General features: G+C 40.2%; 2 protein-coding genes across 6 annotated transcripts; one reads left to right on the top strand and one right to left on the bottom strand.

Moving 5' to 3' along the window:
* The first annotated feature begins 18,053 nt into the window (after nt 1-18,053).
* Nucleotides 18,054-29,667, top strand: HNRNPA3 (heterogeneous nuclear ribonucleoprotein A3). Of its 4 annotated transcripts, none has more exons than XM_081142425.1 (11): nt 18,054-18,140; nt 20,267-20,389; nt 20,480-20,626; nt 20,706-20,916; nt 21,219-21,308; nt 21,392-21,487; nt 21,581-21,658; nt 22,119-22,253; nt 23,101-23,223; nt 23,318-23,387; nt 26,169-29,667. In XM_081142425.1, the coding sequence occupies exons 1-10, from the start codon at nt 18,135-18,137 to the stop codon at nt 23,368-23,370; spliced, it is 1,062 nt and encodes a 353-aa protein (XP_080998551.1). In that variant the 5' UTR covers nt 18,054-18,134; the 3' UTR covers nt 23,371-23,387; nt 26,169-29,667. The 4 variants fall into 4 exon arrangements, with proteins under 4 accessions (XP_080998551.1, XP_080998550.1, XP_080998549.1 ...); XM_081142424.1 differs by lacking the exon at nt 26,169-29,667 and adding an exon at nt 23,481-23,851; XM_081142423.1 differs by having other exon boundaries at nt 18,074-18,206.
* A 2,722-nt stretch (nt 29,668-32,389) lies between these two features.
* NFE2L2 (NFE2 like bZIP transcription factor 2) lies at nt 32,390-63,765 on the bottom strand. Of its 2 annotated transcripts, none has more exons than XM_081143242.1 (5): nt 62,983-63,765; nt 36,896-37,162; nt 36,138-36,227; nt 34,510-34,698; nt 32,390-34,113 (listed from the first exon to the last, which is right to left on the bottom strand). In XM_081143242.1, exons 1-5 carry the CDS (start codon nt 63,025-63,027, stop codon nt 32,878-32,880), a joined length of 1,827 nt encoding a protein of 608 aa, XP_080999368.1. In that variant the 5' UTR covers nt 63,028-63,765; the 3' UTR covers nt 32,390-32,877. The 2 variants fall into 2 exon arrangements, with proteins under 2 accessions (XP_080999368.1, XP_080999369.1); XM_081143243.1 differs by lacking the exon at nt 62,983-63,765 and adding an exon at nt 61,397-61,539.
* Between the last annotated feature and the right edge of the window lie 8,324 nt (nt 63,766-72,089).

The raw sequence follows: 72,089 nt of genomic DNA, 5'->3' as shown, positions 1-72,089 counted from the left end.
AGAGATCAGGTTAGGGTTAGGATTGGAACTAGGGTTAGAATTATGTTGAGGGCTAGGGTTAGAGATCCGGTTAGGGTTAGGATTGGACCTAGGGTTTGGGTTATGTTGAGGGCTAGGGTTAGAGAACCGGTTAGGGTTACGATTGGGCCTAGGGTTAGGGTTTTGTTGAGGGCTAGGGTAGAGATCCGATTAGGGTTAGGATTGGACCTAGGGTTAGGGTTATGTTGAGGGCTAGGGTTAGAGATCCCGTTTGGGTTACGATTGGACCTAGGGTTAGGCTTATGTTGAGGGCTAGGGTTAGAGATCCGGTTAGGGTTACAATTGGACCTAGGGTTAGGGTTATGTTGAGGGCTAGGGTTAGAGAGACGGTTAGGGTTACGATTGGAGCTAGGATTAGGGTTATGTTGACGCCGAGGGTTAGAGAGACGGTTAGGGTTACGATTGGACCTAGGGTTAGGGTTATGTTGAGGGCTAGGGTTAGAGATCTGGTTAGGGTAACGATTGGACCTAGGGTTACGGTTATGTTGAGGGCTAGGGTTAGAGATCCGGTTAGGGTTAGGATTGGACCTAGGGTTACGGTTATGTTGAGGGCTAGGGTTAGAGATCCCGTTAGGGTTAGGCTTGGACCTAGGGTTTGGTTTATGTTGAGGGCTAGGGTTAGAGATCCGGTTAGGGTTATGATTGGACCTAGGGTTAGGGTTATGTTGAGGGCTAGGGTTAGAGATCAGGTTAGGGTTAGGATTGGAACTAGGGTTAGAATTATGTTGAGGGCTAGGGTTAGAGATCCGGTTAGGGTTAGGATTGGACCTAGGGTTAGGGTTATGTTGAGGGATAGGGTTAGAGTTCCGGTTGGGTTTAGGACTGGACCTTGGATTAGGGTTATGTTGGGGGCTAGGGTTAGAGATCCAGTTGGGGTTAGGATTGGACCTAGGGTTAGGGTTATGTTGAGGGATAGGGTTAGAGTTCCGGTTGGGGTTAGGACTGGACCTTGGGTTAGGGTTATGTTGGGGGCTAGGGTTAGAGATCCAGTTAGGGTTAGGATTGGACCTAGGGTTAGGGTTATGTTGAGGGATAGGGTTAGAGTTCCTGTTGGGGTTAGGACTGGACCTTGGGTTAGGGTTATGTTGGGGGCTAGGTTTAGAGATCCAGTTAGGGTTCGGATTGGACCTAGGGTTAGGGTTATGTTGAGGACTAGGGTTAGAGATCCGGTTAGGGTTAGGATTGGACCTAGGGTTAGGGTTATGTTGAGGGCTAGGGTTAGAGATCCGGTTAGGTTTAGGATTGGACCTAGGGTTAGGGTTTTGTTGAGGGCTAGGGTTAGAGATCCGGTTAGGGTTAGGATTGGACCTAGGGTTAGGGTTAAGTTAAGGGTTAGGGTTAGAGAGATGGTTAGGGTTAGGATTGGACCTAGGGTTAGGGTTATGTTGATGGCTAGGGTTCGAGAGATGGATTAGAGTTACAATAGGACCTAGGGTTAGGGTTATGTTGAGGGTAGGTTTAGAGAGATGGTTAGGGTTAGGATTGGACCTAGGGTTAGGGTTATGTTGAGGGCTAGGGTTAGAGAGTTGATTAGGGTTACGATTGGACATACGGTTAGGGTTATGTTGAGGGCTAGGGTTAGAGAGATGGTTAGGGATAGGATTGGACCTAGGGTTAGGGTTAAGTTAAGGGCTAGGGTTAGAGAGATGGTTAGGGTTAGGATTGGACCTAGGGTTAGGGTTATGTTGAGGGCTAGGGTTCGAGAGATGGTTAGAGTTACAATAGGACCTAGGGTTAGGGTTATGTTGAGGGTAGGTTTAGAGAGATGGTTAAGGTTAGGATTGGACCTAGGGTTAGGGTTATGTTGAGGGCTAGGGTTAGAGAGTTGATTAGGGTTACGATTGGACATACGGTTAGGGTTATGCTGAAGGCCAGGGTTAGATAGATGGTTAGGGTTAGGATTGGGCTTAGTGTTAGGGTTATGTTGAGGGCTAGGGTTAGAGAGATGCTTAGGGTTAGGTCTGCACCTAGGGTTAGGGTTATGTTCAGAGTTCGGGTTACTGATATGTTTAGGGTTAAGATTAGACCTACGGTTAGGGTTAGGTTTAGGGTTAGGTTTAGGGATATAGTTAGCGTTATGTTTAAACCTAGCATTAAGGTTATGTTGAAGGTTAGTATTATGGATATGGATAGGGTTAAGATTAGACCTAGGTTTAGTGTTAGGGTTTTAGTTAGATAAAGATATCGTTAGGAGTACGATTATACCTATATTTTGGTTTATGTTGAGGGTTAGGGTTAGGGATATGCGTAGGTTTAAGATTAGACATAGGGTTAGTGTTTGGTTTAGGGTTACGTTTAGCAATGTTGTTAGGGTTGTGATTAGACATACGGTTAGGTTTAGGGTTAGGATTAGACCTCGCGTTAAGATTAGGGTTCAGGTCATATTAAGTTTAAGGCTAGGTTTAGAGTTAGGGTTAGATATAGTATTATACCTAGGTTTAGGGTTACTTTTAAGGTTAGGATTACGGTTAGAGTTAAGCTTAGGGTTAGAATTATCCCTAGGTTTAGTGTTATGGTTAATGTTAGGATTAGGGTCGGGGTTAGGATTAGTGTTAGTTTTAAGATTAGACCTAGTTTAGGGTTATGGTTAGGGTTGTGGTTATGTTTTGGATTAGACGTGGGTTAGGGTTATGTTTAGGGTTAGGATTAAGGTTAGGTTTAGGGTTAGGGTTCAGGTTATTATTAGGTTTAGGGTAAGGTTTGGGTTAGGGTAAGAGTTAGGATTCGTCCTAGCTTATGGGTTAGGTTTAGGGTTAGGATTAGGGTTACAGTTACGCTGCTTTGTGTGATTTTATGAGATCTTTATTATCACCTGTCCCACTCCCTTTATTTGAACTAATTTGAGTAGCTTTCTATTAGTTAGTTACAAAAAGAGTTGAGTGTTAAACAAGTGGGATTATTGCCCATCGACTGCCTGTAGGACTGGTTTCATATCTGATAGGCAGTGAATAGAAAGCAGCCCTTGAAAGGACTCCATGAACCATCTAAATTCTTGGTTTAACAAGGCTCTATGTTGCTAGTTTACTAGGAACATTTATATAAGTGGCTTGCCTAGAATTAATTGACCCAAAGTGCTTCCTGAGAGCAGAATGGAGACCCTGAGAGACTAGAGGGCGACAGGGGGTTCTGATTCAGTGGAGCGGTGAGCACACCCACCAGCTGGAGGTGTGGTACACCCTGTAACACCGTTTTACCTTTCAGTAAATAGCAATACTCACTGAAGGAGAATCAGTTTTCTGTATTTTAGAAACTTAACTCAGATTACTATCTCATACAGTTTTAACTTTAGAAGTTACACTAGTATGTGAGCAGTTTCTCTTTGTTACTTAATATAAGGTCTAGGCTAAGGATTGTGTAATTTCAAAATTGAGAAATCAAGTTCTTTTTGTTTTTTTTAGTCAAAAGGGAAAAAAACTCAAAATTATTTCAAATTGAGGGATCAAAATGTGTGACATTCTCCCTCAAACACATGGAATCAAGTGTTCTGAATGTGTTGGCCCATTTTAAGCTGCTTAATGCTTAGTGGTTTTTTTATTAAACTGTTTGGGTCACTGCTTAGGTGCATTTGAAACTTCCTTTCTCCCTCCCCTCCAAAAGAAACATTTTTATTGCTCTATTATTTAATAACAATATTTTCTGCTTTTTAAATTGTCTTATACCTAATAGAAATAATTAAGGCTTAAGATAAATCCAAATTTAAAATAATATTAATGAAGTAATACATAAATTTTATTTCTAGAACTCATTAAAACTCCTTTAACTTTAAATCACTGCATATTAAAATATTTATAATTATTCTTTCATATGGTTCATATAATATCATCTGATTTAAGGGACATTTCACCAAAACATAATTAACCTGCTGGGAAAAAGTACAGTAGGAATATAATTACATGCAGATAATTAAAATAATAAAAATCAAAGAAATCTGAGATATAAACTGAAAATAATTAATTTGGCTTTACTAGTATATGTAATAGTGTTTAAAATATTATAATTACAACTTTCAAAGACCATGATAGTATTTGGACTGAACTGATTCACAGTTGATACTACTTGAAGTAAATAGAGCATATGATAGCTAGCACACTCTATAAGTAAGCTCCAAGATATAAACAAGACCAGAGATGTATTATCATTCTCAATCCAATATGGTTAGTCCTAACAAATGGAGATTGCTTGTATCTTGCAAAAAACGGGGGGGGGGGGGGGGGGAAGGGGGTTAGGACATTCAGTTTTATCTACCCTGTCCATATAACCCTTTATAGTGTTTCTACTATTATGTCAGATTTCTACTAGTGGTCCTGCTTTGTTTTCTCTTATACTTACCCTCAAGAACAATCTGAATTGCACTTTGTTTTCTACTTGCAGTTTTGTGATTGTCATAATTGCTGCAAGGGACTAACCAAAAGCATAGATCTGTCACATAAAGATCAGAATAACATTGTTTGGATTTAATATTGCTTAACTGTAAAAATAATTCATTAACTCAGCCTTTACCCATTGGGGTCTGTCATTTCTTATGGATTTAATGTTATTTCCATTGCATGAATTGATAACACAACTGAAAGCATATTTATTCATCTGCTAACTTTTGAAAGTATTGTGAGTTATCACCATCTACATCATGCTATATCAACATCTATGAAGAATCAATAAACACTATTTTCTAAGCCTAAGTAGACTTCTTAGAGTTCTATTCTTTCAGTCATTTCTCCATTTTGTTCTAATAATAAAATAATACATAATACTTAACTTTTTTAGTTTTTTCAATGTCATATTTTAATTAATTTAATCATATAAGAACCTTATAAAAATCTTATTTTTTAAAGAAACACAGAAAACAAGCCCCAGCTGATGTTCCTCAGTGGTAAAGCATCGGCCCTCAAACCAAAGGGTTGCAGGTTCAATTCCCAGTCAAGGGCATGTACCTGGGTTGCAGGTTTGATCCCTGGCCCTGGAGGTAGGGGCATGTGAGGGAGACAATCAATCAATGTGTCTCTCTCACATTAATGTTTCTCTCTCTCTCTTTCTCTCCTCCCCTTCCCTCCCTCCCTTCCACTCTCTCTAAAAATCAATGGGAAAATATCCTCTGGTGAGGATTAACAAAACAAACAAACAAACAACAACAACAAAACAGGACCCACTGGTAAGAAATCTGACATAATAGGAGAGACACTATACAGTGCTGTAGGGATAAAGTAGGGAGACTCCCAAATGTCTTTTGTTAAAAAAAAAAAAAAATACAGACAATCTCCATTTGGTAGGACCAACCACACTGAATTTTATAATGACAATATATCTCTGTCTTGTTTACATACTGTAGTCATGTAGAAAGAGGAAGATACTAGTATTATTATCTCCTTTCATATAGGTGTGATTAAGTAACTGGTCCCAAGTTACAGAGATAGCAAGGGGTAGTGTAATGGAGAATGAATACACTATACTTATTTAAAGCTACCCATATTAATCTTAGTAAATGTTAAACCCAGCTTGTTACTCTATCCTGACTTTTCTCTGAAAACTAAAACTTGCATGATAAAAGGTTTTTTTAGTATACTTTACAGTTCAGTAGTTTCAGTTCCTGTGTGAACCTAAGGAGCAGCATGACCTTCAAGGCCCTGGCTAATGCCAACCACCCAGACATAGGAATTCACTGACAAAAAAACAGATGGCCAACTCAAGGACGCTGACCATGAAAATCCATTTCAGGACCAGCAAGGACACTGCCTGTATGTCTGCAGCCCCTCCCCCTGATCTCTTTGTTCTGTTTTCCCTCTCCCTTCTTATAAAAACCTCTGACTGCATTGAAATGTTAAGACGGGCTTTGGGACGAGAGTCTCCCATCTTCTTGCATAGCAAGCACTTAAATAAACCTCTTTCATTCTCACCAGCACCTGTCTTGTGAGTTTGGCTTTTGTTGCAGCAGGCAGCCAAACATGGGTTCAGTTACAGTAGCACTGAGGTTAAAATCTGGACAGTCTGGCTCCCAAATGCATGCTGTAAATCACCATATCGTATGGCATCTGTGCCAATGTGGCAAAAATTGAAGGCCAGAGCAAAGCAGAGTCCCCTCTGAAAATGAAGGCATCAGAGTTGTGCGCATCCCAAAGTATACACCTTTACCTGCTGCTGCTCATCAGAGTCAGGTCCCTTAGCTGGCCAGAGGTCAAAGTCCTGTATTAGAGATTCTGGTTAAGGCCTTTCCTACTCCCCTCGGCCCTACCTCCAGGCTCTTCAGGTAGCATGGAAGAGAGATATCCAGCAGGCTCCCTTTCCTCTTGGGACTCAGTTTCTGAAGGAAGAAGTCATTTTGCATATAGTAGTTTGTATCGAAGATGGGACAGGACCAGTCTTAGCTAAAAATTATAAGACAGAAAATATTTCTTTGTCACTTTCTTAGCTAGCAAAACTCATTTCCCAGCCTCTTACTGTATTCAGAACTAACCTACTCTTTACACTCAATACCTTCATACTGGGTTGCCTGTGGGCTGCCTAGAGCCCCCTATTATGACCTTCCACTCTGTAATGCCCCTCATCTTGAAATCTCATTTTTCAAACTACCTCTCTTTTTGTGGCAGAAAGTACCATTATTCCCCTAGTGTCTGTATGTCCTTTCCTTCATAATGATAGAGTTTCCATTTTCTGGCTTCTTTGCAGTCAACTATGACCATGTCACTAAGTTTTGCCCAATGGGATATGAACATGTGTGAGCAATTTACAGGAAATGTCCTTAAAGAAAGATGCTGCATCTTTCTTTCCCCTTTCAGCCTGCCTGTTGGCTGCAATGTAGATTTAATTTCTGGCATGAAGCACAGCAGACAGAGAGAGAGAAGGAGTCTACGTCTCCAAGTCTTGTGGAATGCCATGCCAAACTTGGACTGACAACCTCAAGAACTAAAAAGCCTTCTGAAATATGACAGAGAAACAAACTTCTACCTTGCTTACTATTAGCTGGAGTATTTGTTGCTTGCAGGCAAAGTTAACTTAACTATTCCCCTTCTTTCTGTTATTGAGCAGCAAGACTTGTGGCTTTGTTAATATAAACAGAAGAGTATTCTTTCTATATCACAGAACTTTATGAACTGGTCCCTTGTAATTCAGCCAGTGAATATTAAGGGAATTTGGAAAAATTCTCTTAACTCAGTTTGCAAGGCTACTGACATGTACAATACTATTTTACTTTCAGAAATTATCACATAGCTTTTTCTTCTTGCATCCTTTCTCTCTCAAATCCTAATTTCCCAATTCTGCCAGCCAGTTCAACACATCTGCCAACTAGAGCAACAGCTGTGCTCTGAGAAAAGCAAAAGATAACATCACAATAATGGTTTTCAAATATCGTCCGTTAAGTTACCCAAAGGAAAAGAGCTAAGTCTTGTTCTTTTGCATTCCTAAAGCCATTTCCCATCCACATAGCCACCAAAGTTCATCTTTTTAAAATGACAGACAAATTCATAGAGATAGAAAGTAGATTAGCAGTTCCCAGGGCTGCGAGGAGGGGAAATGGGGAGTTATTGCTTACTGGGTATAGAGTTTCTGTTTACAGTAACAGAATAATTTTAGAGATGCAGTGATGGTTACATAACATTGTAAATGTAATTAATGTCCTGAATTACACACTTAAAAATGGCTAAAATGGTATATTTTATGTTATATATATCTTACCACAATATATATAAATAAACAAATAAAATGTTGGGAAAAAATGTCTATTAAGGGAATGAAGATAAAGATGCCCACCCCTAAAGCTTCAAATAATCTGTTTCTTTCTACACCTACTTCTTTTTATTCTGTTTTCTAATTTTATATACCCTTTTGGAGGTTAAAGAATGTGTCTAAGATATGCTACAATGGTAACCAGCATATTTTGTTTGCTTAGCTGTATAATTGTAAATAAAAGCACTTTCCTTAGTACATGGTTTCCTTTATTTATATTTAATGATGTGGGGCAGGAGAAGTAACTTCTTAGCAGCTCATACCAAGATTCCTTTACTGAGAGAGACTTTGAGTGGAGCTCTGAGGTGAGATGGAATCAGAGCTGGGGACAGACATTCTTTCAGCTAAGCCATACAACACAGGAGAGAAGGAATATCTAAATCACATTTAAGCCTGTCAAACCTTCAACCTTGATTAATTTACAAATTATCTATCTTCTAAAACTGTGCATAATTTTATATAGTGTATAGGATTAGCAGAATATCCTTCAGATTGATGTCTTCAGGAAAGATTTAATTAAATTTAAAAACCCCACAAATTTCCTTGTTGGGAAATCTGAAGTATATATATATTAAAAAAAAAATCCTTCCCTGGCTGGTGTGGCTCAGTTGGTTGGCACATTGCACCAAAGGGTTGCAGGTTTGATTCCTGGGCAGGGCACATACCCAGGTTTCTGGTTTGATCCCCTGGTCAGGGCGCATATGGGAGGCAACCAATAAATGTTTCTCTCTCACATCAATGTTTCTCTCTCTCTCTTCTCCCTTCCTCTCTCTCTAAAATTAATGAAAACATATCTTTGGATTTAAAAAAAAAAAAGTCCTTGATGGGAAGCAAAATGACACTATATCCCATAATATGAAGGCAATGATTAGAAGGAGCAAATGAACCAGAAGAAAGGAAAATACAAGAAAATTTAAATCAACAAATAAAGTGAAAGTATTTTAAAGTATTCTAAAATATGTGGGTATCTAAATAAAGAAAATATCATTATTTCCACAGCTACTAAGTATCAGAAGCTGGTTTTGCTGACTCAAAAGTTCACCTTATGGCCCTGGCAAGGTATCTCAGTCGGTTAGAGCACTGTCCCAATATGCCAAGGTTGCTGGTTCAATCCTGGGTTAGGATATATACAAGACTCAACAAATGAATGCATAAATAAGTGGAACAACAAATTGGTTTCTCTCTCTTCCTTTCTATCTCTCTCTAAAATAAATAATTTTTTTAAAAAATTGAAAGAAATAAAAGTTCACCTTCCATCTTCTTTCAGCTACCCAGCATCAAGTCCTTTAAAAAGTTATCTCATTTTCTCTGTACATTTTTGCCTAATCATGAATATGTTTTCTCACTTCCCTGTATTAACTGAGGATGTGGCATCCAGCATAGTTTTCTACTCCAAGCCCTACTGTCATCAGGGATAAATCTAATCCTTGTCCAAATAACCTAACACTCTGGCTTCACATTTCCTTGATCTTCCCATCCCCAGGAGAGGGCATCACCTTCCCTTTACTTCAGTTGCCCAGTTCCATGGACTTTGTCATCACAGAGGAGTTCTCCGCCTCTGACATCTTATGCTTATTTACCCTACTTGACCACAACCTTTGATCCTGGCTGTGTTGATCAGTTATTTCTGTACTTCTTTTTTAATATCTGGGCCCTTGATTGCTCAATTCCTCCCAATCCATCACAGTCTTCACTTCTTTATCTAGTGTTCATGATCCATGAACTCAGCCACTCTTATCAATACTCTCAACTCCCTTGTTCCCCAAGACCTCCTATCCCATTCCACAGTCCTGGACCAAACTGACTGGCTGACTTCTTTGTTCCCACTCTCAGTCTACAGAGACCTGCTGGAGAAAATTACCCAGCTAAAGAGAGAGTCAGAAACGCCACATACATGAGAGTTTCAGAGACAGAATAGGAAAATGAAAAAATATATATGACATTCTGACCTAAGGGTGAGGCAAAGCACCTTGGGGCTTCAGAGGGGAGGAAAGTCATTGCAGGATATTAAGAAGAGTAGATATTTAATAATTAATAGTTTGTCCTGTCATACAGATAGGTCAAAAGATTATCTCTGACATCTCTTACTATGGGCCAGACTTCTAATTTAAATTCTTCTAGGTAATTAAGTGGGGTGCAGAAGTTTCCCTTGCCTACAGGGTCTCAGTTGCCTTAAGTTCAATATAATGCATATACCAGAGAGGCATACCTTTCAGGCAACTTGTTCTAAATCCCTACAGTAAGGAGTCTGTCATTTTTTTTTTCTTCTTGTGATGTATCCTTAGCACCTAAAACATTGCCAGGCACATGGCTGGTGCGCAATATATATTTGTTGAATGAATAAATGCATCAATAACTAATAGGTCACTTGCCCAATCTTGAACCAATTGCTGTAGTTAAAGGGATACAATGTTCTAATTAGCCAGGCCTAAGTGAAATGCTGCCCCTGTGGTCAGGACTGGATGAGCTCCCCTTGAAACATATGGTCTGAGAATGTGAAGTAGGTGATTCCATAATAAAATCATAGTACTATTACTGGAAGGGGACTAGATGTTGGGCAGGCAAAAACACAGATATTCGTCTCAAAAGATGTGGGAAATAGGAGGAGTCAAAACCTAATATAAAGATTTTAGCCTTTCAAAGGTCTAAGTTGGGACCTATCTGAGTAATAGCAGCCATTGTGTATGACTAATCAATACTTCTAGTATCAAATTACTTCCTCACCTTTTATTATTTTTATTTTTTAAATATATCTTTGTTTTCAGAAAGAGGAAGGGGGAGAGAGTAACATCAATGATGAGAGTCATCATTCATCGGCTGCCTCCTGCAAGCCCCGAACTGGGAATCGAGCCTGCAACCCAGACATGTGCCCTGACCAGGAATCGAACCTCAATCTCCTGGATCGTAGGTGGATTCCTGGCTGGGCCCTCCTCACCTTTTAAACCACCCACTCATTGTGTGTGTGTGAAGGAGGGTGTGATATTTTCCATCATCTCAATACACAATCAGACCTGACCACTACCTCAGCCTCCCAGGAGGCATATACAAATTCCCTGTGGGTTCTCAGGCATGTACCTCACTCACACCTTCTTTCCCAGGAGAGCAGTCACTCTGGGGAGAGCAATGAGTGCATTTCACAAAGTCCCTCAGGAGGTTCCAAACCTTAACGTTACAAAGCATTATGGAAACAGAGGGCAGAGGAAATGAAAGAGGGAAGGGTCCAGAAAGAAGCAGAGACAGCACTGAAAGGGAGAATCAATGTTCTTAATAAAGACAAGGGAGGAGAGCATTAAAAAGGAGGGATGGGCAGCAGTAATGTCAATCCCTGGGTTAAGGAAGGGTGAGGAGCTGCACATTTGTGTCCCCTCAAACTCGTATATTGAAACTGTAACCCCCCAATGTGGTAGTATTGGGAGATGGGGCCTTTAGGAGATATTAAGGTCATGATGGTGGAGCTTCATGATGGGATTAGTGTCCTTAAAAAGAAGAAACATAAGAGCTAGCTAATGTGAGCCCTCTCTGTCACATAAGACACAGCAAGTAAACAAGAAAAGGGCTCTCACCAGAAACCAACCATACTTGCACCCTGATAGACTTCCCAGTCTCCAGAACTGTGAGAAATAAATGTTTTTTAATTCCCCCAGGCTGCGGTATTTTGTTAAAGTAGCACAAACTGATTGAAATGGCAGAATTAACATTGAGAATAGGAAAATTAATTTGACAGATACTCATTTGTGACTTTGGAGAAAGAATTTCCATAGCCTCGGGCAGAAACTAAATTATGAACACTGAAGAAATGAGTGACTAATAAGGAAGTGGAGGTAACTCACAAAATGGCAAATAAATAAATTGCTCAAAAGAGACTGAGAGTCTGCTCTAAACAGAGCTCTACACTAGGCACCAGGGCCAGCTGCATGGGCATATGACCTTTGCAGTCACATAGGGTCCTGTACTCAGAAGGGTCCTGGCATGGCTTAATGCTTTGATGTCAGTGTCTTGAAACTCTTAATAAAATTTGAACCAGGGGCCCTGCATTTTCATTTTGCACTAGGCTCACACACTGTGGTAGGCAGACAGATGTGAGCAGAGGAAGGATGATGGGCCAGGTATAGAAGGTCACCAGAGCAGAAAGCCCTGGGTGCCTAGCAATAGACAACTGTAGGATGAGACCTCTTCCCCAGGGTGACCTTTCCTCCCATAGCATATGGTTTGGAAACCCTGACCTTTCATATTGTTGGGCATTTGGTTTAGAACCCCTGACCTTTCCTCCTTAGAGGTAACATCTAGGCCTCAGTAGTATTTCAGCTCCAGGCCCAGAAAAACAAGACCAAGGCTGACCTCAGGACCAGCTGCATTGGATAACGACCCCCTGCCCATGTGCCACCTCCCCCACAAGCATTACCATTACCTTCCTCACTCTCAAGCTCCAAGGGCCCTTCCTTTACCTCTATAACTTGTTTCCTAAGCCCATTTCTCCTAGGAATTACTTCTTCTACCTCTGTGATTTTATAGATAAATGTTCTCTCATAGTTGGAGTCTTGGCTCTGAATTCTTTCCTAGCCAGAATTCAAGTACCAAGGTTGCTGAACCCAGGACTGGTGCCACCCCACAGGTCTAACATCTGGTAACACTCCCATTCCCACTGCCTACAATAATACTATGCAGTAGAACATGCAGGGCACTGAAGGGGGCCCCAAATATTTCATTCATCGTTCACTCACTTATTTATTCAACGACAAATATATAAATTGCCTACTACAAGCCAGGCATTCTAGTAATTTCTGCAGACATGATGAAAAAGGTAGTGAATATGACAGGTGCATGACAAAAAAAAATCTTAGAAGAAAAGGTTGTTACTTTCAAAGCTATGACATGACATTCCACCTCATTTCCTTGGTTATGTAGCCTATATGACCCTAGTAAATTTATTCAACTTTCCTAAACCCTAGTTTACTCAACAAAATTCAACCTAATCTGCCCAACTGGGCGTGGCTCAGCGGTTGAGCATCCACCTAGGATCCAGGCGATCCGGGTTCGATTCCCAGTTAGGGCACATGCCCAGGTTGCAGGCTCCATCCCCAGCGGGGGAGTGCAGGAGGCAGCCGATCAATGACAACTCTTTCATCATTGATGTTTCTAACTCTCTCTCTCTCTCTTTCCTTTCCTCTCTCTGAAATCAATAAAGATATTTTTTTTTTTAAAAAAAGAACAAAACAAAACAAAATTCAACCTAATCTAATTGGCTTTATTAAGTGATTCATAAATTGGGCAGCATTCCATCTAGCAATTAGAAGGATATTCCAAGGGGTTGTATAAAATGGAAGGTTTTCATAAGCAGAAAGAGGATAGGACAAAGAAGTTAAGAGTGGATTATTTCAGTCAAGGACACCTTTCCTTAGGGAAAGGTAGGGGGTCTTATCAGACAGATTACCTCACCTAGTGTGGGTCAGGAAATTCCAGACTGATTGGTTTAAAATTCCACTCCTGGGAGAGGCTGACGCTACAATTACAGGCTTTTAACACAAGTCACACAATATTGGGCCTATGGCTTTTCTTTTTAACATCTAAAAAATGAGAATAAAAGGATCTACTCCTAAATTAGGGGAATTAAATGAGATCAGGAACATAAGGTGCTTAGAACAGTACAAGATACACATTAAATGTTTAATAATGTGAGTGACTATGATAATTTCCAGAACTTAGCATTGCCAAGCGCATAGTAAAAGTTCAATAAGTGACTAGTTTGTAAAATGGAGGTAAAAAGGAAATTTCAGATCAACCTGGATAGTTTGATACAGTTTTGTATAAATGAAGCCAATATGGATATATATGCATATTCATACATACTTAAAACGTTGGTTAGGCCAAGAAGAGGATATTAAAATATATATACTAAGTTGTTGACTGTGATCAGATCTGTGTAATAGGATTTGAGGGGACAGAGTTTTGTTTTGTTTTGTGTTTTACTTTATACACTCCTTATTTAAAAACCAAAATTTTAGAAAAATAAAGCTATTGGCATATTCTGAATATAGTGGCAGATGATTAATGTAGTTTATTATAATTTTTCCCTTCTAAAAATTACTGTCCTCCTGTCCAAAATATTTTCATTCAATTTCTAGTCTTTCTTTTAGTTCTGAATCTGCCATAATTTTTTATTAATCTTGGAAAAAATCAATTCCTTGATCTATATTACAGCTTCCTCATTCATAAAATGAATCACACAATCCAGACAGTGCTTCCTAACTAGTGGACTACAGCATACTGGTGTCCTGAATACGGGTGAGAAATTACCCCTCCAGCAATTAGGCAGCTGAGAGGGATCAGGGGCAGCCAAAGCCCCTTGGGCAAGTACCTTTGGCCATGACCAGACTTGTTTAGGGCTCCTCAGGGCAGCATGTGCAGAGTAGACTGGGGTGTACGCCAAACACTGTAAACAACAACCAACACTTAAAATTCTGCTGTTTGAGCATGGCCAAGGATGGCTGCCACATGGGCAACTATCTGCAAAGCCCAACATGGACCAGACATTCTGGAGCAAATGCACAAGTTTGTGTTCCAGGTGCCCAAGGGGAACAGTACACAGCTCCAGGGGTAATTTGTCAGGGGCTGAGACAGAAGCCTGGACTGAGTCTGGTTCCTGGTGGGCTCAGCTCCAGGCAATGCCCTTAATATTTATCTTAACATATAGTGGCCATTTCTTTTTCTTTCTTTTTTTTCTTTCTATTTTTTTAGGGAGAGAGAGAAACATTAATTTGTTGTTCCACTTATTTATGCATTCATTGGCTGACTCCTGTATGTGGCCCGACCAGGATCCAACCTGCAACATCAGGATGATGCTCCAACTGAGATACCTGGCCAGGTCTAGTGGCTATTTCTATCCCTCCGTGGTGACACACTCTTTTAATGGCCCTCAGACTAGCTGTTAACAAGGCATGTATGTTCTCAAAGCTAGAGTTTCATTGTGGAAATCTTGATGTAAAAATGTACTATTAGTTTGAAATCCATTTGCATGATCCTATGAAATTGCAACATTACATTTCTCAATAAAAAAAAACAGAGGTGTTATTCTTTAAATATAATTACAATTGTAAATTTTGAATGATGGTATAAAATGGTTTTAATATTTTATCACACATTTATGTGATCAGAGTCCCTTACTGGTAATTACAATTCAGAATATGAGTTTATCATTAAAAAGTCAAGATCAAAAACTGCCTAAAGCCATTTCAACCATAAAACCTAATATTAAAATATATTCATAGGAATAAGGTCAAGACGATCATTAAAAAATGTGGAAACATTTTATTTGAATGTTTTACTCAAATTCAATTTTAATATCTTCTCTAATACACTGTATTTTATTTTATTTTTAAACTAGATTGTATTTTATTTTAGCATAATTACAGAACATATTATGAATTTTTTTAACCATCATCTAGATATCTCAAAATCTTTGTTCATGGAAACTTCGTGTGCTGTACAAAAATTACCATTTTCTATATGTGTTGTAATATGAAAGTAGTTGAGAGGCCCTAATATAGGTTATTTATAAAATCTGTCTGCCACTCCATCCCACCTTAGGACTGTTGTCCCCTGCTCCACGCCCCATATATGTTTTCTCTCTCTCTCTTTCTCTCTCTCTCTCTCTCTCTCTCCCTCCCTCACACACACATACACACACACACACATACACACACACACATTTCCAAGAGAGCCAGGGCTATAAGGATAGACAGCAGCCAAGGATCAAGTTTGTGTCCAATAGGGTAAAGAACTCAAGCAGGGATATTTGCATGAGATATCATGTGGCCACAGAGCTGGGGATAAACTTAGACAAAAGCATAAAAAATAGCCAATGTCTAAACAGCAGTCTGGATGAACAACAAATCTGGATGAATCCAAAGGGAGGAATCCACATTTTAATGAAGGACAAAAGATCTGAATAAATGGACTGACATACCATGTTCCTGGATGGAGGTACTTAGTATTCCATCCTCCATCATTTCTCAAATTAATATAAGAATTTAATGTAATTCAAAGAAGAAAGAATAATAACAGAAGTTATTGATTAAAAATAATTGATTAGAGCCCTAACTGGTTTGGCTCAGTGGCTAGAGTGTCAGCCTGAGGACTGAAGGATACCTTGTTTGATTCTGGCCAAGGGCACGTACCTAGGTTGCAGGCTCGATCCCTAGCCCCGTTCTGGGCTCATGAGGGAGGCAACTAATTGATGCTTCTCTCTCTCTCCCTTCCATTCTCCCTGAAAAGCAATGGAAAAAATATCCTCAGGTGAGGATTAAAAAATTGATTAGAAAAAAAATTATTTTTTTTTTAATTTAAAAAGATATCTTTATTGATTTCAGAGAGAGAGGAAAGGAGAGGGAGAGAGAGAGAGAGAGATAGAAACATCAATGATGAGAGAGTCATTGATCGGTTGCCTCCTGCATGCCCCGACTGGGGATCAAGCCGCAACCTGGGCGGGCATGTGCCCTGACAAGGAATCGACCCGAATCGCCTGCATCCTAGGTTGATGCTCAACCGCTTAGCCACGCCTGGTCGGGCTAGAAAAATTTTTTAAAAATTGGTTAGAAAACACCTAGACAACATGCCATAATGTGAAGCCAAGTGATCAGTTTTCATGATCACCCATGCAATTTCTCACAGATACTTTGGTGTGAGTACCATCTTCCTAAGGTCTTTAACTTCGTTTTTCTACAGACTCAGAATTGAATCAGAAATCAAGTTATTCATGATTATTCACAGTAAACTCAAGTAGCCTTGATATATTAACAAGACCCTGAGGGTATAAATTTTCCCAACCTCTCAAGTACTGTTATTGGGTATCAGGAGTGCCTGAAAAGCAGAGTACATAACAGTTTGCTTGTGATACTGGAATCCGAGCAACATGAGGAGGCTAGTTTGGAGGGTTATTTCATCCAAGTTACATTAAGGACTGGTGACTGGTTTCTAGACTGGAACAAAGTACCTTTTGTTCATGTCTGCCAAATAAAACACCTGTTCTGCTTGGGCAATGCTGGATAAACATTAACAAATTCTTATTTTTTGTGCCTTTTCCAAGCTCCAAGCAGAGCATTCCCCATTTGTTAACACAGACTGTTTTTTAAACAATTGACAATATAATTGATTAAATTTTTAATCTGTCCAAGGGAAGGACTGATCAATTTTAAAGGAGCTTTGTATGGATTGCTACATTAAAATACTGACCATGTCTTAGCAGGGTAGGGAGACATGTTAATTGTGGTCACTTTCATCAGTATCTTTGTTTAAACCTGGATCCACAGATTAAGTTTAAACATGGATCCGTAGTTTAATTGATGGCTATCTTGGGTGTTGGTAGACTACCAAATCATCCCCATTTTCATTAAAAAATACTAAAACTGAAGCTCAGTATGGTCCAATGATTTAAACTCACTTAGGCCGAGAAAGGATTAACGTCTGGTTTTAACTCTTTAACTGATCTCGTTTATTATGTTTCACAACACAGTTAGAACCATTAAGGTAAAATATCATGATCCATTATGTAGCGTACCTGGAAACCCTACTTTTAAAGTCTTGTAACTCATTCAGTTCCCTAAATTCCATCCCCGAGGAAAGTTGCTTCAGTTCTTTGCACAGTAACTAGTAAAGTGTTAGAAGCGAGTGCTGACAGATTTGAGACGGAGTACCTAAGGAACTGACCTCGACCAGTCCTGCCGCAGCTCCTTAAGGGTAAAATTTCAGTGTTAGCCGCGTTTTGAGGCCTTTCCAAGGGGCTCAAGATTCATACATGTCGGTGTGAAAGAGATTTTTAGTACCGGCCCTTACGGTGGGCGTCGCTGCATTTGGAAACAGGCGAGGAGAAGGCGAGGGGCCCAGAGGTCTTTTTTGCGACCTTAAAGCACAGGAGAAAACAGTGGGGGCTTACGCAGGCACGCGCAGTGGAATGAACTCTGAAATTGAGACCAAGAGGCCTACATGGGGGAGGGGAAAGGAGCGCGAGAAGAAAGGGAAAGGCCTTCTTCTCCAGTGACGCGCGGTCACGAGGAGTTCTCCCGACGTGGGCGCACGCCATTGGCCGAGCACAAGCAGACGTCCCCGCAGCCTCCCAGGCGCGAACCGCGGCAAGGGCGGTGCCGCACTGGAAATTAGCGAGGCGCGCGCGCTCCCGCGGCCTGTCACGCCTCCGGCCTCTGCCCGCCAACCCGCTGGTCCAGTCCGTCTTCGCGCCCAGTTGGCCACGCCCCTTTCATAACTCGCCCCCTCCTCCACCAGGCCGGCGGCGCGCGGAAAGCGCGTCACGTGACGGCTGGCCCCGCCTCTTCCTCTCGGTCCCATATTGAACTCGAGTTGGAAGAGGCGAGTCCGGTCTCAAAATGGAGGTAAAACCGCCGCCCGGTCGCCCCCAGCCCGACTCCGGCCGTCGCCGCCGCCGCCGGGGGGAGGAGGTATTAGGGGGAGAGCGGGGGGTTGATGGGTCGTGGCCGGCGTGGGGGGCCTGGCTCGGTGGGAGTGGGGAGGCCGGGTGGACCGGTCGGCGGTCCCGCGCTCTACGTTGAGACGGGCGGTGGGAGGGGGAAGGGAGCGGGCCTCGGAGGCCTCCTCGGGGCATCTCGCTCCTCTCGCTTTCTTCGGCTGCACAGGTGGCTCTTTGGAGGCGCGGCGTGGCTGGGGAGACCTCGGAAAGGGACCCGGCCCGCCAGCTGCTTGGCCTGGGAATTGAGGCCGAGGGAGGCATGGCGGGCCTGGGCGGGAGCGGTTGGGAGGAGGTAGTGGGGGAGGGGAGAGGACGAGCAGGCACATCCGGGAGAGCGAGCTGGCGGGCGGCGGCCACATTGACATTGATCCGCCGCCGCGTTACGAAATGGCGCATTGGCCCGCAATGGCCGCCGCCTAATTCCACCACCGGGAAAGAGAGCGCGGGATTGGAAGGAAGAGACAGGAGGCGGCCCGGCAGAACATGCTGCAAATGGCCTCGAAGCTTGGGGCGCAGTGCTTTTTCTGAACTTATGCTGGCGCATTTCTAGGCCGTACAGACCTCTTTAAGGCGACGAGATTTTAATTTCTTGTTTTCTTCGCAGCATCTAGTTGAAAATAAAATTTTAAAGTTTGCTGCTTTATAATACTTACTGATTTAGTCTTGCTAAAGTACTTGGTATTATACGTATCTTCGCGCCATTATAAAATAGGAACTTTAAAATTTTCTTATCTCCCTTTTTTTTCATGGTTATGGCTATAGTTTTTGGATTTTCGTTTTAGAGGACTGCAACCACAGTTGAATTTTTCACGTGCTTGAGATAAATTTCTGTGGGGTATAGTTGGTTTTGTTTTTTGTTTTTGTGTTTAGTCAATTTGATGTTGATGATTAATTAAGTGCATTTAACGAGGACTTGAAAATTGCTTTTCATAATTTTGAATTAATGCTTTAGGCTATTAATCATTTAACATTTTTTTCTAGCATGTGACAGTTTCTTCGTATAAAATGCCTTAACGTCTGTACCTTTAGAAGACACTGGAAGACATTAGAATGTAAATGTGAGCCCCTTTATTGTAACCAGTTTGGATGGACGATATCGTAATGCATGGATTAAATGTCAATTCATGTAATTTGTTAACGAGCTGGTTAAATTGTAAAACAGTTCAGTTCACATCTTTAAGAAAAATTTCATTTTCAAGCAGTAAATTTTATACTTTAAGTTCAGCTTGCCCTTTTTGTGACCCTACAAGATGTATTTGAAAATTTTGCCATAGGTCATTTTTGCAGCATGTAACCTATAACATACTGGTTACAGAAAGTTGTCAAGATACATGATGGAATTTTTTTAGTTTTGTGGGGGGGTGAGTTAGCCTTTTATGAAGGAATACCTATATTATTAATCTTGACTTGCTTGTAACCGTTGAATGTTTTTAAGAGATTTTTTAAATAATTTATTTGAGCCAAACTCACATCAGGAAGCAAGATCTTAAATGTTCCAGATAATGATAGTTTTACAGTTTCTTTTATGTATTTGGAATTGAGGGAATGTAAAGATTTTTACATTCCTTACATATTGGTGAATTTAAGTTTGGTACTTAAGACTTTATTATCTCACAGCTTTGGTTTAAAATGAAATGCTTGACATGAAAAGAAATGGCACGGATGAAACACTGCATCTACAACATTTTGGTTTCTTAGAAAATGGTTTCTTAGTAGCAACACCTGAAATAATCTGTCCCCAGGCCGTTTTGTAGCTTAAAATTCAGGGACTTTTGTTTCTGGGATTCCCTTTGACTAAAATGTAGTTTAAGTGATGTTGGCATTCGAAAGGCAGGTTCTAGGTTTTCTTGGTATTCTGGTTCCTTTATTAAGTGATGTGATTTGTATGATTCTACTTTAATTTTTAACTAGACAAAGTGTTAATGGTACAGAATTTGATGCTGAGTTTATTTGTAGCAGAGTAAAGGCTTGTACATCTTAGCAGTTCACTACTAAAAGAAATAATTAAAATGTATTGGTTTGTTTTTTCAGGGCCATGATCCTAAGGAACCAGAGCAGTTGAGAAAACTGTTTATTGGTGGTCTGAGCTTTGAAACTACAGATGACAGTTTAAGAGAACATTTTGAGAAATGGGGCACACTCACAGATTGTGTGGTAAGTTACTAAAGGAACAAAAAGAAGATTCTTAGGGGTAGAGGACTTGTGGAGCTGTGTTTCAGTGGTTTAAAACTCTTTATTTTGTAGGTGATGAGAGACCCCCAAACAAAGCGTTCCCGGGGCTTTGGTTTTGTGACTTATTCTTGTGTTGAAGAGGTGGATGCAGCAATGTGTGCTCGACCGCACAAGGTTGATGGGCGTGTAGTAGAACCAAAGAGAGCTGTTTCTAGAGAGGTATTTTAATACCACGTTGTATAATACCAAATCGTAAGAATTTGGGGTTTTTTTTTCCTTACATATTTTTTATTTGTAGGATTCTGTAAAGCCTGGTGCCCATCTAACAGTGAAGAAAATTTTTGTTGGTGGTATTAAAGAAGATACAGAAGAATATAATTTGAGAGACTACTTTGAAAAGTATGGCAAGATTGAAACCATAGAAGTCATGGAAGACCGGCAGAGTGGGAAAAAAAGAGGATTTGCTTTTGTAACTTTTGATGATCATGATACGGTTGATAAAATTGTTGGTAAGTAGCAACTTGAATAAGAAAGAAATGGCTTTTTCATTCCACACTAAAGTTGCTAAATTACTTAGAATACTGTATTGTGCATAAAGTATATGGTTCAGTTTTCATAAAGTGACTACACCTGTGTAACCAGCATCTGGATCAAGAAATAAACGGTAACATCCCAGAGCATTCCCTCATCCCTGCTCAGAAGTCATTACCTTGATGGTATTTTAATGTTGTGTAGTGCTAAAAGATATCATTTATATGTGCTTTTTCAAACATCAAATAACTCTTGTTTGTTTGATTTAAAAAAAATTTAGTTCAGAAATACCACACTATTAATGGGCATAATTGTGAAGTGAAAAAGGCCCTTTCTAAACAAGAAATGCAGTCTGCTGGATCGCAAAGAGGTCAGTAGTACTATGTATACTTAAACAGTAAACATCAGTGGTGTTTGTAAGGTTCTTAAAGATCTCCCTTGCCTATGTTAAAGGCCGTGGAGGTGGATCTGGTAACTTCATGGGTCGTGGAGGAAACTTTGGAGGTGGCGGAGGTAACTTTGGTCGTGGTGGAAACTTTGGTGGAAGAGGTAGGATGGTTATCTTATTTCTAAGTACGTCTTCCTAAAATTAATTGGTATATTGAATGTTACACTTTTAATTCATACCGTGCTTTTCCTCAGGAGGCTATGGTGGTGGAGGTGGCAGCAGAGGTAGTTATGGAGGAGGTGATGGCGGATATAATGGATTTGGAGGTGATGGTAAGTTTTTAAAAAAATTATTTGATATTTTGACTTTGTTTCCTGTGCTTTATAGAAAATATTTTTATTTTTTTATAATTTCAGTCAAAACTTGAATGGCTTTTGATGGTTAAAATATACTTCTAAACTAAAATAGAAGAGTAAACTTATTCCCCTTTAAAGATTTAACATTAGCTAATTATTTTTAGCCAATTAGGTTTATTGTACTAGTTAGTTGAGCTGTGTTAACATCTCAGGAGACCAGTATTTTCCTTAGTGAAATTTAAAGAATTAAAAACTTATAATGTTAAAATATATTTAAGCATTTATCTTAAATTCTTACTGGCCCACATTCTTGGTTCTATTAACCAGGCTTTAGTGCTAAATCAATTCATTGGTTTATTTTCCAGTGGCTTAAATGTAATATAAACTAGAGTTCAATTGTACATTTGCTTTTGTATGGCTCAATTTTTTCTTTTAGGCAACTATGGCGGTGGTCCTGGTTACAGTAGTAGAGGAGGCTATGGTGGTGGTGGAGGGCCAGGATATGGAAACCAAGGTGGTGGATATGGTGGCGGTGGAGGATATGATGGTTACAATGAAGGGGGAAATTTTGGTAAGTTTTCAGTTGTTTTAAATATTCGTTATTTATAGTTCCGTTACAGATGTTTTAAAGTGTTAAAACATAGCATTTGGTCAAATTTCATGTTTTTTAAAATTAGAAATTACTCAATTGATGGGTAATTGAACTGAATTTTCTTACTGTGCTTGTTAGTAAATTGGCAAAATGTATTCAACTCTTTTATTTTGTACTCGAAATGGGCATTTAGCAGTAATGTATTTATTGCCAGAATTTTACTTTTAACTCTATGCACTTTTAAACTGGACAAATGGGAACTGTAAGTTAAAGTGATTAGGGTGTCATCTGGAGTCTAAATGACAAGCATTTTGAATCTGAATGTCACAGACACATCGCATACTATAAGCAAGACTGTGTTACTACTTTGACACTCTAAAGAGCTTTGTTATGAATGCACTGAGTTTTGGATTGTATTAATGTATCAACAACAGAAGGTTTTTCTTGTTAGAGTACCTTCTGACATTGGTTTAAAAGTTGTACTGCATCAGAGTTAGAGTGAATCAAACTGACAACTTCGATGGTGTTAGTGGTATGAAGGCAAGAACGTGCTAGAGTACAGCATCAAATACAAACATCAAATATAATCAAAATATGACAGCTATCTAGATACATGCTCTTGGGACCATCTTCCACTCGTTTTCTTTTCTAACCTATGTCTGAGGTCTGCTGGTGGGCCTCAGTTTGTTGTGGAGAGAGTTTAGTAGCTCTGTAAAATCTCTTCAAGGGGTTGCATGTAGGAGTTGTAGAGTATGCTGCCACGATAGTTAATATGTACATATATAATTGTGTAAGTCAACCACAAATAAAACCTTTGTAATTTCAGGTAACTATGGTGGTGGTGGGAACTATAATGATTTTGGAAATTACAGCGGACAACAACAATCAAATTACGGACCCATGAAAGGGGGCAGTTTTGGTGGAAGAAGCTCGGGCAGCCCCTATGGTGGTAAATACTGTTATTCATTAAAAATTTTTATAACCTTTTTAATTTAGAAACTCATGTATATTTCTTTTAAAACTCCCTACATGTATATTTCCAGGTGGTTATGGATCTGGTGGTGGAAGTGGTGGATATGGTAGCAGAAGGTTCTAAAAACTCAGCAGAAAAGGGTAGGTATCTTTTAAGTTTTTATCATGATGATAAAGCATATGTGGAACTGTTCACTGAGTGTAATAATTTTTTTATCCTGTATTATTCAACAGGCTACAGTTCTTAGCAGGAGAGAGAGCGAGGAGTTGTCAGGAAAGCTGCAGGTTACTTTGAGACAGTCGTCCCAAATGCATTAGAGGAACTGTAAAAATCTGCCACAGAAGGAACGATGATCCATAGTCAGAAAAGTTACTGCAGCTTAAACAGGAAACCCTTCTTGTTCAGGACTGTCATAGCCACAGTTTGCAAAAAGTGCAGCTATTGATTAATGCAATGTAGTGTCAATTAGATGTACATTCCTGAGGTCTTTTATCTGTTGTAGCTTTGTCTTTTTCTTTTTCTTTTCATTACATCAGGTATATTGCCCTGTAAATTGTGGTAGTGGTACCAGGAATAAAAAATTAAGGAATTTTTAACTTTTCAATATTTGTGTAGTTCAGTTTTTCTACATTTTAGTACAGAAACTTTAACAAAATGCAGTTTTGAAGGTGTTTCCTTGTGAGTTAACAAGTAAAGAAGATCATTGTTAATCACTATTTTGTATGAATTTTGCTAAAGTTAACTGTAAAGAAACACCTGCTGACTTGCAATTTAAGGGGAATCTATTCTCCCCATTTCCAAACCATGAAATGAATGGGCTCTGACATGTGGAGAGAATAGATATTTGTATGTTTGCAATGTGTGTTTTAGATAAATAGAATTGGGTATTTAAATTAGCATATTTGTGACTTTAATGACATTAAGATTTACCTTCAAATGAAAAATCTCAAAATTCCTATTTGGTTTTTGTGCATTTTCTTTCAAAATGTAATCATGATTTTAGTGTGTTAGCTTTGCTGAGAGTCCTAGCTGTGTTTAGAACATCTCCATTCTACATTCACCTTGGTCACATGTGAACTGCTGCCATAGTTTTATTTGGGTGTAAAGAATGTCTGCTGCCCTCTGATTAAATCCTGGAAAGGGGTAGTGGATGTTTTTCCTTTCCTCCTCCATTAAAAAACATTCTTAATAACTTTTCAGAATACAGGACCACTAAGCCTGCTTATCTGAGCAAATTGGTGGCTACCTTTTTTTTCCTTTTTAAAGCACAAGAGGCCCATAAATCTTCCGTTATTTTCCTTGGTTTAACATTTTTTATTTGATATAAGAAGCTCTCAAAGCAAGAGAATAAAAATCATGCATTGTTGAACCCTTAACTGGCTGGCATGCTTTCCTGTTTGTACCCTCTACATTTTATGGGATGAAACCAAGGACAGTCTAGATATAATTGACCCAAATGACTTAATGCAGTAGAAGTGTACCACAGTTGCTTAGTATAAGCTTCCCACTTCCCAAAGACCTGAATTCAAATTTGAATTGTCTGAGTTCTTATTCAAAGTCCCAAAGAACACTGTTACTCTTATGTGTGTGCTTGAACCTAAATCATGTTGGTATGAGCTAATTTGTTTGGAAGACCCTGGGTGAGAAGATTTTTAGATGATAAGGTCATATATATAAACTGATGTCTACTGTTTTGCGCCAGCCCTAGTGCTTACAATTTCATTCAAGCCCTAAATATGTGCCCTGCTGTTACTGTTTCTTTGGCAGTTGAACATTGAATTCAAGGTTTTTATTTTTGTTTTAAGAAGTACTAAGCAAAACAAGCAATAAAAAGGGGAGTGGGGCGTGCTAGTGTTTGCGTATGCTCTCTTGTTGCTCTAATTCTGTGCCTCTGTGCATTAATATTTGGATGCATGCAATGCCAGCATGGAAATCGATCTTCACAGATAACCGCAGTTTTCCAGAAAACACTCACAAACCAATAAATGTAACAGACAACATACCATTTGTTAATGGACATATGTGAATAAGCAGCGTAGAAAATAGGCAAATATTAGAAAATGATTAAGTTTTTAACAACTTCAAGTGTGGTTATATAAATGGACACTGTCAATGTTTATGACTTAAATCTGGGTACCTGGTCAAAATAATGCTTGGGAAACATTTTATTAAAATTGAGCTAAAATGTTTAAAGTTCTTTTATTCATATAATAAAGGTTGAAGGAATGGGGGAGATTAACATTTCCTGTTTCTATGTTTGTGAAATTGTTTGAGACAACCTTGACAGTATCCTTTAACGGCATATTATGAAGTTAATTGTACTGTTAACAAACTTTCTGTTCTGGAACTAGTTTAATAGTGAAAATATTTTCAGTAAGTTGATGTTTGCAACCTATAAGCAGGTGAAATCTGTGTATGTGACCTGTTTATAAGTTGTGTTTAGCTTAGTTCTTGTGAACAGTGTGGAAAAGTAAGCCATGAGGAGAGCGATTTAACCAGCTTTAAAGGACCTAAGATGTGCTTTTTAAGCACAGTGTGGATCAAAGGAGACTCACTAAGACAGGACTTCAGAAGCCTTTTGAGTATGGACAAGTCAGCATAAATAAAGAATGACAAGGCAGCAGCAAGAGCTTCAACTACAGAGAAGTGAAAGCATAAGATACTATGGTGATAGTGAGCAACTTTTCAAAGGCTAGTTAAATCTGCTTATTACAACTGAAATATCGAAGAAAGTCTAGCAGGAAGGAGCTCTTCGCCTTTTGGAACATCAATGAGAGATAGTTGCCACAGTCACTAGGTCTAGCATTTAGACCTGCAAGGAAGGGCAATAAGCATTAGGTAAGGCTTGAATTTGAATTTTTTCACTAATTAAAGAGTATTTTTTTGTAAAGCAAGGTAAGAGTAATCTTTTTGATTTGCAGGTTGAATGAGAACCCTTCTTGCCTAAATGAGGAATGTCTTTCCTACCATCTTAAATACGAAGGTTTCTGGCTGGGTAAGGTTTGTAGCTCACAGTAAAACCTGATGACACCATTTGTTTCCCTACAAATTTATATTACACATTTAAAACCATTAGGTACATTAGCAAAATTGTTCAGCTGAAACTTTGGAACCACATCCAAATGTTTTAAACAGGTTTTAAAACTTTCTACAATAACCATGAGTGTTCATGTTGAGTGACATGTGGCCCCATGTACACAATTGCTGGTGTCTTTAGGATAAAGTCAGTTTTTTTATGAGAAAGGGAGTGATCTCAAATTTTGCGAAGAGTTTTGTAACAAGCATGACTTAGTTCTAACAAACATTAAGCTGCCAATCCTTACTCTAGGAAGAACCTTGGGATGAACTCTAAATTGCCAGATGATACAAATACAAAAATAGTCTTCATTCAAGTGGCCTCATAAATTTTCTTGCATACAAAATCAGGGAATTCTTTGGATTGATAGGATAAGTATTTGGTTTTTTGTTTTTGGGGGGTTTTTTTTTAAGGGTGTTTTTTGCTTTTGTTTTTTTTTTGGTATGTGTTGTTTAACCTGTTACCTGAAGCAGTGGGGGCCTAATTATTGCTAATATTCCTTTTTAAAAGACAACTTATCAAAGAATAATTAAACTATTACTGTGCAAGTCAGTTGCTGATTTCATAAGGCGTATTATTGCTGGCCCAAAAGGACTTGTTAAAAGTTGAGATTTGATGTTAATTCACTTTAAAAAAACAAACCACAAAACACTTGGGGAATAGATGCTTAAAATGAAACTCGTTTCTAAATTGTAAGTAAATCAAATTCTTACATAAATAGTAAGTTTGCCAGTGTTTATTCTCACAAAATGACTGGTTGGTTCTCCTCTAAACCAGGACTAAATTTCTACATATCACTAGAATGAAGTGTGTTGACAAGGTAATTCTTTTATTGATGGATTTTCTTTACATCATGGTTTTAGTGAAGCAGATTTCCTAAGATAGAAGACATTTTCTTTCTTTAAAGGCATTGTTCTTTTCAGTCCATCTCGTTTCTTTATGAAATAAAGTGGTTTAACGTAAATGTAGTTACACTGTCATTACTGAAAAATGTGATGCTGTTAAGTCATAGCACCAATAAACAAAGTAAGTTCATGAGGGAAATGGTCAAGGCAGGCTTTGTCAAAGCAGTTCACAGGTTACTGCTTTCCACATTATATTTTAAACCAAAAGAAAAAACAACCTTCCATTTACACTCATGTCCTAATGAAAATTTGGTAATTAAAGACCACTTGCTAAGGAACTAAACAATTGAGATAAGTTTGGTTTGAAGAGTTCCAATGTAGAAGTCACAATTTGAAACATTTCTAGTTAATAACAGTATCTCTTGGAGTTCCAGTAATTGATGTCTCAAAGTAGGGCATAAGCATGCTAATGTGCAGGGGTAATGTAAGGATTGTTAGCCTCTGAGTATTCAAAATTTTAAATTTCAATGTTTTCTGATTTTTAAGACTTAAGAGGTGGTGTGTAATGGATTCAAATGTTTCATTTGTAGGATAATGAAATGTTTACAGAAAGATAACTTTTTCATTAAAATATTTTTAGAAACGTGTGTGTGGTTTTCTCACTTCACAGTGTTCATGTGACTTAAATGCCATATGTGAGTATGACATACTTTACTAGTAAGTAGTAACAGGAAACTTGGAAGGAATGAGCCTATACCTGTCAGTTAATTTTAAAAATGGGTTCTTTTCCGTGGAAAAATTGGCCTGGGAAGTAGGCATGGAAAAATACCTTAAAGCTTACTGCCACTTACAGATTTAAACCTTGAAAGACAATGTATGAGATACTTGGGTAATAGGTGAGGAATCAGTGACTTTTATTTTGGGAAATGTAGTTAAGGATAATTGAGCAAGTGAGAAACAATTTGGGGGAAGGATGAAGGGATTCCTTTCAGACGTTGGAAGGGTTGGGTTTCTTAAAATGTTCAGTTGATTAGTTGAACAGTTTATGCTGTGAGGGGTGGGTTGGGCAAAACCTTTCATGAAATCAAGTCTAAAATCACAGTATTACAATTTAAACCAAATAAAGATGGTAGTCATCTGAAGAATTTGTGGGTTAGGGCTTTGATAAGTGTGACATAAAAATAAAACAGCTATGTGGATTCTTAGCATTAACAGCTGTTAAGAGCATGGTAAGTGAAATAATTTGTGAATTGAAGCCATGTGGGGACTTTTAGCTGTTAACAGGAATGACATTTTGTTTGTATTCAACACTGGTTTCATAGTATATGCAGTGGTTTTATATTCTGCAGCTATAAGTATCCTATAATTCCAGTGAATACTTGAGTCCCAGAACAACTCAGGATTTCATTTCCACCAAAATAAGTATATATGCTTTCTCAAAAAGAAAATACATTAACTGAGACTGAAATACTTAGGCAAGAAGAAAAACTTAGAATCCTACATGTACTCACCTCAGACCAATTAAATATTTGAAGATTAGTGTTAGTTTTGCAGAAATGGGGTCCTGTTAATATATTAGACTGACTTAGAATCGAAAAGGAAGTACCAAGGATTAGGTAAGACTGAGGTAATAGGTAAGATACGTTGTCTTTGTCCATCACCTTTTCAAAGACAGTTAATGACAGGTGTATTGAGAACTGTCTTCATGTGGTAGAACTGGGCACAGTTCTGAAAACCAGCTAGGAAACAGGAATTTACCCTTAACTTCTAAGCTTTATTGGTAAATAATGGATAAGTAATATATACAAGGGTGCTGACAGCTTTAAAATACTTTGAAAAGGTAGTTAATTGGTAAATTTCACTATAGCCGTTGCAGTTAAAGGGTTTATAATCAGGAAAGAATTCTACAAAGGGTAATTCTGAGGGTTGCAAGGTAATTCTAAAAAATACATTGTATTGGTCCATGCATTCTATCAAATGTCGAGCAAACAGCCTTTAAGATACTGATGTCAAAGGAACTGATGAATTTTCTATTTGGATTTGATGTTATCTTCTATTACAACTTTAATAGGTACTGGGAGAAATGCAATTAGTAAGTTTTGCCTGTCAGTAAAAAATTTTAAAATTTAGTTTTGTGAGCTTGGGCAAGTTATTTGGGGCTTAAACTTGTTTTTATGCCATGCTATCCTGACCCCCTTAGAATGTTTTCATATGCATTAAATATGTAGTATTAAACAGTACATTGAAAATATCAAAATACTAAATCTGATTTCATAATGTGCCTTAAACATCAGAGGAGGCTAGTGGTGGGCCTGACATCTAATTTGAAGTGATAAACATAGATGGTATTTTAAGATACTTGGTAACAGTAATCTGATGTTAAAGTTGTGATTTTTTTTAGTGACATTGCAAGTACTGTGTATACTATTGGTGGTTTGCTGCCTATAATGGAGTGTTAAATTTTACTGTTACTGAAAATAAAGTAACTTCCAATCAAAATTCTCTGCCCTTTCTGTCCAGATTAAAGACTTTTTACCTAACTCCTTTGGGGGGGGGGTGTAAAGTGGAGATAATACCCACCTTCATTGAGTGTGATGGTTAAATGTAAAACGACTTTGAAGAGCTAAACCTAATTCCTGCTCAAAATAGTAATTTTGGGTACTGTCTTAAGACTGTCCTCAAGCAAATCTAGTTTTAATGGGTGAGTTAATTATGCCAGTGTCTCTCCACAAGTGATTAAAGTTTTTATGGTCTTTAAATTTTTCCAGTTCTCAAAAAGTATTAAAAGGCAGCTGAAAGCTGAAACTGGCCTGATGTATTAACAGAGTAATGAGTTGTATATGTTGTAGGCTTAAAAGTATGGGTATGAAAAGTACTGTTAAGATACATTTGAACAGCCATGCCATCCCATCCCTTAAAAGCATGGGCCTGAGGGTTTTTTTTATATACCAGAAATTAAAGTTTCTAATAAAATGCTTGATACACCTTGATGTAAAAGGCATAGGTACATATTTTAAAGTTAGAAACCGAGTTCAGCCCTGGCTGGATAGTTCAGTTAGAGCAGTCCCCATACACCAAGGTTTCTTCATTCCCCACCCAGGGCACATACGAGAATCAACCAGTGAATGCATGGGGGAGTGGGACAACAAGTTGATCTTTCTGCCTCTAAAGTCAACTTACAAAGGCTTAACCGCCAAATTTAATCAGGACACAAAGCTCTGTATAATTCAAATCCAGATCAAGAGAACACTTGGCTTTTTTTTTTTTTTTTTTTTTAGTCATAGGTGAGTTAGGATTTGTTTGACACAGGCGGACTTCAGATTGTGGGTCAATTCCACAGCACCGCAGTAATGAGCTGTAATCTTTAGTGCTGGAGGGTCTTGCCTTCAATTTGTAAAATACCTGAAGTGAAATAAAGGGAAGCACAATAAACTGAGGTGTGCCTGTACTTAAAAGGTTTAGTTCCTAATATATATGCCGTATGTGTAAGGAGTTTAAAGTCATTTTTTTTCTTCCACGGTTGGACAAGTCCTGTCTCCAGGGATCTCATCACCACTACAAGAGGAAATTCTTGACCACACAAGGAAGGTCAAGCAGAATCTTCACATTTGAATGCCTAAATCTATTACCATTAAGCCATTTTCAACCTGAGCTTCCTAGTGATCAGTCAACTTCTTTTAAGCTAATTTGACTTTAGTTTCACTTGCAACCAAGAGGCACCCTAATATAAGGCTCAAAATGAAAAAAATGTCCGTTGATTGTGTAGGTAGAGTACCTTTTGTGGAATAACTTGGTATTATCTTCATCTGACATGAGGAAACAAGCCTGATCGCTTTGAGTTACTGGAGGCCATTCTAGAACGGCAGCAGCAAGCCCAGGCAGTCTGGCTCTAGGGCCTGTGGACTTCTGCACTGTATACTCCTAATGGGTTATTAAGACTTGGTGAATAATTTGCACGTAGTGCTTATTTTAAATACACTTAACCCTCAGGTGAATCTACATTTCCCCACTTTAAAACAGAACCAAACGAGATAATTATGTGAGGAAATAGTGAATCAGTGCTGTGAATGGTTTATTGGGCAGCAGGTTTTCAGAGTTTATGAAGGGCCTTGATTTTTCCATTTAATCTCAATATGAGAGGAAACTGATTTTAAGTAAACTAGTCTTCTGTATGCCTGGGCAACTCTGTTCTTAAAAATGTTCAAGTCCTTGACTCCTCCAACCCACATCCATTCTGTCAGAAAATCCATTTAGTTTCACCTTTGGAACAAACCCAACACCCTTCTAGCACCCTACACCAGGGGTGGGGAAACTTTTCTGCCAAGGGCCATTTGGACATTTACATCATTTTCAGGCCATACAAAATTATGAAAACTAATTTATTGAGTTTTGAGTCCCGTCTGCAGTTGCCTTGGCAGGGCCAGACAAAATGGTTTTTCGGGCTGTATGTGTGGCCTGAGGGCTGGACGTTCCCCACCCATCCTAGACCAAGATGCTGTATTCCATGTGAATACTGCAGAGCCACCCCATTGGTCTCCCTGCTCCCACCTTTACTCTCAACACACAAGGCAGGGGAGACCTAAAAATCGGATGTTACTCTCACCTGACACCTCCCAAAGCTCCCCACTTTGCTGGGTAGAAGTCCTTATGAAGGCTTAACAAGGCTGCCACGTTGCCTCCCCTACCCACTCTACTCTTCTTTCCCCTCCATTTTCAGCCATATAGTCCTTGTTTTCCTCAAACGGGCAGGCTTCAGAGCCTCTGGACTTCCTGTGTCCTGTCTGAAAGATGCTTTTTATTCAACAGAATGGGTTTCCCACGCCTTCCGATATGCCACCTCACGGCTTTTCCTATTTACAACCATGTTTCAAATTGCAGTGCCTTTGTACTGGCCTTCCCAGTCCTCTTTCTGGCGCAGTGCAGTACATTTGCTGTCTTTCCCTAGTTCAAGGGCGGGTTTCCGTTTCGTCCTCTGTACTTCAAACAATGCCGAGCAGTTTTCACGGCAAAGCGGAATACTTTCCTTTGGTTGAGTTGTACCTGCTATGGAAGTGATAAAATAGCTTCTTGATACACTTCGTTTTTATCTCTGGCACCAGAAGTTTAGTATAAGGCGCATATTTTCAAAGAAAGAATTCTAAAAAATGAAAAACACCTCTAAATGTGTTCATTGTAATGGCATTGAAAATACTGTGAATAAACTCAAGTGAATTACAAGTCATTTAACAATCATTCCTTTATTAGTACCAGCTTTTCAACTAAATTGTGTTTTATTTTGCCAGAGCTAAACAATATAAAAAAAATGCCTTTTTTTGTTCATACAACATTTATAAAAAAGTACATAGTGGTTAGTTTTGCAACAATTTGCTTTTAGCCAGATGTCAAAACATATAAATCTATGAATGTAACAAAATGAGATAAGAACAGTATAAATAAGTTTTTGTAGTATTTACACGTATACAGAAAACTAGCCCAAATGGTGTTCTAAGAAATTAAGTTTGCAGTTAAAGTGAAACTGATTTCCGCATACTGAGAACATTTTAATGCTTTTAATGTCTATTATTTTCTACACTAGTTTTGACTATAATTTTGCATAGAATTATAAAGTATATTTCTGCATTTCACATCACAGTAGGAGCTTTTAGTATATATAACAGTACAAAAAACAAAAAGAAACACTAGCTCAGAAAAGATCAGATTTTTCCATGTCTAGTTTTTCTTATCTGGTCTCTTACTCTTGGGAACGAGGAAGACATTGCCGTCTCTCGTTTGCTGTAGGGAGTACTCACTAGGAGAGTAAGGTCTTCCCTCTTCATCTCGTAGCATGCTGAAGACTTCGAGATACAAGGTGCTGAGTTGCTTTTTCAGTAGATGGAGGTTTTTGTCATTTTCTCCTTTTTCTTTGAGCAATTTTTCTTTTTCATCTTTTAAATGATCCAAGTCTTGCTCCAGTTCCACTATATTTTCCAGTTTTCTTTTTCTGCAATTCTGAGCAGCCACTTTATTCTTCCCCCTCCTACGTATATCTCGAATTAATGCAAGTTGAGCCTCGTTGAATTGTTCCTTCGACATCATTTCATTGAAGTCATCCACGGGGAGGTTAATGATTTTTTCTACAGGGAATGGGATATGGAGAGCTTTTGCCCTTAGCTCATCTCTTGTGAGATGAGCCTCCAAGCGGCTTGAATGTTTGTCTTTTGTGAATGGGGTTTTGCGATGACCAGGACTTACAGGCAATTCTCTCTTTTGTGTGTTTTCACACTGGACATCACACACTGGAGCAGTGTGCCCCCGAGACGGTGACAGGGGTTGAACTGTATCCCCAGAAGGCTGTATTGGCTGTGTTTTAGGACCACTGTGTTTGACACTTCCAAGGGCACTATCTGTCTCTTCCATTTCAGAATCACTGAAGACAAGCGGTGTGTCTCCATAGACGGAAGATTCTACCGAATGTTCTGGTGATGCCATACTGGGACTTGTGTTCAGTGAAATTCCAGAGTCAGAATCATTGAATTCTCCTGTACTTTCAGGGTGATTTTGATTGAAGGCTTTACAAAGCGAAAGATCAGAAATATCAATGGGCCCGTTTAGAAGTTCAGAGAGTGACTGGTTGAAAGTAGCTGAGGAGGGCATGCTGTTGCTGATACTGGGCTCAATACTGGGCTCTGCTACAAAAGCAGAGTAAAATTCATCGCCAAAATCTGTGTTTATTGTGGCATTTGAATTTAATGAGTTCCCTGTCAACTGGCTGGGGTCTTCTGTGGTGAGGATGCTGCTGAAGGAGTCCTCAAAAGCACCAAGAAAAGGTGGACTGCAGTTACCTACTTTTTCCAGTGAAGGGATCGATGAGTAGAAATGGTAACTATTGTCAGTGTCTGCCTGTTTGGTTTCTGGACTTGGAACTGTGCTAGTCTCAACCAGCTTGTCATTTTGAATATTAAGACACTGCAAGGGAAAGATTATACTATGTAAATCAAGGTTAAATATCTTCAATACCTGATCATCTCCAAGTAAAAACTCCCCACCCCCATTCTCTCCAAGCTGTTTTCTTCTACAAGTATCTTGGATAATTCCCATTTCCAACAGATACTTAATGCCAAAACATCTGTACTACTTTCAGTTTCTAGATCAGACTTCAGGTTTATAACTTACTTATCCTCAAGACATCCAGTCTCTCAAACAAAACTGCATTGAGAATGGGCAGCTCTCATAACTAATTTAAAATCACCCTCTACTACTTCCTATAAATAGGTGGCATATAAATAATAAATAACCAGAATGACTAATTTAAAGGCACTGAATATAAAATAGCATCTTTGGTATATATTAGATCTTAGTTACCTGTAATTCTGGAATGGACAGTAGTTCCTCCCAAACTTGCTCAATGTCCTGCTGCATATTATCTATGTCACTGGTTAGCTGAAGGACAAGCGATTCAGATGACTGAGTCTGATTAGGAGCAATAAACACTGGGCTCTCGATATGGCTGGGAACATCAGGAACAAGTGATTGAAAGGTAGCCGAAGAAACCTAAAATCGACAAGGCATTTATCTACATGACTCTGCTGCCGGCAGTGGTGAGTGCCCTCCAAGGCACCAGCACAGCACCTCAAGCTGGAACTGGCTGCAGTTCGGTATTCTACTTATGAACTCTGTTTCTATACAAGGAAACATTTTTACCCAACTGCCTCCAAATTTACTTATTTACTGGTTTGCTTTATCCTTTGCATTTGAAGGTAAACTTGAAAAATGGGTAAGAATCTTTAGGATTTAATTTGTATCTTTTTTCCCCCTGCTTTTTTATTAGTATTTATTTTATGTTGAGTTTACTCCCGGGCCATATGTTTTTGTTTCTTCAGTTTCCTCTGGGATATCTTTTTCCTCTGAGCAGCCTCCTCTCTGTTTTAGGAACAATCTGCTCTTTTTCAGTAGTATCCTCTCAGTGTGACAGGGAGAGCTCGTGTGTGGGTTAATCCACCCATGAACTCTTTAAGTTCTACACCGCATCTTGGGAGCTTTGTTTACCTTTATGTGCTCAATTGCGAGAGAGTCTACATCTAAACCCTTAAGTTCAGCATTACTCTCTGCATTTAAAAAAAATATTTTTATTGATTTTTAGAGAGGAAGGGGGAGGGAGAGAAAGAGAAACATCAAAGTAGGAATGTAAAATTGATGGGCTGCCTCCAGCACGACCCCCACCAGGGATTGCGCCTGCAACCCCGGACATGTGCCCTGACCAGAAATTGAACCAGCAACCCTTTTGGTACACGGGATGACACCCAACCGAGCCACACCAGCATTTTTAAGCATGTGCAACAATTCACTCCTTTTGGGCCACCAACCATGTCCAGCCCGTTTGGCCTGGGTACACAACTCCATCATTGTAATGATGGAATGGCACATGTTGCTTCTGTAAAGTGACACCCTTCGGATACTTGGTGGCTTTTCAAATATGCTTACCCTTGATGGCCTGGGCAGCTTCATGAGTGTTCTTAAAGTGAACACGAAGATTTGTACCTCTTGATTTGCATGATTTCTGGGTCAAGGGAATATCAAGCCATTTTAAGAGGTCACCTCAGGCTGCTTTCAGGAAGAGGAAGAAGCTATCATTTTAAATACTATATATAGTGCTTCAAACACAATGGGTTTATAAAAATTGTTATTTGAACAAGTTTTGGTGTACTACACTGCTTGCTTGCTCTACTCATCAAAATTTATTTTTTAGTGCCTGTAACAAATGCATTACTTGTTCCCATGATTATGCTGACCCATGCTTCTGGCTGTGCAGTAGTCAACATTTTGAGTTTTGTACTGTATGGGGCTCTGTAAAATTACAGAGAGGCTAATAAGGTTTCATTGACAAATTTCCTCCTAAATTTTTTTTTTTTTAACGGAGAGATGTTAAAGGGACCCCCATATAGCATATATTAGATGCAGCTCTGGAGTTCTGCTGTGAACCAAATGTATACCTCATTGTCCTCTACAAACGGGAATGTCTCGGCCAAAAGCTGCATGCAGTCATCGAAGTACAAAGCATCTGGTTTGGGAATGTGGGGAACCTGGATAAAAGGGAAAGACAAAAAGGGAAAAAAACTTGTTGACCGTTCCGTTCCCAAGCTAAAGGTTCATGACTGATGTTCTTAAAATGCTTACAACCTGGTCAATCAAATATTTTAGTTCAGAAATCAGTTTAGTGTCATAGTTAAGAGCACAGAATTGAACCAGACTGTCTGGGTTCAAATTGGCTCCCCCAATTTCTTGAGTCCTCTGGGAAAGTTATTTAACCTCTTTGAACTTCAATTGCTCAATAGATAAAATGGGGATAATGGTACCTAATTCCGATAATGATCATACTGATGAAATCAATCGGTATGTCAGGTGCTTTAGAACAGTCACAGTCACAGTTCCTGTCATAGCTGGTGCCAAAGTAATGCCTACCACTGGTTCCACTACTGCCACCACCATGCTGCTGCTGGATCCTCCCATGATGTTTCTATAGCTTACAAAGCTTTTTCGTGTAATTGATGTCCTCCTAACCCTTATAACTCTGTGAGATAAGTCTGTCAGGTATTGAACTCATTAGGAGGCCGAGGTTGGGAATGATGTGACAAGGTTATGAAGACATAGTAAAAGGCAAAGCTGGACCTCAAATCCAGATGTTTTAACTCCCGGGTCAATATTCTTTCCTTAAACCCTGCCATACATCTACCCAAGAACTGAGTCATACCTGGGAGTAGCTGGCAGATCCGCTGGTTTCTGACGGGATGTGTTGGGCTGGCTGAATTGGGAGGAATTCACCTGTCTCTTCATCTAGTTGTAACTGAGCAAAAAAGGCTTTCTCTTGCTCCTTTTCGAGTTGTTCTTGTCTTTCCTTTTCAAGTTTTTTCTGTTTTTCCAGCTCATGCTCCTTCCGTCGTTGACTGAAGTCAAATACTTCTCGACTCACCCCAAGATCTATATCTTGCCTCCAGAGTATGTCAATCAAATCCATGTCCTATGTTCAAAACAAAAAAGCAAGGACAGAGACCATGGTTAAGATGGTTTTAAAATGGCAGGTACCACAAAATTCACCTTATGCTGTTGTTGATGGTGGGTGGTGGGGAGATTACAAACAAAATCTGAATGGGAACCCAGATCCAATGTTCTGGAAGGGCACAGTTAATTCCACTCAGTAAATCCATTCATATAAAAAACAATCTATAAACACAGCCATCCACTGTAATCATTTATTACTTGGATTATTAATGACTGGGTGATGGTAGAGGTCATGAAAGAGCAGTTAACAAGTGTTGCATGTTCCTGAATTAAAAGAAATCCCTCACTTGTTTAATGGAATACAGAAATTAGAGCAAGCACTCCAAGCCACTGGTTTATTACGAGAAATGAGATTTGAAAAACATGACTGAATACACAGAATTTTTTTTCTAAACTTGCTCAGCAAATATCCAGTTTACAGGGGAGGGAGGAAAAAAAACCCGAGTTAAATCATCACTCTAACAGTTGTGAAATACTAGCATTCCTCTGGTCTTTCCTACATTGGTTTATCTTTCCCCCATCATTTCTTGCCTACTCTGTCCCTGGCTCACTTATTAAAACAATTTCCCCTTGAGTTTTATGTCCTGAGGCATGAAGAAATTGGTAGTCTTTAGCTATCTTGTGATACGTGAAGCAAGGGGTTGCCTATTGTCTACCAAAAAAGTTGGGAAAGGGATAACGCCCACCAGGTTTACTCGTGAGAAATCATAAATAACCCTCTTTAAAAACAAAACAAACAAAAAACAAAACATGGCTCCAAGGAAGGATAGATAGTATTAAGTTTTAAGATAATGGGCAAATCCTACAATGAGGTTATTTTGATTTATATAACAAGGCTAGAGCAGGTGCCATGTCTACATTTTCATAAACCCAAAAATGTGTCAAAAGCACTTTTTCTGATTTAAAGTTGTGCAGAGCATCAAACTCTGTATTTCAGTTGTGCTGATGGCTGGAAGCACCAGGCTGGCTCAGTGTGTCTAGCCTTCCAAGGAAAAAATAACATGGTGGTTGCTTCCGTGAGTAGTCAGGGTATTTTTACCCAACAAAGGAGGAGCAGGCCACCCAGCCTAGAGGCAGCACGACTAGCCAGACAGCAGAGGCCACCTCTAGCCTTGACTGAAAGTTGGTGTTGGAAACTTAAATGCTATGAAACCCTGCTCAGGGGGGGTTCATCATCATCCTAGCCTTGAACAGTATAATGTGTACTATAAAGCACACAGCATAGGTAGAGTTAAAGCAACACCTGCAGTCTTCAGAACTGGCTAGCATAAATCTGTGTTTAAAGCAACATCTATTAAGGGCTTTCTATATGTCAGGCATTGTTCTAAGTCCTCTGCATATACAAACCAGTCCTCAAAACAACCATGTGACAATCAAACCTATCCCTACTTTACAGATAAGAATGAGGTTGAGAGAAAGGAGACTACTAGAAAGTGGCTGAACAGGGACATGTACCTGGGCAGCCTCAATCATGGACCGACTCATGCCTTTTTTTTCTTTTTCTTTTTTACTGATTTTCAGAGAGAAGGGAAAGGAGAGGGAGAAAGAGAAACATTGATGTGAGAGCAGAACATCAATGGGCTGCCTCCTGTACACCTCCTACTGGGGATCAAGCCTGCAACCCAGGCATGTGCCCTGATCAGGAATCAAACCAGCAACCTTTTGGTGCCCAGGGTGATGTCTATCCAACTGAGCCACACCAGCCAGGGGCTGACTCATGCTTTTTAAACCACTAGCCTGCACTAAAAAAAACCAAACCTGATCACTGGCCAGTGGTTCCTAAATTGGACAGGATATAAAATCAATCCATTGTCTCAGATACTTTGCCTTGACATCTTGATGGGGTGTAGTGGCCAGTTTACAGAAGGCTGGATTAAGCACATGTCCCTTGGATCATCTTCCTGGTCACAAGCAACAAAATAACGTAGAAAGAAACATTCATGGTATCAGGAGGCTCCCCACTAAATCATGAGAATAATTTCCATTTTTAAATAATGTTTCCATTTTAATGAGCATTTTTACCCAAAGGTCATGTGAAAGACAAAGGCCCAGGTATAGAGAAATCTACTTTAAAATTGTGATTAGGTTGGGTCATACCTTCTTGGTGAATCTAGATACAGCATAACAGCTTATCTAGACTTTTACATCAACTAAATGCACTAAAATGCATGATCTCACAATCTCAACTGAACTCTAATCTCTCTAAAAATAGGCAGTACCTTTCCTACCCATCTCAAAAACTGATGCAGAACATGCACTAAGCTATTCAGAAGATCAATAAAAGAGAAACCCAAATACTTGTCCTAACACCTGGGGACCACTCTGACACATCCCTCCCTCACTTTCCCCAGATTGCATATGCCTGGTGCTTCTTAAGAGATTGCAGATGCTGGCCAGTGTGGCTCAGTTGGTCAGAGTATTGTCAGTGTACCAAAGGGTCATGGGTTCAATTCTCAGGGCAAATACCCAGGTTGCACGTTCGATCCCCTGTTGGAGCACATAAGGGAGGCAACCGATAGATGTTTCTCACATCAATCTCTCTCTCTCTGGATCTCACTCAAGAAAATCAATAAAAATGCCCAGCCGGGCATGGCTCAGTGGTTGAGCATCGACTTAGGATCCAGGAGATCGCGGTTCAATTCCCCGTCTGGGCACATGCCTGGATTGCGGGCTCGATCCCCAGTGGGAGGCGTGCAGGAGGCAGCCAATCAATGACTCTCTCATCATTGATGTTTCTCTCTCTCTCTCTCTCTTTCTCTTTCTCTCTTTCTCCACCCCTCCTTTCCTCTCTCTGAAATCAATAAAGTTGTATTTTAAAAATATATCTCCTCGGGTGAGGATTAAAAAAAAGGATCCCAGGATAAGAACCAATATCCATTTTGACTTTTTCATAAAAACTGAAAGAGCACAGAAACAACATATGTTGGAAACAACTGCTCACAAATCTGACTATCCCAAAGTATCCCTCTAACTAGGACTGGAGGAAAAATTTCAAATGTAATTTATTCTAAAATTATCAGTGGCAATCACACCAAGAGTTGATATCACTCTTTTTTCTCCCTTTCCTCCCCACCAAAAGAGATGTCTTAAGTGGGTTCATATGGGTTAGCTACATATTTAAGATAATTATTCCATCCCACCCCTAATCATACAGATGTTGGATCAAATGAGACATGTGAAAGAACTCTCTATGAATGTAAAGCATATACAAATATTGTTATGCATGCTGACAGTGGTGGGCCCTACTACTAGCTATAAGTGAGACCAAACTCCAGGCCACTGGCTAATAATGAAGTCATGGACCTAACTAGTGGGAGCATGAAATAACAAAGCAATGAAGCTATTTGGTTCCTCACGGAAGGAACCACATGTCCAGCGTGTGTGGTAAATAAAATAAACATTTTAATGTAAACTTTTATGTACACATACACACCCATTCAAATGCCACTCAATTCCTGACATGACTACCCTTCAGTGCACAGCTACAAACCAATTCAATTTTTTAAAATTCCCCATAGCATGATCAGGAAAGGACATCCTGATGAATCCTTATCAATGAACAGGAAAAATAAACCATGAAACATCATTTGGATCAGCTCTTGAGCACCTGTTATTAACTGATCTAAAACAATGGGGACTCTAGAAGACAAAGGACTTGTACAGCTCTAGCTTACTGTGTCCACCAAGAATGCCACCAAAAGACGGTGACATCTATTGTTCTTAATGCAGGCTGGGCAGCCTTCACTGAGATCCTGAAGGCCTCAAACAGGTTTCAAAGTGTCCTCAGAGGCTTCCTGTGTTTGCTTATTGTTATGTAATGTTTATTCTTGCTATGAGAGGTCTCTAAAAGAGAACTTTTACACATATATATATTTATATATATATATATATATATATATATATATAAAGTCATTCTGATCAAATTTAGATTGCAGCAACTATGGGTTTCTTGTCATGGCCTTAATATGTAATACTCTGTGCTACTCAGATTTTCGCTTAAATTTCAGAAGAACAAAACCTGATTTGATACTGTATGAAGTCTCAAAGCTTTATGTTGAAAATGCAAACAGTTTGTCCACCCAAGACTCAGTGCCGGGGAGCCCCCCAGGCTCAGGACTATGTTTGTCCTGCGCTCACCTAACAGGCAATGAGCGCTTCCTGTAAGGAGTCCTGTGACTGGGCACATGACTTCTTCCACAAATGACCCATTCCTGCAAAGCTGAGCACATCTAAGAGGAAACAGTTGGGGCAGAGCCCGCAGCAAACACCATGACACTGGTCAGGGGGAAAGGAAGTGCTAAGGAAGAACTGAAACTGCTCTTCTGCACGTAAATCTCAGGCACCGAGAAAGTACAGCTGCCATATCCCCTCCAAGTGCCATGCAAAATGGCAGATAAGGGCTTGGAGAGGGAGGGGAAAGCAGGGGGGTGGTTTGTCCAGCATCACATCAGATACTTCTTTAAGATGAAAGCTTTCCGAGGGCACGGCAGGCACTGGCTATGAGCCTTCACATGCCACATGGAGCAAATGCCGCAGCCACTTAGTGTCTGAATTTTTCTTCTTGTTGCCCTTTAGTGACTCCTGACTGTGTTCCAAATTATGTTACTAGCTTGGCTTAGACAAAAGACAATTTAATAAGAAACACAAATGTTCGACAATTCACATGAAATCACCATCTGGCCTAATGGAAATACTCATATTTAAAACGTATATATCATCATTTGCCATCTGGGTAATCTGTTACATGTTTTATGGGAAAATCTGAAGTTGGACAATTAACTCATACCATTTTAAAACAAACATCTTTGTTCCAGGATAAACAAAGAAGAAAGGCCTTGAACACAGAATCCCACATTAAATATGTCTTTTCTGCAAGCCAATTTTAGTGCCCTGAACATTTAGCATGCTCCAAAAATCCCCCCAAAAGTAGAAAGATAAAGCAAAAGTGAAAACACCAGAGAAGATATCACAGCCTTCTCCTAAATTAAACCAATTCAGTAAACTGAGGCTTTGGAAAAGTATTTGAAATGAAAAATAAAATGGTTACTATCGTACATTCAAATGTGTAAATGAGGCCTGCACCCCCGCAATACCCTTTCCTCCCTTCCCTCTCCCATCCTCTATTTTGTCCTAAGAATGACAGGAAGGTGGTAGGAAGTTTCATTCTAAAAGTAAATTTCACCAATAAACTGCTAGAAAAAATAAATTGCAGATAACTAATTTAGTAAACGGAAAATGAAAACTGATCCTCACTTCCAATTTTACAGTCTAAGGGTTAAGACAATACTTCAGGTTATTCCTTCTTAAAATCATATATTTTCATGAAGAAAATAATAATAAATCTTAAAGTTAATCCTCTATGATTTCATCATCCAGATATTAATTACTAGCATTCAGAGTCTAAGTTGCACCTGGTAATGTTCTTCTTTCATACATTTCAGTCTTTATATTATGCTCAGGTAGTTATATTATTTACCTAAAAGCTAAATCTGATTTAATACTTTTTCCATAGAAGCTGCTCAAATATTTTTGAGCAAAACCAAATGGAACATGAATCACATCCTACCATGTTAGGGTATAAACCAAATGAAAAGCTATAGACTATAAAAACAGCTGAGGGCGTGCTTGAATTTTGAAGAACTGATAAAACAACAAAAAGGATCTCCTTGCTTCACAAGGCTGTTCTTTGCAGTTACAATCCTTACTAAATAAAGTAAAATGACACCAAGCAAGTGTTCTTTTTTTTTTTTAATCCTCACCCGAGGATATTTTTTCCTTTGCTTTTCATAGGGAGTGGAAGGGAGAGAGAAATAGAGAAACCTGGGGCTGGTGATTGAGCCTGTAACCAAGGTATATGCCCTTGGCCGGAATCAAACCCAGGACCCTTCAGTTCAAGGGCAAATGCTCTAAGCACTGAGCCAAACCAGCTAGGGCAGCAAGTGTATTTTTAAAATATATCTCACTGATGAAATTACGTTTCATAAATACAGGGGTGGGCAAAAGTAGGTTTACTGTTTTGAGTACACGAAAGTTTATTCTTGTATTACTATTTATTTGTTAATCCTTACCAGAAAATATTTTTTTCCATTGCTTTTCAGATAAAGTGGAATGGGGGGGGGGTACATCAACTGGCTGCCTCCCACATGCTCCCCAACCCAGGGCTGGGAGTGAACTTGCAACCCAGGTACGTGCCGTTAACCAGGAATTGAACCCACGATCCTTCGGTATGTGGGCTGATGCTCTAACCACTGAGCAACACCGGCCAGGGCTGTATTATTATTTATTAATTATTGTATTTTTCCATATGAACTGTAAACCTACTTTTGCCCACCCCTGTATTTATCTATCAGTTTACTTCTCTTTGCTTCCCTCCCATTGCAAAGATAACCAACATAATGCCAACTGTTTTCTCAGTGTGATTTCTAGAGAAGGCAGATGACAAGTTACTCTTCATAGTTTTCCCACATTCAAGTACTTTTGGTTCTACTGGATTGATTTGCTAACTTCTGCACATATTGCTACAATAATTGTGAAGCAGGTGATTAAAAACAAAGAAATCATGGGGCAGGGGAGGTGGAGGAGGGTATAGGGAGATAAATGGTGCTGGAAGGAGACTTGACTTGAGGTGGTGAATACAATACAGTGTACAGATGAGGTGTTGTGGAACTGTGCAACTGAAACATGTATAATTTTGTTAACCAATGCATCCCAATAAATTAAAACAAACAAGCAACCAACCAAAAAAGCCCACTAAGAAATCTCCCACCCCCCTCAATACAGAATCACAAATGTTATGTATGGAAGGGCCTTCCAGCCATTTAGCCCAAATGTAAATGTCACAAGGTTAGTTTCTGTGTAATTCCAGCTCCATTTTTTTAAAAAAACTGACCTGACAACTAATTATATGTCAGTAGAGACTCCTAATGGTAGTAAAAGTTACCGTTAATCCAAGTTTTCCTTCTAGAGAATCTCACAAAGGATTACTTCCCTAATCTTCAACAATTAGCGATTTTTAACAGCATAAAAATTCTCAAACACACACCAAGAGATAAATCATTCAGCAAGTGAAAACCCTTGATCTCAAATTTGCTATCCCCTGGTTGCAGAACCATCCTTCTGCCCTTTTATTTTTCAACAAGAAAGTGGCCCAGTTTCCTCAATCTGACATGTTACTCTGTACAGGCACTTTCACGGGCTGCTGCCTGTTCACAAACAAGTTTCTTAGCAATGACTCAATCTAAGAAATATGATACCACCAGTTGACTGGAACTCACCCATTACGTTTGTCTACAAACTGCAAAGCATGATGCAAAGATAAAGCAAGACTGGAAAGTGACTTGGAACAGGAATTTGGATTATTTTCTCAAGAGACACATAGATATTGGGCCAAAAAGAAATAAAAAAGTTACTTTCCAAAATAGTAGGTGATCCCACCTGCTACCAAAAGTGCATGGATCTGACTTTTCCAAGAGAAGTTTCACACCTGGATGCCAATAGAGCAGCGATTTTCAACCTCTTTCATCTCATGGCACATATAAACTAATTACTAAAATTCTGCTGCACACCAAAAAATATATTTTTTGCCAATCTGACAAAAAAAATAGGTATAATTTTTATTCATTCACACCGGACAGCTATTGTTGTGTTAGCTGTTGTCAATTTTTAATTTGACAATTTAAGGTGAAAGAGGTCAATGCCCCTGACTAAAGAGGTATTGATTTTAAAAATTCTTGCAGCACACCAGTTGAAACCCTGCAATAGAGTTATTTCTTGGTGGTTTGTATCTAGGGTTATCACTACTTTGCCAAGAGAATGACTTGGCTTGATAAGCAAACTTGAGGATACATTTTTCTAATCTCTTCCCCATTTTTGAACAAGCCATATATGTATTCAGTTCTGGATGTTGTCCTCTACAGATGAAAAAAACTTCTCACCTTTGTGAGTAGGTTTTCCATTGCTATTAGAATGATCCTCCAGGGAAACACACATACACAAGCACGCACCGTTATTAGCAACAGAACCTTTATAAGCATGGGATCTAACTCCCTAACCTACTTTACCTTACGTACACAAAAATTAACTGGGTGTGGACTAACGAGGTGGCTCAGATATCCACCTTCAGGCCAATCAGCCCTGCCTGCCCATCCTGTGTGCCCTCCTCCTACAGGGCACCCCTGTGAGGGAGGGCAGTGTTCTAGCATGCTCAAACACATTTTTCAAAACTCCGAGTGATCCTTTACTCAATTTGGGTCCTGCATTTGTAAAAAGCAATTCTTTATTTCAATTTTAAAGCTCCTTTTTCAGACTTAACTGCCTACAATTAGCTCTAAAAAGTAAGAAACAAGACAGTCATCCAGGCTTGGGGCCAAATAAGTACTATATGCTATTTGTTGCTGTTGCCAAAGGCTTGTGTGCTGTGGTGGTGAACGCTGGTGATGATTTTTAGATATGTGTATTATATACTGTAATATATAGACAGCCTATTTAAAATATGTAGCTTCCTTTTTTAAAACTGCAGATCCTGTTAAAATATATCCCAAAGTGTCTAATTTTCTTAGTGTGAACTTTCTAAAGTATAAACTATTTCTTGGAGTAATAAGCAACTAATGGCTAAAACTCCACTTTATCAGAAAGGTGGTAGTTATAATAAAGGTAGTGGTCAAGATCAACAAGATTAGTGTACATACTACCCTAAATGGATCATTAATCCATCTACCCATCTAATACATACACAGAAATCACCTCTCAGGTGCCAGGGACTATGCTAGGTGCTGGGGACACAAAAATAAAAACCAGTCTCTGATCTTAGTTTTGAGATGTGATGAGAAACTGTAGGGCCTAAGGCATCACTAAACTACACAGACCTCACATAGTAGTGACAACTGGCATAAAGTATACCAATCACAACTATATGAGCATCCTACCCAGTAAATCAAGCATTAAACCTGGTTTTCCAAAGGTCTAGGGCTAGCTAACACCTGAGAGCAAAGGAGGTTACAGAGGTAGAAAGAACAGAAAACAATATACATCTCCACTCTATGCATTCTTGGTCTCCCCTCCTGGGGGTGGGAATATTTTCCCCATAGAGGCTCAGATTTCCAGTGCAAGGAAAATTCTCTTATCTAAAGAGACTTCCTCCGTCAGTGTGACTCATCTCAGCCGAGGTGGGAATTACTGCTAATGCTACACTGTCACGGAATGCTATAACTGGAAGGGACCAGAGGATCCGTATAGACAGCCCCTTTCATTTTTCAAATCGTGAAACAGGTCTACAGGGTAAAGTGACTTGGCCCAAGGTCTGAGGTCAAGGATTTCAAAACTACCTTTGGTCTACTTTTCTATTTTTACAACACGTGCCGAGTTACTTGGCAGAGGAGAAAAAATATGTATTTGTTTCACTTTAATTTTTGAATTAGCATCCCTTGCTCCAGCTTGCCAGTCTCCAGGTACCTAACAGCTTCTACCACAGCTGATGTTTGCATGGTTTACAGGAGTGTTCTCTGCAGCCCCTATCTCATTTGAGCCTCACTGCAGTAGCATGAGCGAAGGTGCTTTATCTTTATGGATGAACACATTTAGCCTTTGGGCACTGAGCAACCCTGTCCGAAATCACATGTCTAGCACCTAGCAGAGCCAGGATTCGACCCAAAACTGCTTCTGAGCCTGGCAGGCTCTTCCATGCTGTGGTGCAGCTGCTTGATATTCACACAACAGGACAAGGTCTAGAAACTGCTTTAGCCCCAATACCTTCTCCCCAGGCAGGATACTGAGACTTGGAAAGCTGCCCTCTTGACACTCAGACCTGCCTGCCCTGAAGACTCATGGGTAAATCAGGTCAACATACCTGCACAAGAGCATAGCATTTAAATCAATCCTTCCACAAAGCCAGTATTTTATACTTTACATGTCTTATCTGGGCTTTCTTACAATGGTCTGACTAAACTGTAAACTCCTGACTATGTCTTCCATAAACAGACAAGACATGTATGTGGTAGAACATTTAAAAATTGCAAAAGTAATCTCCCAGTTACCCTACCCCAAGGCACCCACTGGCATCAGTTTCTTGTGTTTTCCTAGGAAGATATTCTATTAAATACACAAACAGATACATACAAAGTAGCACATAATCACAGTGTTCCACATGTACTCTTCCCTATTTAATATATTTCAGAGATTGTTTTACATCAGGGCATAGAGTTGTCCCAATATTTTTAATGGCCGAGCAGTATTTCATTATACAGATGTACTGTAATATTATTATTTAATAATATAATTATGTAATCAGTCCCTTGTTGGGCTTTTACATCATTTCTAATCTTTTGCTATTACTAATAATGCTATAATGAGTATCCTGTACATAAATCATTTCATAAATGTGTAAGGATATCTGTAGGATAAATACGTAGAAGTGGAATTGCTGGGTCAAGAGTATATGCATTTTAAATTAAGACAGGTATTGCCAAATAGCTCTACACAGAGGTTGTACCTTTTACACTCCCACCAGCCACGTGTGAGAGTGCCCTTTGCCCCACTCTTTTCCCAATTTATGTGTCCTTCACACCCTGCATCATACTGGTACATGGTACCCATGGTACCCATGTCAATAAATACGTATTAACTGTTCATAAAGGTCTCCTATGTTATTTCCAGAATCATTTCAAAATCGGCCCTTCCCACTAACTTTTAACAATAAAATTAAGGCTAACGAAGAGAATAAACCGCACATACAGAAATGTCAGTTGGCTGGAGGACAGCATTCTTTAACCACCAGTTGATGCCCAGCCTTGCTCCAGTCAAGCTAAGCTTGGTTGGTGCCTTTGGAGCTGGAGAACAGTGGCGGGGCAAGAAACGTAGAGGCCATGGCGTACACAGATAAGACAGAGGTTGGGCAAAGTCTCAACAGGTGAAACACTCAATCGTAACAGGCAAAATCAGCAACCTCAGCCCTTCTAACAGATGAGGTAAACTTCACGGAAAAAGTCCAGCCAGGCTGACCTATTTACCACCTCCTTAAAGAGGCACTCTTTCCAAGGATGTGTCTCTCAGGAACAGATGTTTGTTGGCCATTAAATTACATTTACAATGCATAGCTGACTAAGGAGAGCTGAGAGTGACCTTGGAGATCATAGTCCAAACCCCAGGTTTATAAATGCGGACCCCGAGGCCCAGAAATGCTAAATGGGTAACCAGCCCTGGGTCTCATTTGACTGAGCAGAACCCAGGAGGGGTCATCTGGTCAACCCAATACAAATTAGATTTTAAACTAGACTTTCCTATTGCAATTTCTATTAAGTAAAGATTCATGAACTATTAGGAATTACTTTGAAAATAGACCTCTACAAAACTGTTGTATAGGATTCAATCCTGCAGCCAAATTAACGGCCTATGAAACTGTTACCTGGAGAAAATGACCAATGTTTGACCCTCATTTTTCTGTAGAAGACTTTCCTTCTCCCACCTCCAAGCTCAATACAATCTAAGAGCCTCCTGGTTCTAAGCCCCTTCAGGCAGATCATCTCTGCTACAAAGAGCAAAAATGGCTCAAAATTAATGTGGAGCTCTAAGAACTTCCAAATCATGGGATCAAGGCCACGTACCCAGTAAATGCACATTCCAAATTGACGCATCCAAAGGCTAACTAAGACCAAGTACAACTCAAGAAATAAATAGTTCTACGTCTCCTTGGAGAGAGAAACTCCTTGGAGACACCAGCCCTTACATCTGTAGTGCTTTATGAACACAAACCACTTGCACTTGCATCATGATGCAGCAGTTGCAGCAGAATCAGCCATCCTCTAAATCTGATGAGCAAACCCATAAATCAAACCACCATTTAGTAAGTTGTAATGCCACCCTTTCCTCCTCTACTCCTCAAAATGTAAGTAAGATCCTGGTTTACTCTAAGGGAGTTCACTGTAGCTCTTGGTGGCTGTTTCCTTTAAATCCATTTTGCTATACTCCTAAGAAAACAATAGCATAAAACAGGCCTAAACTTTTTACATTTAAATCAAAAATCATTAAATTCAGAAAATTTAGTTCCTCAGTTGCACTGGCCCGTTTGTTTCAAGCACTCAAAAGTGACAAGTGGCTAGTGACAAAGTCGCTGGACAGTGCAGCTCTGCAGGAGCCTAAGGAGTGAGCCCTCCACACTCCTTAGTGGGGAATTCTATTGAACCAAACTCTTCTGTTTTGTGAACTACTTCCTGAGGATACATTGGGAACATTAACCCTTCCAAACGGTAGTATTTATACTTTTAGCAATTATTTGTAAAAAGCCACCTCAATGGCCTGAAAGTGATAGTGTGAATCTGAACTACTAAGAGGGCTCAAAATGACTAAATGGATCATCCTGACATTATTCAGCAAAGATATGGTCCAGATGCCACACAATACCATGATTACTGCAAAGGTCATCTGAAAACTGGGTAGAAATAAGGGGCCTTAGTGATGGAAAAGTATTATCTGTCCCAACTAAGGATATGAATAACCCTGAGTTTGGAAATGATATTTCACCTGCTTTCAGATGTGCACATTTGAAAATGCACAGTGCCCACCTGTTGCCAATTGCCTCATGGCAATTTGGACCTCTTAAAAAGGAAATTATAATTAGTGTATATATCATACTACATTCTCTTCAAATCAATACAGAATCTAGTTTTCCCTTGTTGCAAATCTTTTCAATTAACCCACTAAGTATGTAAGAACAATGGTTACTTGGTGAGCCTTCACATTAAGACTTGAGAATGAACAATCAGTGCCAACATATATATTTTTTTTTTAATTTTTTTTTTTTAAATATATCTTTATTGATTTCAGAGAGAGGAAAGGAGAGGGAGAGACAGAAACATCAATGATGAGAGAGTCATTGATCGAGCCCACAACCCGGGCATGTGCCCTGACTGGGAATCGAACCCCAATCGCCTGGATCCTAGGTCGACGCTCAACCGCTGAGCCACGCCCAGCCAGGCGAGTGCCAATATTTTAAGTCCAGAATAAAGACGGGTATGACACAATCTAAGTTATAATAATGGCCACCACTTACTGTGTACTTTCTATGTGCGCAACACTACTCCAGGCACGTGTATTCAGTATCTGTTTATGCTCATACCAATCTGTAAGGTGGGTAGTATTATCATCATCACCCTTTTGGAGCAAGGACACTGAAGGATGGAAAGATTAAGTAATTTTGTCTGAAGACCTCCATCCAATAAAGGTAAAGGATAACAACGAGACCCAACCCAGGTTTCTATTACAGAAGTACTCAAATAACACAGGCTCTTACTTCAGAATAGCCTAGGCCTCTTTAAGGGAGGCTGCTCAAAGAACACTGGCTTAGGAAGACCTGCAGGGTGCCAGCTGGGGCTCCACTGTTAATCAGCTGCGTGGGGTAGCTTTGGCCTATCCATCTAACCTCACTGTGCTGTAACTATAAGGGAAACCCCAGGCAGGATACCTGTTCTCACAAATGTGTTTCTTTTATGAAAAATAGTATGTGAATACTTCATAAAAATACAAGACAACTCAGGGGTGAGGTATTAATACTATTAATAAATGCAACTCCTATTGCAGATGTCAAATGAACATGAGAAGCATCTGATTTTCACACTTCTGAGTCTAACCACCTGAGGTCCTAACTTGCTTGTGAATCAGACATCTGCACGGCAACGAGAGTGTGTGTGGTAAGTGTAAAAAGTTTTCAGCCGTGTCATCTCCCCGAGGGTCTTAGAAGTTTCTTTTCCTTCACCACTCTGCCTTTTTTCTTTTTCTAAAGAAGGGTGTGGAGTTCGGAAGAAGACAAGGCCACAGGGGTCAGCTGGGTTCATGTTTGGATTTAGCCTTCCACTAACACACTTCCACTCCCCAAACTCTTTCTGTGGACACTGCTCCGTTTCTAGGCCCAGAGCCCCAGAGCAAGAAGCTCTGCCACAAGTGAAGAGTGTTTCTGGGAAGGAGGAGTTCAGTGAGATGGCTTATCAATCCACATAAGTTCAGGGGATGCAGCAGGCAGGGGGAGGGTCCGACAGGGAAGCTGGGCAGTACATGGCCCTCTGCTGTCCTAGGGCAGTTAAGGCCTGGCTATGGATGGGTTTTCTGTTTAGGAAGCTTCAGTTGCCACAACAATCAGGCCCTCTCACGCGACCAGGGACATGCATATGAAAGCCCACAGGTGAGTGAGAAGTTTATAGAGCAAGAAGAGACATGGATTTTATGCTGTTACACGGCTAGAATGCAAGGAGGTAATTTTCAAGTGCAGCATCTTAGATTCCCACACATTCAAATATCCCTGACAAATAAGAAACATAAGTATGATAATAATCATAGCCACCACTTGCTGAACGTGTACCATGTACGCCATCTTGTGCCCAGTTCTTTTCTTAATTTAGGAATGCTCTGATGTAGATACCAGCCTCATCTTAATGAGGCTGAAACTGAGACACACTCCACTGTAAAACCATCAACCTAACCTCTCAAGGCCTAAGTTCTCTGCGGACAAAACAGGGACAGTGCCCCTTATCTCACAGGGCACTGCAAGGAGTGTGCAGGACACAGCCAGTCTGTTAAAGTACTCAGCACCCTGCCCAGCCTTGGGAAGAGCCTGAGAGGGCAGCTGCCAGCAGCTGCCACCACCAGCACTGTCAGGTGCCCACTTCTGCTAGCTCCGTCCTCACAAGCAAAGCCCATGGGAGGGAAAGGAGAGGATGCGGTCTGTTTTTTCTTGCCCATCACTGTGACTAGCAGCCAAGGATGAGACTGACAGATACGACTGAAGACGGTAAGAGTACATCGATCTTACAAAAGGATGTAAAGAGAGAAACCCCTTGTGCCACCTGAAGCCAACAATCCTCACAGCAGAGCAGCAGCTTCCGGCTCACCCTCCCCTTCTGACACCAATGGGAATAGTACACCGGCGAGTGGGCTTCTGTTAAACCACCAGGACAACGGGCATGCAAACTTGAGCACACATGGTTGCGTCACAGGGCCAAAATCTCCCCTCCAAACATTAAAAAAATTCTTTTAAATAGTTAACAAAGGCAGAGTTTAGAGTTATAATTACAGATTCCCCAATACTCAGGCTAATGCCAGCCCACCTCACCGCACTCACACTCACCCACAGAAGAGCCCCTCACCATCTCTGCCTCCAACCTGTTCATCCCCTTATTCACAGGCCAAAGCAGCTTGTTGTCCACATCTAGCTCGTGTGTTTTGCCCTTTCCAAAACCCATGATTTCCAGCTGCCTTGCATACTTGCAAAGTCATACACAGGCACTTGAAGGTCCTCTACAGACCCCAAATTAACCTCTTCAGCCCTAGCGACCCAATATGCAGACAATCCATCCAGCTCATGCCTGCATCTTCCCTTCAGCTTCCAACTAAAGCGTGAGTCAAATGTAACCCTTAAAAAGGAGTCTAGTTAAAACGCTACCTCTCCCCTGTACTGTCATGGAGCTGTCATATATCACAGAGGAGCTTATATAAACACCAAGTTCCTATAGCATAGTAACAGACTCACTCTCATGTTTATTGAGCAATTACTATTAATTAAGTACCAAGCATGGTGCCAGACAGCGTTACAAATATGAGTAAAAAACAGTCCCTATCCTAGAGGAAGCTGTACCTTAAGCAGAGGAGATAGAGATGTAATTTATACTCATTATGGTATGAAGCATGACCTATAATCCAGGTGTACAAAGAGCAAAGGGATTGATTAATGAGGGGCAGTTTGAAAAGCAAATGTCCTTCAAGGAGGGCAACACATTTGCTGCATTATCTTGGAAGAGTAAAATAACTTCATGCCCTCATAGTTCCCCAGGGGGTGAAAATACCTAATAAATATTTGTGGAATGAATAAGTGTACATTTACGCCTAGAATATAGTATTTTCATTGTATACCTAAGATATCTGGGGTTAAAGAGTTCTAAGTAACAAAGTAACAAAGGTATGTTTAATATCATTTATGACCCAACTATTAGTCATAGAAAAATTATTTAATTTTATTCACAGTAATGATACTTCAAATTATTCTTTGGGTACTCTACTAAAAACAAATTATTACATCTTAAGAACTATAAATGCACACTCCAAGTTAACAATAAAGTTGATTTTTTGAGAGAACACAAATGATAGTATCTCCAAATATCCATTAAAGAATTTTGTAATTTGGATAATATAACAATTAATCAATCAATACAAATGTTGATTAAGTATATATTCTTAGAAAACACTAGTTATTTCCCTCAGAAAAAGGCCAAGAAATGGGCAACATCATTTTGCCCCCATATTCTAGACTTTTGTCCTAAAGCATCAAATGATTACATCTCAACCTTTTCAGCTATTCTACAGCTTCCCCTACTTTCTTACCTCACTTCTCAGATGTCTTCAAAAAGTACCCAGTAGAAAAGGCAGTAAAGACCCAAAGAGATATGGCTTATTATTTTTAACTTCATCTTGAAAATTAAAAATAATGTCTATCTTTTTCAGACCAATTCTTCCCAGCTAGAGGCCCAAGAAATGGTAAATCGTGGTAACTACCATTAAATAACATTGCTCTTTGTTAGGGAACTAGACTACTCTACCTGAGTAAGTGAAATGCACATGGTCCCTCTGGTTTCTAGAGCCTTCATCAGTGCTATGATCTCTCTCTCATTACCCCCTTTTAGTTTAGAATACAAGGTGTGAGGAGGATGTCACCTGAGGAGATGGTAGGCCTCTCCACAAAAACCAAGGAAGATTTCCTGAGAACAAGCAGTAATACTCTAGAAGTCAATGCACCACAATGATTCCACTGGGAATCGTTGTATGGGGGTGGATGGGTCCAGTTTCTGATTGTTGCAAAGTATCTTGTAATGTGGGACTGTACTCCACTCCAGAGAGAAGTCCATCCAGCCCATGTGCCAGCAGCCCCCTCTTTGAGTAAACATAGAATGAGCTCTTTGAGGCTGGGATACTGTCTTAATTAATTTTTGTAAAGAAGTCCCTTATTCTTTAGCATTCAGGAAGAGTCCAAAAGGCTGCGTTCCTCCTGGATTCATTAAAAGGAATCCTGTGAGCTAATTTTCTTTTCCCCAGTCCTTCTTTTCATTGCAGAACCCATTTTCCAAGTGAGATATAACCTGGACTCTCCCATTTCAGAATCACCATCGTCACTCTCAATGACTGCAGCAAGGATTCTCCCCAACATGCAGCTGGTAAAGAAGTTTCTAGCAGAGGGTGAGTCTCTGGGGGAGTGGAAAGAACCCAGAGGACAGTTTTCATTCTTGGCCTGGTATCAGCTTGGGAACCAGTAGAAAAGAGCACATGGGCTGGGCTGAGGGGAGGACCCAATTAGAACAAAGTAAAGCTGCCCTGTCCTTTGGGTTGATTTCTCAATGTAGATTTTAATTATGTTTCACTGAGAATTGCCAAGAACAAAAACAACTTCTTGCATTTCCCCCCCCTATTGCAAGTAAAAAAAAAAAAAATCGTTTTATTTTTTGGTGGTTTTCATTACCAAGGTTTTAATGATTAAGAAAAGCTTATTTTTGCTAGGTCAAAAAAATTGATGGTTCCTCAACACCCTCTACACACAACAGCAAGACCCAAGTACTGTAAAACAAACCAGCAAGAAGCACAGGTTCTTAGTCAGCCCTCAAGCACCTGAAGGATTACAGTTCCATGTCAGACCTCTGTTCCTACTCTCGTTACACTAGGCAAAGAAAGTATGATGATCATTTCCCCCTGTACTCTACTCCCTTAGGCTGGGGATAAGTTGGGGTCCATGTGTGATACTATAATTTTGTGTGCATCCATGTGTGATATTATAATGTTATGCTGAAGCAGAGCAGACAAAATATTGTCAAGTCTGGAGTAAAGCAAAATTCCATACTCTTCATCAGTAGGCCACCTACATACCCAGTCAATATTGTCAACGCTGCTTCTCACACAGACTTTGGAAGGTGAGGGCAGAGATGGTACTAAACCACCCTGAATGTTGGTTACATTCCAGCAAAAAAGGGAAGGGCATTTAATAAGAAAAATGATTCATTAAAATGCAAGTACAGCCCTGGCAGATGTGGCTCAGTTGGTTGGAGCGCCCTCCCGTACACCAGAACATGGCGAATTCAATTCTCAGTCAGGACACACACCCAAGTTACGGGTTCAATCCCCTAGTCAGGGCGCATGCCGGAGACAGACGATCAATGTTTCTTTCTCACATCGATGTTTTTCTCTCTCTCCCTTCCTCTCTCTCTAAAATCAATAAATAATAAAATAAAGCCTTTAAAAAGGGAAAAACAAGTATGCATTGCATAGAGCCTAAATGTTAACCCTGAAATTCTTCTGTTTTGAGGTAAACACCAATCATGTACATCATTCAGCACAAAATGTGTAAGAACAAGTGAAAGACTAGAATACTGTTTTTTAAATCTTAAAGCAGTAGGAGAGGATGGGTTAACAAGAATTCCAAACAAGTGATGACTAGTTAGAAAAGCAGGCAGCTTCCCTGGGGAGACTAAATATACCCCTCCAATGGGGGCAAAACTGGAGTTGGGCTGCACAAGCTCTGCTTGGCAACACTGGAGAGAGGTCTGGCTGGCTGGCACAGGATGCCACTCCCTTCTGGGCCTGTTCCCACCCTGTCTGCAAGGTGGGACTAAGCCAGCTCCAGAAGGCCTAGAACCACACCCTCAAGTCTCTCTAATGGGACTGCTGTGCTGTCCATCTTCATCTCTCTCTCTCCCTCATTCCCCCTCTCCCCACTCCCTCCCTCTCCTTCTCTCTCAAAAACAACTCAGAAGTTAGCCCCCCATTTCCAAATATGTAAACCAGAAAGCCATTCAGGTTAAGTACATATGGTAGCCATCGTGGTCAGAATATAAAGTCGCCTTTACCAAGCAGATACAGAGAATCAAAAAATTGAGCTGCTAAAAGATGCCTTGTAGATTTAATTTTTTTTTTTTTTTTTATGAGTTTCAAGAATACAGAGCACAGAGCTCCCTAGGGTAAGATTAAGTTCATCTGGGCCTCCAGGCTCTACAACTATCCCAAGCACCTGTCCTCACTGTCTTTTCTATGCTATTCCCAAATTACCTAGACTGCAGGTTATCACAGGCAACATTCCTGACAAAACATGAAAAAACTCTGAACCACTTGGGGAAAACCTTTGATAAAAAAGTTATCATCCAAATTTCCACGAGGGATTAAAGAGCTCAAGTTGCATTTACTGAATTTCATTCACCAGGCACCTTAAACACAGTTCTCAGACTTAGGTGTTGATCTTAAGGCTGTGAAGGTCAGTGAACAAATATAAAAACACTTCCTTTTATGATTTCAGTAAGACATCCTAACCACATTTTCTAAGTCACTATATAAATATCAGTGGCTGCCCTGACAGGTGTGGCTCAGTTGGCTGGGCATTCTCTGGTGCACCAAGAGGTTGCTGGTTCCATTCCCGATCAGGGCACAAGCCTGGATTGCCAAGTTGATTCCCAGTAGGAAGCATGCAGGAGGCAGCCAATCAATGTTAATCAATGTAATGCTTTCACATGGGTGTTTCTCTCTCCTTCTTTCCTCTCTTTCTAAAATCTAACCTATTTTTAAAAATTTAAATATCAATGGCTACAAAGCACTGAGCTAGGCTCTCTAGGGCACTGGTTCTCAAACCTGACTGCACATTGAAATCCCTTCAGAAGCTTGAAAAAATACGGTTGCCTGGGTCCTACCGCCAGAGACTTTGATTTAGTGAGGGCTATGGTGTGAGCAGCAGTATTTTAAAATACTGATGGTGATTATAATAAACAGCAAACCACTGCTATAGGCAATAAAAAAATATATAAAATAGAAACCACCCAAATATTCATCAACTAATGAGTGGGTAAAATTTTGTGTATCCGTACAATGGAACAGCATTCAGCAACAAAAAGGAATGGAAACACTACGACATGGTCAAACCCTGTGCGCATTATGTTAAGTGGAAGAAGCCAGTCACACAAAACCACATATGTTGTGATTCCATTTACATGAAATATCCAAAACAGACAACTTCATAGAGATAGAATACAGATCAGTGGTGACCAAGGACTAAGAAAGAGAATTGCGGAATGACTGCAGTGGATATAGATTCCTTTTAGGATAATGAAAATGTTCTAAACTTGACTGTGGTGATGGCTCTACAACTCTGAATATACTAAATCATTGAACTGTCCACTATAAGCGGGGGGAACTGTATTTTAATTATATCTTATAAAGCTGTTAAAAAAAGAGAAACATAAATTCTATGCCTAGCTCTCGAGGAACTTACAATTTAGTTGTAGAAAGAGAAAAAAAGGATGCACAGATAAGACAAGCATCAGAGATTTTTAAAGCCCAATGAAGAGAAATGTCTAAAACAAAGTAAAAACTATTAAATTCAGAAGGAGGCTTCAAAGCCAAAATGACCTGATATTTTTCTTTTCTAATTAGAAAGAGGAAAAAAAAAAAAAGAGAGAAAGTTTGGATCTCCTCAGTATGCTGCAGGTACCACAGGCCCCAAAGTCTCAATTTCCAAGCGTGTTGAGAGAAGAATGACTGTTTAGAATTGCCAAATAAAATTATATGTATATTTTTAATCCTTCAGAATACAGGCTGTTGATGGATTATAATGACTCTCAAGAGTCAATTATCAGCAGGGCCTTTGAAAGGCAGACTTGGTGCTTTAAATCTTTCCTATGTCCTGGATTTGTCTTTAGTATTAACAGAGTTTCGGTCAAATAAACTTACACACTCTCATACACAAAAATACTTTCATGTATGAGGCTTTGTGACAAATGAGTATTGTAGAATAAGTGTTGTAAAAACAATTGGTTAAAAGTGCTCTCCACCCTCAGAGTTCCTAAAATTCCTAATACTAATAGTTTTTAAGCATTTATTGTGGCAGGGTGACACAGAGAAAACGCCAACTTTAGGAAGGGTGGGATTTTGTTTAGCAGTCTTGTTTTGTTTTGAGGGGGAGAAGGGAAATGGTGTATTAACACCATTTGTATTTTTCTAATACCATTCAGGAATTATACAGCTGAACATATTTTTGTGCTCATTTCCAGAGAAGATACCATTATCAATTGAAGCAGCCTTGGCCTATAGCTTAGAGCCTCTCCCCCCATTTTTTTCTAATAGTTTACTGATTTTTAGAGAGAGAGTAAGGAAGAAGAGAGAAACATCCATATGAGAGCATAACATGGACCCGCTGCCTCCTACCCCCTACTGGGGATCGAGCCCACAACCCTAGTATGTGCCCTGACTGGGGATCGAACCAGCAACCTTTCTGTGACAGGAAGATGCCCAACCAACTGAACCACAGCGGCCAGGGCTAGAGCCCTTTTAATAAATGTTTGTTGGAGCATATTTAAAAGCAGGTAGCAATGAAATCTGAATAACTCCTAGAAATCATATTATCAAAATATAAACTCTATTCTCCATTTTACGGTAAACTTAAACACACAGCTATAGATGAAGAAAGGAGGTTAAATATTACTTTTAGTAAACTTGTTCTCCTATACCCTGGTATGCAACAGATTTTTCAACAAACTTTTGTAAGTGATTAGGCCAGGCATTTAAACACCCTGGGTTTACTCAGACCAACTTTTAGGCAAATCACCCATTGGATACTAAAACTCCTGCAGTATCCTTAACTCTGACAAATAAGACAATAATTCTCAAAACAATCTGTTCAACTTACTAAGGACTAAGAAATAAAGTATTTAATTTTGAAATGTACTATTCTCAAAATTCCAAGTAAGCTTCGATTCGTAAATGCTAAAACACGAGGTTAGTGTTTAATTCTACCAGCTATTTTCAGTTCAAATTCTTTCCATTCCTCCCACTTTCCTTCAACCTGGTTTAATCCTGTCTGTCCCACTCTTCACCACATATACATCTTTACTACCAAACTTACTTTGGACCACTCCTTCAAAAGGGAAAGAGCCAATGGAACAGAAGAATGTTCTAACTAACAAGGCAAACAAAGGTGAACAAAGACTCCAGTAGCTAAGAGATTTCATTAAGAAAAAGGAAAACTGTCCTGAAAAATATGAGGCAGAATCTCGGACAATGCTGAAATCCCAGAAATTTTAAAAACTATTATTATATTAAATTAAAACCCCTACTCTGTGTTTTCCTTAAAAGGCCCCCATGTGATAAATCCATTGACAGATTTATTTATTCTCACTGTATGGAAAAAGGTCCACCTTCCCCCTCACATACACAGTTACTGAATTTCTCAGTAAGTGGAAAAGGTTAACGTCTTTAATTCCTGCCTCTTGTTTCCCCAGTTTTTCTTAAAATGTAAGCTTTTCCTCCTGTTCAAAGCTTAACTAGTGCTGGTCCAGTTTGGAAGTCATGATTAAGAGCTATGGGAGTCAGACTACTTAGATTTGAATCCCACCTGCACTGCTCAATAGTTTGGGTCACTTTTAAGCAGAATTCTTGGCCACTCTATGCCTCTTTTCTCATCTGGGAACTGGAGATAATAGTATTTCCTATGGGGTTACGGTGAAATTATGCATATGAAGCAATTATCACACTGCCTGGCATGAAAGGAAGTGGCCAATAACACATCTATTATCATCTTAGTGGCAAATTCTTCCTGCATCCTAGTTTACACTGAACAGTTAACCCCAGATAAAGGAAAAATTAAAAAGGAAATGCTGTTTATGCAAAAGCCCCTTTAAATAAATGCGTTCAGCCAATAGAGAAGAAATTCCCAGGGGGGGGAAAGTGCTTATAGTTTACAGAGCGCTTCTTTATCTCATGCAGTTCTTTAAGTATAATTCATCCTAAATAAAAAATATTACAAAAAATAACGTATTTGGCTTCCAACCCTTCCTAGTAATCCTAAACACAGACAAGGTGTTTGTTTCCCCCAGCATTGTTTATAAAAACCCAAGTCAAAAAAGAAAGATTCCAAAATGGCCCAAGTTATTCTAAATGCAGAGAAGACTGATGTGAGTTGTGTACTTGTTCCTACAGGCCACTTCCACAATCTGTCAAGAGATTTTTCACATCTAAAAAGTCAAGTTGTTCTGTGATTAACATTCATTCAGGAGATGAGAGGCCTGTCCTATTTTTCTTTTAAAAATAATCTTATCGGTCTAGTCCAAGATCAATTTCATCCCTCACACACAACAGTACTTTTATCTCTCCAAGACACCCTTGGAAAGAATAACGGATGGTTCCTTCCACCTACTGGAGATAAAGAATCTAAAGCTCTCCTTACCGACCTGTTCATCAACACCTCCTTTGCACAGAGGGTGAAAAACCATACCCTAATACCACATCATACCTGGAGTTTGACAAAAGGTCAGAATCCACTTTGACTCTTCAAATCTTTCTGGACTACAATGATTTAATATGAATCAGTTATAGGCATGAAATTGATTCTAATTTTAATCCATTTTCTTTTTTTATAGTCTTCAAATAAGCTAACTGATGTCTGATTACAAAGATGAAGGAGTTATCATACGTAACTAGAAATTTCACATTTAAATGAGAAAGCAGTATATAAGCTTTATGCATGTCTGTATATAAAACGTTAAATTACACAGTAAAGAGAAAAATTTAAAAATGGAGAGTTCTAGACCACAATTCCTGAATTTAGGAAAACTAAAGTCCATTAGCATCATATATCCCTTTGTCATACAGATAACTGTATATGTGGCCATACAGATTACTCCTGAACAGCAGCTAAGTCTGAAAGCATACTTCATACCAGTGGGAACCAGGGGAATACAATCCCAATTATTACCGGGGGAAAGTTCAAGACAAACAGTTTCAAAGAAAAAAAGCACAATACATTGTCAATAACTTAAAACCTCACTTTAGATATTCAGGATCAGTCTAAAACATTAGGTATTTGCTGTACTTATTAAGTTACACCTTTCCCTGAACCAAATATTTTTTTCCTAAGAACCCAATTAAAAAAAAAAAAAAAAAGGAAATATAAATATCTACTTCTTAAAAGTCCCTACAAAGTATAAAGAGAAACTTATTTTCACTTTTTTAACAATTTACAGAACTTTAGAGAAAAGCATTATTGAACATCGGTGTCCCATCAAAAGAGGCAGCATGCTAAGAAATTTAGGCAAATTCTCAGAGAAAAGGAAAACTACATAAAACACCCAAGGGAGAAATAATATAGGAAAGCCTAAAAGCAACAGAAATTCTAATCTACTCTCGCAACTCTTACCCTTGACAGCACAAAACAGAATATCCTGCCTTATACATTTTGGAATTGCAATTCTGAAACGCTAAATCCAAAGACAAAGCCGCCGTGGGGAAAAATAACAATTGCGCAACAGATCAACAGCTCCAACTTGTCCCTTGGCTCCAGCGCGGCAAGGTTTGCAAGCTTTAAGGCAGGAAAGGGCCAACTGAGGGCTGCCGTGACAGCCAACCGGCCACGGTCAAGGAGGCCGAGGCCACGCACGGGGCGAGCGCCACTAGGAGGGACAGTGAGAGGATGGAGACGCTGGGGCGCGGCTACTCCAACCCGAGTCCCTGCCCCGCCCGCTCTTCCCCACGAGTTGGGATCCGACCAGGTTGAAACTTTCCCGCTGTGCGAGGCCTGGTGTAGCAGCCGCACGTCGTGGCATACTATCCCACTGGGCACTTGGGGACCTCCTCGTCCCCTACCTGGGGTCTGCGTTTTCTGGCCAGGCTGCCTAAGAGACCGACCCCGTGGACGGGCAAAGGAGCACCCTTGGACGGCCTGTAACTGAGCGAAAAGCTTCCACTCTCTCTGGTGGCCTTCAGGCGAATTGCTCCTGCCATATAGTTTTGATAATTAGAGGAGTTCTACTCAAGGAACCCCTTCCCTTTATCAGCAGAAAAGGCGGGGAAATATGTACAGATGATTCCAGAACCAGACTCAGATTAACTGGCAGGGGTCCACCAGAAAAAAGATATTTAGAAATGTCGTGCTCTTCCTAGGGCACCTTTGGACGCCTGTTTACACCCCCACCCCCCACCCTTAGCTCTTGCCTCGCCCCTCCACCCTACTCTTGACAGTAAAAGACGTCTGAATGGACCTGAAAACTAGTTCTCCCATCTTCTCAAGCTAGACCTTCTTGAGCAATAAACCTTTCCCTACGCCAGACTCTGATGTACTGAATACTGGCCTTTCTTTTGCAGTATCGGGCACAGGAATCTAGTATCTCTAACAGGCCCAGCGGGGTGAGCAAACTACGCTAATGCTCGCGAATTGTGGGGCCGGGGACAGCGGCGGCAGAGAAGGGGCTCCGGGTCCCAGCCAGGAGACCTCAGCTCCCCCAAGAGCGGCCCCGTGACTAGGCACATTTTTGCCGGCTCCCAGGCGGGGGAGCGGCGCAGCCCCGGAAGTGCCGGGCCGCGCCGGCTCAGACCGCCAGCGTCCGCCCCCTCCTGCCCAGCTGCCATGGGGCCGCTCAAACTTGGGGGCCCGGCTGGGGCTCCGGCGTCCCAACCCCGCGGCCGGGGGCGCAACGAGAGACGCCTCACTCGCCCCACGCGCGCAGGCATGTCCCCCAAACCCCCACCCACTCGCCTTCTGGGGCGGCGGGCACCTGGTCGGTGGGTCCACCCAGCGGCGCCCCCAACTTCCCTCGCGGCCCCTTGGGTCCCCGCTCTCCCGCCCCGGCCCGGGGCAGACGCTGCGACCCTAGTGCGCGGCCACTGCAGCCCAGGCTCCGGCCACAGACGGGAGGAGACGCCGGTGGCTGCCGTCGCTCCCGGCCCGCGGCTCCCCCGCGCCCACGCCCCCATCCTGGTACAACTGTGGGGCCGAGGGGGCAGCACCTGCTGGGACGGCAGCCCCGGCGGCGGCAGCTCCAAGTCCATCATGCTGAGCTGGGACCCGTGCTCTGAGGCTCCCCGACGGCTGTCCTGTCCCGGCCGGCTAGGCGCGGCGCGCACCAGGCCGCACTGACGACGGCAGCTCCCGCGGGCTCCGGGGCACTCGCTCCTCGGCTGCGAGGCCCTAGTCGCCCGCCGGGCTCCAGCCGCGCCACGCCTCCCGCCCCCCAAGGGCGGGGCAAGAGCCCCGGCCTTTCCTAGCCCGACTGGCCGCGCCGGCAGGGCTTCCGAAAATCCCCCACCCCCGCCCGGCTGACGCAAGGAGCTCGCGGGCCGGGAGTGGGAAAGGGCCCCGGGCCGGGGTCCCAGTGGGCGGCCGCGGGGCCGGGAGGAGGGCCGCGTGAGCCACTAGGCTCCCGCGCTCGAGCCGCCCTCTCGCCAATGAGACGAACGCTCTCCGCCCGAGAGATTAGGAGTTGTTTGCCGAAGGTCTCGGGCTCAGGCGCTGTGAAGCAGTTTAAACAGTTGGAACAAACACGGCTGCCCACCGGGCGCCGGCGCTGGTATCGCAGCGGCGCCTCCCTGAAGTGGAGCCGCGGAACCTCGCCCGCTTTATCTCGCCCCACCGCCCGAGAGCGGCGCCGGCCCGCACCGGCTGCGCGCGCCGCGAGCTGCCCCCTCGCCCTCCGTCCCCTCCGGGCTGGGGCCGGCGGGACTTGCCCAGGGGAAGCGTGGGCCGCGCGGCTCAGTCGCCGGAGCGCCCTCCGCGTACTCCCACGCGCTCGCCGTCTGGCGCGGCTCCGGGCGCCAAGGGCAGAGGAAGTGTCGGTCGGAGACCAGGCGGGACTGCCCGCCGCGACCTTCCGTTCCCCACCCGGGCGCGCACGCCCTACCTCGGGGGGCGCCCTTGAACGCGGTGCGCACCTACGACACGCCATAATCCTCCGAGTTTCTTTGTACGTACTCACTATATAATTTTAAAAATGAAAATGGAAAAAACCAGTCATAAAATAGTTTGTGTAGTACGGATCCACCATGTAACAACATGTGCCTAGGAAAAAATGGAATTGTTCACCAAGTATAGTTGTGGGATCATGAATGATTTTTATCTCCCTGTTTGAGTATGTTGTCAATCTAAAATGAATATACACTACGTTTTACATGAAAAACACTTAAAAATTAATCATTGCCCACAGAAAACTCCCAAGTTCTTGGAAACAGGGTTATTGTGACATCTGAAAGATTTTAAAAAGAATAAATTTGTGGGTGTGTTTTTTTCTCTTCTGAATTAACAAGCCTGGTTTTCAGTTTCTAGCTCCTTGATATTATGTAAAACCAGGTGTAGTGCCAGCAGTGGTTTTATTATTTCATTCAACGCCCCCCCCACACACACACACCTGACTCTAGCAGGTCAACACCCAAAGAACTTACTTTCTTTTGGTTGCATAATTTGAACACTCCCAGGATTTATCTGTAAATTTATATGTTCAAATATTCCTTGAGGTAAGTCAAGCCTAAATTAATCGCTTGTAATTGAAGCAAGCTTCTTCAACTTAAACCCTTTCAGCTGTTATGTGAAAAGCCTGTAAAATGATCTGCACACTGAAAAAGAAGCCTTAGGAGAAATTATTTACAATGAACCTGACATCATACTTGCAGAGACATAATGAAATGACATTTCTGCCTCAAAGAAGGGCAAAGAATATATTGTCAACAATTCGAGTTACTTATTAAAACTACTACATCCCAGAAGGTAGACAATGAGCCTAGGAGGTAGGAGATACCAAAGTCATATATGACATTGCTGCTCCCCTCAAGGAGTTTATAAAGTGTTTGGTATTTCCTTGTTAAGCAACCAATTTCCATTGAGTTTAGACTGAATGAAATTACTCTTACAAAACTGCAATTGCTGAGAGTGTATTATTTCAGGCACCTGCAGAGTACATATTTTCAAAGGGAGTAGAACAATATCAGAAGAGTCTGAACATGTTTAAGAAACATAAACACTAAGGAAAAGCTATTTTGCATTGAATGGTGGTTCAGCACACACACAAAAGAGGGAACCCTGGTCTCAAACTGCTCATGTCAAGCAGATTTCCAGTCTTGGTACACACTGAAATGAGACTGTCTCCGTGTGAGACCTTAGGCCTTGCCCTCTAAACTTACACACTGTGCTGTGAGGGCACAGCAACTACACGTTGAGAAGCTCCAGAGAAACAGGAAAGGTAATGCTGGTTTTTCTCTCCTGTCCTGGTGCCATGGGAGTTCTTTTTACTGCCAGGCTCTCCTAGCTACTATTTTATTTTTCCCCCTAATTGGTTTCACATTCTACTAACCCTTCTACATTTCCATTGATGTCTGAATTCTTTGCTGTCTTTGAAAAGAAACCCTCCTTATATGCTTGAAATGTGTCAGAACTGTAATATTTGCTCTAGAGTTTAAATAAGCATTATCAAGTAAGCCTTCTGAGCACTCAGAGTTTGGATAATGGTAATGCAGTCACCCATTTATTTCACCTTCTTTGTGATCTAAGCTGCCAAGTTTGCAAGGCCCAAGAAAGTACCTACTGTTTCAAAATCCTTTATCACCTTGAGGTTTCTTTCCTCTTTTCATTTCCCCTTAATTGTACTCTATCTTTGAGCCAGAAAATATCCAGACTCTGTTGGAATTATGGTTAAAGTTCTAAATTTGTCTAGTTTACAGTTGGAGCACATCAGGTAGCTAGTGTTTAAAGATGGCACCCAATGAATCACTCCCCCACGCCCCGTAATATCATGTAGTTCCCTGACATTGAATCAAGGGCAGCAGGTAACTTGCTTTAACTTATGGATGGAGACTGGAAGTGACATGATGTCAGGCCTCTCCCTTAAAAAGGTCTGACTGCTTTTAATTTTACACTCTTAGAAGTCAGCCATCATGTAAGAAGTCTAAAATCTTCATGGGAAGAGAGGCCATGGAGAGAAGCCCTGGGGGATGAGACTCCAAGTGGAGAGAGAAGCTATGTGAACAAAGTCACCAGACGTGTGAGTGAAGAAACCATCTTGGCCCTCCCAGCCCACCTAGTCATGCCCCAGGGGACTCCAGCCCCAGCTGCTATCTGACCACATATGACAATTCCAACAAGACCAGCAGAAGCCTGCCTGGCCGAGCCTAGTCAGAATAAAGAGGTGAGAGAGATTATGCTAAATTGTTTTTAGCCACTAAGTTTTGGTGTGGCTAACCAAAATGGCATTATGTTCATTATCAATAGATAACCAAAACAGCACATATTGAATATCAAGGGCAAGTTTTCTCCTGGCTGCTTTTTGTTTGTTAACCATCTTTGGGAGCACATATAGGGATGGTACCTTACAATTTAATAGAGTCTCAAACCCTTAGAAGCAAACTGACTTCCCTATGAATAAGGAAGTTATCTTCCCTATAATATATGCTTGTTGCTACCTACAAGGTAAATTACCTCATTACAGCATGCATCAGTATCATACCATTAGATAAGTGATGGTGACATATTCTCCTTATCAAAGGCATTTAAGGAACTCAGACATTTCATCAATCAAGTAAATGGAGGTTAAATGCATACAAAAATTCTGGACCTGACATGACCTTATTTATACCAGTTATGTAAGATACTTTCTGAATATCTGCTGAGGGAATTTGAACTTCAGGAGCAGCATGCCCAGTGGATAAGCTGAACTCTGGTACCACAGTGTTCAAAATAATTGGTGTATTAATTTCAAAACACACCCATAACCTTGGTTCCTTGGTGTGCATACCTCACTATGCAAACTACTGATACAAAGAGCTTTAAATCTCCAAAACCAGTTTAAACTTGTCGTTTCCTGCTCATAATACAAACAGTGCTCTATAGGAACCGCAGTGCAGTGCATAAGGAGAAAAACCCAGAAGTTTAAAAGAGTGCTTTTGAATTATATATGGTGATACATATATAAATATATACGCACAGGAAAAAAAAGACTGAACATATATGCTCAAAATGTTAACCATAATTATTCTGATTAGTGATACTTTTATTTTTCTCATTTTACCTATCTGCATTTTCCTAAATAACATATATTACTTTTATAATAAGAAGAAAAAAATCTGGGGGTTGGGTATAGGGGGGTTATTGAAAGAATACCAGCTTTTTCCCAAGGTACTGGATCCATGTCATTTTCAAACTGAATTTTAATTACAAGCTTTGCAAATCTTTCCATTCTCTATCTACCAGAGTGGAGCGTGGAGAATTTGACCATATCTTTAAGTGTGGTTCTGATAAGGGTCTAAAAATCCTTTGCCCTTTCAATCTGCTGTTATATTTGCAAAGCTTCCCTCAGCAGAATAGTAGTCCCCAGACAAAGATGGAATTTTGTGAATACATTGAGCAGAAACTAAGAACTGCAGCTTCAGAGTGATATGCAAAGTTGCCCATACATAACACTGCTGCATGGGGAAAATAAATAGAATAGAAAACCCTTATGCCTAGAGCTATGTCTGCAAAGCCAGTTACCAAATATTAATAATGGGCATCAAATATCAGACAATATTCACTTCCCTCTTTGTATTTTTCTGCATTGTTCAAAGTTTTACAGTACGCATTTTTAGAATTAGGGGGGACAATTAGTTAAATTCTTTTCATTTTGGGCAAAGAATGAGATGCACTGATGGAAGAACAGAGCATCCCCATGGACAGACAGGCCTTGCAGACAAAGCCTTTAACACTCTAGGAAGCTGGAATGTGAAAAAGATAAGTAATATTTGCCAAGATATTTGTCTTCCAGCATTTGCTATACCATGGACTCTCATTTTGGCTTTTGAGGAATATTAAAATTAAAACAACCCTGAGAGATCTTCTTGCTCAAAGATGGCAAGTGGGTTTTACTTTGCCAACTCCAGTTGATTTGGTACTGGCTGCCTACATTGCTTTGCTGAGAAGAATTCAGATGCAGCTTCCTGATTTGGTAGAAAATATTCAGTGATTGATGCACAATGTCTGCCATGGCCACAGAATGACAGGAGTGGTGGCACACAGCAGGTCTTTTCCCTCCCTGATCTAGTCCAACTCTCTTCTTTTATATTGGAGGAAACTGAGGGGCAAAGTGGTTACTAATGATCACAGAACTAGCTATTGGTAGAGCCAGGAGCAGAATAATATTTCCTGACCCCTAATATTATGTTCTTACCATACAACAAATTGACTTGGACTGTTGAAGGCAGATCTAGTACTGGGCCACACCTAAAGGGTCAGGTGTAAATTTTATTTACATGTCAGAGCCTTAGTTTTGGAGATTAATGACCCAATTTATTAATGATGATAATTATTTCATGTATGTTATTTCAAAAATCCCCACAAGACTGTAAACTATTGTAACCCTTGCATGTCTTTCAATAATGGAGATGTGACTAGGCCCAATATTATAAATCAGAAGGCTACAAAACAATTGAGTTGCTCAAAGCTCAAAAAAATTATGATCTGAAACTGGCTGGTTCTAAAACCCAGGCCAGTCCATTCTAGGTTAGGGCTCTGTAGAGTCCCTTGTCTGTGCAGTATTTACTGAGCGTACTCACAGCCAAGCTCCCTGAAGATTACATTTTTCCACATTCTGTTTAATTAATTCCCCGTGGACAGAATGATAAAGTATTTTTCACTAGATAGAAACTTGCAAACACACATGAGAACAGGTTTCTACATTTAAGAACCTCAAAGCAAAGCGCAGGGAGAAACTAAATGTGTCACTTAGAACTTCAGCCTCTCTACCTAATGGCAGGGTTTTTATCTTTCCACTTTAACGACGAGGTCTAAGAACAAGGTATAAAATGTACTGACAAGACCATAAGCTGTTGTAACCTTTGCACTTCTCCCAATAATTAAAGTCCTCTAGCTGTATGCTTCTAAAAGGCCTAAGATACAAGTAACTTGAATGCCGGTTTAGAGTTCTCATAAGATTCAGGTAACCGTTCATCACATTTTCATTCTCCTGATGGAAAATAAAATATTTCAGTCTTTGGGCTTCATAAACTGTCAAAAGTTTGTGATGGTATGTGTATTAATTCACTTGCCTTTTTAAAATTGAGTTTTGACTATGAGCCATGCACTTTATATGGATTATTTCATTTAATCTTCTCAGAAAGCCAATGTCGTAAGTATATTATTATGCTTTTAGAATGAGGAAACTGAAGCTTGGAGAGGTTAGCTAATTTTATGTACGGTCAAGCAGTGAGTAAGCAGCTGAGCAGGCCACTCTGGCTTTAAAGTTCTTAAGCATGAAGATTTGCTGCCTCCCATGGATACTTTAAAAAATGGCAAAAGTTGCTCTGACTGACATGGCTCAGTGGTAGAACATCGGCCTGAGCACCGAAGGGCCACCGGTTCAATTCCCGGTCAAGGGCACCTACCTGGATTGTAGGTTCGATCCCCGCACCATGATGGGGGTATGTGCAGGAGGCAACTAATTGGTGTCTCTCTCTCACCTCCCTTCCACTCTCTCTAAAATCAATGGAAAAACCATCCTCTGGTGAGGAGTAACAAAAAATAAATTAAAAAAGATGACAAGGATTAATTAGGGAATTTGGATAGAAATGTTTTGCCAGAAATTTTCCAGGCAATTTATTCATTTAAAAAACAACACCTGATGAGGGGTATCATGCTGGGGGAAAACCAAAATGAATTCTACTCTTAAAGTCCTTGTGGTCCAGTAAAAAAAAGATTACAAAAACCCATATGCAAGAAGTGGTGAATGCCACAGATAAAGCGGGCACTTGATCTATCCAATCTAATGGTAGAGGGTCAGAGTTGTCTCCATTTTTATGAAACTTGACACAGTGTGTTTTGTTTTTTTCAAACAGCCTTATGGAGGTATAATTGACATACAATAAATAGCACATATTGAAAGTATACAATTCGATAAGTTTTGATATATATGTGTGAAGCCATCAACACAATCAAGGTAATGAACATATCCATCACTTCCAAAAGTTTGCTTGTGTCTCATTTTTTTTATCCTTACCCCAGGATCTGTTTTACTGATTTTGAGAGAGAGAGGAAGAGAGAGACTGATTGGTTGCCTTCAGTGCCCACCCTGACAGGGAATTGAACCTGCAACCTTTCAGTTTATAGGAGACACTCCAACCAACTGAGCCACCAGGCCAGGGCTGCTTGTGCCTCATTTTAATCCTGCTTCTCCCTGTCCCCCATTTCATCTCCAGGCAACCACTGATCCACAGGCAGTACTATGAATTAATTTGCGTGTTCTAGAATATTATAAATGGAATCATATGTTATGTACCCTTTTTTTTTTTTAATAATCTGGCTTGTTTCACTGCGTAATTGAGATTCATATATTTGCTGGCATGGGTCAATAGTTAATTCTTTTTTATGTTGAGTAATATTCATTGTGTGGATATACCACAATTTATCTGTTCATATATTGATAGACATTGTATTGCTTCCATTTTTTAGCTCTTACAAGTAAAGCTTCTGAACGTTCACATACAAGCCTTTATACAGATATACATTTAATTTCTCTTAGGTAAATACCAAGAGCAGAATGACTGGGTCCTATGGTAGGAGTATGTTTAACTTCATAAGAATCAGCTAGACATTTCCCTAGTGGTTATACCATTTACATTCCCACAAGCAATCTGTCAGAGTTCCAGTTTCTCCATATCCTTGCCAAGACTACTTGGTATATTTATTCTAAAATATAGATACACACACACAAATGTATGTCATTGTGGTTTTGATTTGCATTTAATTTTTATGTCCCTAATGACTAAAGATGTTGAATGTCTTTTCATTGCACAGCAGTTTTAATGTGTAATGTGATGTTTTCTATATGTTGACTGAGAGGAAGGGATACATCCCTACAAATTGCTTCATTGTTAGAAACAATGCTGTTAGATAATCAAAGAGGGGTTATGGTAAGAAAATATCATTAACTATTGATTTAAAAAACATAAAAATTACAGAAAATATAAAATTTGTACCTAATGCATACTTGAATTCTGAAAAAAAGAAACTATAAAATACTAAGCTTTTACTTTGAACTGGTGCCTCAGAATTTCTTCCACGCATCATGTTTTGATGGACGCACTGGTGTTTCCTGAACTGCATTGAGAAACAACAACTATTACCTGTTTTTTTTCCTCCTTGGTTCCTCTTCCTTTGAAATCCTAGTTATTACCGAAAACAATTTTAATCAACTTGGTTAAAATCATCTATTAACTACCCTGACAAGGTCACTACAGTTTTTTTTAAAGGCCATAAACATTGGATAGATATTTTGTGACAACAGTGATTTATAAGACAGAGGACGTTTTTATTGTACAGTATAGACTTCTCCATAAAGGAATACCATGTAGACATTTCTTGCTAATGTTTTGCCTGTCCTAGTCTCTTGAGGAAGTAAGAACTGTATTCTTAGCAGCAAGAAATATGTCCTTTCAATTTCAATTGTGCACTCCAGGAAAAAGGCCATATAATACCAACACTTAATCTCCTTTTAATCAATTCAATTTACTAAAATCATTGTGTACTGTGTGTAGTGCCCTATGTGAGACTTGAGTTTATTGAGCACCTACTATATATGAGGCTTTACTTCCAGGCACTTTATAAAAGTCACTACTAATCTTCAAAACAGCTACTTTACAGGAGATAAAGCTGAGTTCAATCTGATACAGTAACTTGGCCAAGGTCACACAGTTCCATGATTCAGTAACTTGGCTAAGGTTTCATGGCAGAGTTCATGTGAAATCCTAGGTTTAACTCATTCCCGTCACCTTTGCCCTATTCACTGGGCCAAGCTAGGTCCCAAGATACTACCCAGTGCTTTGTAAATAATTAAATAATGTAGGGACTCTGATCTGTACCAGCGATTTTCAACCTCTTTCATCTCATGGCACACATAAACTAATTACTAAAACTCTGTGGCACACCAAAATATATATTTTTTGCTGATCTGACCAAAAAAAAGGTGTAACTTTGATTCATTCACACCGGATGGCTATTGCTGTGTTGGTCGCTGTTATTTTTTTATTTGACAACCTAAGGGAAAAGAGGTCAGTGCCCCTGACTAAATAGTCAGGTGTTGCATGTTTTAAACATTCTTGCAGCA

Source organism: Miniopterus schreibersii (assembly GCF_964146895.1).
Source record: "Miniopterus schreibersii genome assembly, chromosome: 7".
Lineage (NCBI taxonomy): Eukaryota > Metazoa > Chordata > Mammalia > Chiroptera > Miniopteridae > Miniopterus > Miniopterus schreibersii.
This window is presented reverse-complemented; position numbering and strand designations above follow the sequence as displayed.

Coding starts and splice junctions, on each gene's coding strand:
- HNRNPA3 (XM_081142423.1), top strand. CDS start 18,135: ATGGAGGTAAAACCGCCGCCCGGTCGCCCCCAGCCCGACTCCGGCCGT. Junction 22,254..23,100: donor CAATGAAGGGGGAAATTTTG/GTAAGTTTTCAG, acceptor TTGTAATTTCAG/GTAACTATGGTGGTGGTGGG. Junction 23,224..23,317: donor CTCGGGCAGCCCCTATGGTG/GTAAATACTGTT, acceptor GTATATTTCCAG/GTGGTTATGGATCTGGTGGT.
- NFE2L2 (XM_081143242.1), bottom strand. CDS start 63,027: ATGATGGACTTGGAGCTGCCGCCGCCGGGGCTGCCGTCCCAGCAG. Junction 37,163..62,982: donor CGGGGCTGCCGTCCCAGCAG/GTGCTGCCCCCT, acceptor TTTTGAACATAG/GACATGGATTTGATTGACAT. Junction 34,114..34,509: donor TGTCCATTCCAGAATTACAG/GTAACTAAGATC, acceptor TTTCCCTTGCAG/TGTCTTAATATTCAAAATGA.